The following is a 72,089-nucleotide window of genomic DNA, read 5'->3' on the forward strand; positions in this document are numbered from 1 at the left end:
GTAAAGATGAAAATTAGAAAAAAAATCTAAAAAATGAATTGATAAGTTGGTTGGAAAAAGAAAGAAAAAGAAAGTGGAGGGAATTTGTTCAGGCTGGAGACTAGAACAGCCCTGTGCTAGATTTAGGGTATATTTTGATCTATTAGAAGAATTTGTATCCCAACGACTTTTTAGAAGAAAAATCCCTATATGTATAAAAAAATAAAATTAGATACAATGAAGGATAAAATATGACTATAATAATGAAGGTTTAAAAAGATTTTCTTAGAGGGGCACCTGGGTGGCTCAGTGGGTTAAGCCTCTGCCTTCAGCTCGGGTTGTGGTCTCAGGGTCCTGGGATTGAGCCCCACATTGGGCTCTCTGCTCAGCGGAGAGCCTGCTTCCCCCTCTTTCTTTTTGCCTGCCTCTCTGCCTACTTGTGATCTCTCTGTCAAATAAATAAATAAAATCTTAAAAAAAAAAAGATTTTCTTTGAAAGGTATTGTGGAGATAAACTAGTTAAAAAATGTTAAAAGAAGAAAGAGGAAAAGTTAAAAAAATTAGAATAAGAAAAAAATTTTTTAAATTTAATTAACTTTGCAAGACTAAAGGATCATGGGGAGAAAGCCTTGAATTCCATGCTTTGCTTTCCCCCTCTCTGGAATTCCACTCTTCTCCTTGATCAGTGAGCTTGGTCTTAGCTGGATGTTCTTGCTGCTCTTCTGGAGGAAGGGCCTGTTGCCCGTGATTCTCAAATGTCTTTGCCTGAGGTGGAATTGCACTGCCCTTGCCAGGGGCCAGGCTAAGTAATTTGCTTGGGTTCACTCTCAGGACTTTTTGTTCCCTGAATGCTTTCCATAGAGCTCTGGAGAACAGGAATGAAAATGGCGGCCTCCTAATCTCTGGCCCGGAGGAGCTGAGAGCTTGGGGCCCCACTCCTCAGTGTGCCCTCAGAGAAAAGCATTCAATCATTCCCGTCTGCCTGGTCTCTGGCCACACTCCGAGCTTACCCGGCCTGTGACTGAGTGTTTCTCTCTCTGGCACAGAACCCCATTTGGAGTCTCCAAACCCAGCAGATCCCTGCCTCCAGAGAAGGAAGGTGGGTTTCCCTGGATCTGCCACTTTGGGGTCCCTACTCAAAGAGCTGTGGCTTGACTGTGCTGTGGATCACAGTTTAAGGTAATGCAGAGCTGAGACCTCACTCCTTGGCTCTGTCTCTGTAGCTGGCTTCTCCACTCTAATACCTGTGAGCTCTGCTACATTCAGATAAGCCCAATCCTTCTGTGACCCCGCAGGACCTGAGACTACACTGTCCCCGTCCCTGTGAGGGCTCCACCCCCGCTTGGCCTCTGGAGCGATGTCCCTCAGTGAAGCAGACTTTTAAAAGTTCAAATTTTGTGCTCTGTTGCTCCACCACTTGCCAGGAGCCAGCCCCTACCCCTGCGATCTATCTTCCCTTCACTTTAGATTCACTTCTCCGCAGTCCTACTTTTCAGAAAGTGGTCGATTTTTCTGTTTCTAGAATTGCTGCTCTTCTTCTCTTCGATCTCCTGTTGAGTTTGTAGGTGTTCAGAATGGTTTGATAACTATTTAGCTGAACTTCTGTTACCTGATGTCATCTCATTCTGCTACTCCTTCGCCATCTTGACTCCTCCCCGCCGCTTTGCATTCTTTCTCCATTCTACTTTCTTACCTGTTTGCCCTTTTGCTGGTTTCTTATCCCCCCACTGAATTATCTGTTGATGGTCTTGCTTCATTCTGTTGCCCTAATAGTTGGCACCACTGCTCTAGTTTTGGCTTGTTTTCTTCTTCTTTGACTATAGTTCAGACTGTCCTTCCAGTTATATTGCTTTCAGCTGCCTTTGGTAAACACTCCATTTGGTACTGGCCACATTCCGGAAACATAAACCTCAGGGTATGCTTTCAAGGAGGTAATGTTCCTTCTGGTTTCACATCATGCTAAGGGGATAGAATTGCACATATTAAAGGCTAAAAAAATCAAAATCCTAATGAAAATTCATTACTGGTGTTTTGTTTATTTCTACCATTAACTTAAATTTTTTTTTTGTAATTTGCTTACAGTCATTTCTCACTGTTGGGAACAAATAATATTCTTGCATGTCATATATATTAATGTACACACCTTCCCTTGGACCCAAGGTCCTTGAAGGTGAGGACAGTCACTTGTAGAATTTGTTATCCTTTAAGGTGCACTCTCTCTCTTGTTCTAAGTTTTGAAATTCCAGTTAGTTAACAGTGTTATGCATATGTGTTTCAAGTATACAATACAGTGATTCAACAATTCCATATGTCACCTGGTGTTCATCACTACAAGGTACACTCTGATTAATTATTTCGGTGCTCATCACTACAAGGTACACTCTGAATAATTATTATTTGTTTCATTGAACTAATTTGTGAATTGAAAGAAAAAAGTTTTCTGTGTACATCTTCTAGAAAGGGAAACATCCACTTTTTTTGGCACCCTGGCTCCATGCTCTTTCAGTTCTTCCTCTAAGTCCTCTAAGTCCTTGACCTTTGTCCTTCTCACCTTGTCCTTAGTACTCATAGTCTGGTATGCTTCTTGGTCTGGTCTTAGCAGCCTTCTCAGCTCCCACAATCTCTCTCATGATTCCCTAATCTATAAATTGAGCCCACACTTTTTTCCTTTTCTCTCTAAGTGCCTAATGGGCATCTCTACTTGATTATCATAAATAAATTTTCAGTGAAAAGTTGAAACCCATAATCATCAACTTCTCCTTTCCACACCTGGTCATCAGCCTATATTCTCACTTCTCTCTCCCTGGCCTCCTCCCTGGGCTCCTTGGCTTCATTTTTGTCTCACTTATTCCCACTATATACAGTATATGATAGGAGTTCAGTAGATGTTGAATTAATGAATGAATAAATCCATATGTTAATAGTAAGTTGAGAACAAAGCCTGAGGGGTGAATACAAGAAAAATGTGAGCAGTTAGGGTTCAGCTAGGTGTGGTAAGCACATTTCTATTCCCTTGCCAACTAGGATCCAATGGTGCTGATTGTCTGAAGCACTATGTTTTAGGGATAAGGTAGGTTCAGCAGGTTAGACTATAGCAGTCCAATAGGAGGGCATGGGAGAAGAATGCTACAGCCCTCTTGCCAGGAATTTACCACTTCTACTCTGTGGGCAGTAGGATTTCCTCCAATTTATAGAGTACTATGAAGAACATGACACTGAGAAGTATCACAGATAAACAGTTGTATATAGGGTGGGTTGTGGTGGAGAAAGACTGGAGTGAGCCTTTATTGTGTGAATATGTGTATCAGTGTGGATGTGCTTGTTGGGTACAAATGGAAAGGATTCCTTCATCTTGATTCCTGTAATTCATAATTATCATATGTCTGTATCCCAGTTAGTTCTATTGTTCCTCACTTCCTAGAAAGTGGTCATCTTATTTCTGAACATTTGTTAATGAAAGTTTTCTTGTGTTGTTCCCTCTTCACCTTAGTAGATGACTTCAGGATCAATGGCTCAGGTGGACTGCCCTACAATAGATTCTCCTAAGAAACTTCCAAAGCTAGAAATCCCCTTGCTTTATTTCTTATTAATGTTATCAGAGGTTACCCATGCATCCTGAGGCTAGAAGTTGTGCTGCAACAGAATGAGTTCAAATGGTCTAACATATCCGGAAGTGTGAACATTTATACCCTTATTGTATGCACAGAGGTACAACATATTTTATTTGCACTGTAGCCCTGCCAAGAGCATTTGGACTGCGTATGGGCAGAGTCACAAAATGTTGCTGAAACACAGGACAAATCAACACCAAAGCTTGATTTTCCTCTTCTTCCTACCCTAGGAAACAATTTGCCTCCTTTTTAAATAAAATTGCTCTCATGTAACTCATCTAGTTAATACTGGAGGGAGTAAGGGTCCTCTGTGCTTGAACATAGAGAAGAGAGCAAGGCTGGTGTTCCTAGGAGCTCTGGGAACTGTCTCTCATCTCTTAGGATTTATAGAACTTTACATGTTTAATATTTACACTGGAAAATCTGAGGATCCAGAGAAGCTCAAGGTTATGGGACTGGGGTATGCTGCTGGTTGAAGGTCAAATAGGGTAAAACTAAGAACAGTCATCTGATATTAACAAAAGAGTTTACTGGTGGCCTGAAGACATGTGACTACAGAATATGCATTTTTGATTTGAAAAAGTGTCAAGTTTGTCCTGTGCCATCTTGGTGTATAGGCTTGGTATAAAGGCTAGACATCTTACTGCTTTCCATCTGAAATTGCCCATTTAGAGATCAACACAATTCTACACACTTCAGCATAATTTTGAGGTAAGTCTTATTGGAGTAGAAGTTAGGAGATACAAATTGTATCCCAGATGCTGCTCTGCTTCTAATTTATTTAGAATAAATCACTTAATATTTTATGTATATATGTCCTCATCTTTAAGATGGGTACAGTACCTACTCTACATACTTCACCTCATTATTGTAAAGATAAGGTGAGCTTTGCCTGTGAATGGGTAGTACATGTTGAGATGGACCTAGCCTAGAGAACCTGCAAGTATGTGAGTGGAGAACTAAGAGGTGCCTTAGTGGTACAAATGGAAGATGTGACGAAATGGAGGCAGGTAGAGAAAGCAGTGTGAGCATAAGGCATGCAGAATATGGTACCACCAAGAAATCACATACCTTTAGAAGGATGCAGATATTTGCCCAATAATATTTCTTTCAGTCAGTCCACTATCCACACATACCATATTCTTATGCAGCAGCAGAGGGAAGCAGGAGATAACTCAGTGCAATTGGTAGCCAGACTTGCCTCATTTTCTCCCGTTCTAGACCAGTTCATGTGAACATTGGCTGTACTTCTGTGTGCTGGTTTTGACATTTTATTGTAGGCCTCAGCTTGACTGTGCATGCCCCTTGCAGGAATCTGACTTAGGCTTTCCATGGGGCTGCCTTGTACTAAAGTCTTGGCAGCTTCCTATCGCCTGTGTCCTGGCCTGGGCCAAGCTAACCTTGTTCTCCTAAGGAGTGAATTAAAAAGCAGAACTACAGGAATTTAGCTGGATCCCTGAAATTTTCTTATCTGTCATTTATTGTGAGTATATGGGAATGTTAGTGGACATTCATATTGGGACTTCGAAGATGAAGTGTTCTAGAATTTTGACATGGTGTAAAGCGGGAAGGATTTAGGGATCGAGAGCAGAAGGAGAAAGCAAAATATGGAGGCATTGCTTGTTTTTGTGAGTTTTGGGGGGAGGAAAAGAAAACCTGTGCAGCTCCTGGGAGGGGAGAAAAGGGGCAAGAATCAACCTTTGGGGCATATGCTGGACTTGGGTCTTGGGTCTCCCACTTGAGGCAAAAAGTAGCTACTCAGACACAGTAGAGTGTGGGAACCCTGATTATGAATTCAGTAGAAGGATGCTATTTATAGTGTACATATTTGTGTAGGCAAGGAGTTCACTGTGAAGTCCCACAGAGGAATTGGATTTGGCATGGAAGTTCTGCCAGGCGGGAAGGACTGGTAGAGGAACGTGGCGGGCTTTAATCAAGCAGGTCAGGGTCAGAAGCTCTATTCATTCTATTCATGAATGAAAGGGCAAGTATAGAAAACACTGGGACTTTGTTTAGGAGGGATTTTGCTTGTGGTAGCAGTTCCAGTAAAGCAGCTGGTTTGAGGTTTGAACTTGGCAATCTGAATGGGAAGTTGGGTTGTAGCAAGTTGGAGGATGGTTTCTACTACCTGCTAGGAATGTTTGTTTTTGTTTTTGTTTTTTAAGGGATAGAGAAGGGGATCATAACTGGAACAAGGATGAATCAAGGAATGAAAAAGTGAAATCATTTGTGCATGGCAAAGTACCATTAAATCAAGTGTTTGGTTATGGAAATTAAGAATACTAGATCACTGGATTTATGTAAGCATTTGAGAAAGAGACACTATATAAAAATTGTTAAAGAAATTTTTAGTTGAAAAACGAAATTAAGTACTTTTAAATCTTAGTTCAAAGAAAAAGAAAAACTATAATTCTTTGGCTATTTAGACATTGAAATGAGATTATCACACACAAAAACTGTCAAAATTAGACAAAGTTCTAGCAGGAGATGCTTTAATGGATCACTAGGTTTCCAAAAATATTTTTCCCTGACTTGATACATTTTAGTAGCCTTACTTCCTTCTGATGATTGGGTTGATTATCCTGGTAATTCACCACTTGCTTGTCTCTTAGCATGAGGATCCTGAAGTGACCAAATGGAAGTCATAGCTTAGAGTTTAGGGGGATTCTTTCTTGTTACCTAATAGATGGAAGCTTTTCTCCCCTGGGACCCAGGATCTCTAAACCTACAGAGCTCAAGAACAGGAATCACATATTCTCACAAGTGGGTCACTGTGAGTGATGGTAAGTGGTTTTACTCCTCTTTCAGTCATTTAATCTTGAACCTTTATATTCTGTCTGTGGAGATTCAACGACATATACTCTGCATTGATTTAGGATGTATATTACATGCTGGAGAGGGTGTCCTGTTCTCTCAATGTGTCCTCTCCCAGCTGGTATCCCAGTTATACTTTCAAAAGGCCATCCCCTTGCTCTGTCAGGCCAATAACTTCTGTGTGATCCAATAGGACTAGTGGATCTAATGACCATGCCTGCACCTAGTGTTGTGCTTTCTTTGCTGTAAAGTAGGTATTGGTCCAGTGCAATATTTGTGAAACCTTGGTCAGCAGATCAAATATTGTATCCTAAAATAGGGGTGCTGGCTGAAGCCTGCAGCCAAAAAAGGCAATCTCATACCCAGAATGTGTTTCAAGTCCATTCAAGATAATCAACATAATCATTGATAAAATGATTAACATAATCAGTATGCATGTCTCTTCCTGGTAGGTTAGACATTTGGTGGCAGCAGTAGCTAGATCAATCCTGGTGACTGGGAGCCCATGCTGTTAGGCCCATGTGCAGCCCCTGTCCCTGTTTCTGTGGCTACTCTGTTCCTGTACACATTCTGTAGCACTGGGGTGGCTGATGCAGAGACTGGCTAGCATCATCTAGATAAGTCAGTCAGTCATCCTGTTTGCCTCGTTGTTTGTCCTTTTTCTATGGTAGATACTCTCTGGTGTGTTAGTTAATATGACAAGTAAAGGTCTTCACATTTTGTGTTGACTTCTATAGATGCATCTTCATTTTTCTTCTCCAGCGCTCTTTGTTTATGATCTTCTAGTCTTTTTCCTTCAGGTTCCCGGCACACCACATAAGCCTGATAACACCATTGGCCTTAAGTACATATGTGTTCTTACCTTGAGTCACTTCTCATTCAACAAAGTGCATTACCAGGTGCATCTTCTGAAGCTCCATTCTTAAGGAGGATTTTCTATACCATTGACTTTCTAGGTCACCTCTGAGTGGGGCCGTTGTATAATAGCTGTTCATTTTCACCCTGAACCCACATATTGAACATCTGTGACCCAAGTTCAGCCATTTTTCTATTGTCATTTGGGCATTTTTCCCCATGCCAACACCTCCAATTGCATAGTGTCTTCCTGGTAATATTGACTAAGTGGCAGGCCTGCTTTTTTTTACAACTTTGCCGAGCCTTGGAGAAGCCTTTCCTGCTCTGGGACATACCTGAAACCGTACATCATGTCACCCAGTAGAGGGATCAGAGCAGTATTTTCAAATGGGGAAAATGCTGTCTCTAAAATCTGGACTACCAGGCATCATATGTCCTCCTTATGGACAGGAGGTGTGAGATGCAGAAGTTTGTCCTTTACTTTGGAAGAGCTGTATCAGCATCCTTGGATCTCCAAAAAATGTCCTCATATGGCAAGTCCCTGAATCTTCAGAGTTTTTTCCCCACCTTTTGGACACATCTTTTCCTAAGGCCTCCAACATACTTAGTACTTCTTATTCATCTTGCCCAATATGGTGGTTCAGTGTAATATTCTGAAAAAATTCCAATAGATTCCTAGTCTCTTTAGGTTACAATATGACAGAGGTTGGGAGAGTTAACATAATACCAGGGCAAAACAGTGAACATATTCTTTGGCCTGTTCCATTGTGAAAGAGAATATTTCTGATCCTCCTTCCTGATATGGATGGAAAACACCACATTCAACAGATCAGTGCCTGGTTGCCATGTATTTAAGTCCATGTTGATCTGTTCTGGAAAAGACATCATATTTGGCACAGTATCTATAATTAGAGCTACTGCTAGGCTGAATTTAATGTCCTCTTCCAGGATCTTTCTGGTTTTTCTAGTAGCCAGACTACTTAATTAAATGGGAGTATAATGGGGACTACTACCTCTGCATTCTCGGTCATGATGAGGTCTTTGGGGTGACAGTATCTCTATCATTTTCCCCAGGACACAATAGTGGTTTTATTTATAGTTTTTCATTGAAAAGGCGGTGTTTCAGTGGCTTTCACTAGATCTTCCCTACTATAATAGCTCTTACTTATCCCAAAGGCCAAGGAAGCCATGAGGGATTATGCCAACCACCAAGCATATTCATTCCATTTATACATTTAGCATCCAAGGACATTTTCATAGAATGGATCTGTGGACCCAGTAGAAGCAAGATTTCAAGCAAGATTAGGCCTATTAGCATTCTATTTATTACTTGACTCTCAGAAGTTCCAATTTTAATGGAGCCATGAGTATGTTTTATGTGCCCAGATATCAACTTTGACCCTTTGTATAATAGTCCTTGAAATGTTGGTGTATTTTACTTTTCCCCAGTATATGATAATCAGAGTAAGTGGCTGTAGGTCTTTTTAGAGAAGAATTATGGGAATTATTATTGTGCATACTTGCCTTGGTGTTGCAGAGTCTTTCCTTCTGAGTAGCCTTTCTTTGAGTTAATGGTTTCCGGGTTAGAAAACCAGGCCTCTTTGTTTGGTTCTATCATCTTCACCACTACCAGTGAACCTGATTTTTTAATAGTATTTCCTTTCCTCTGATCTGGCCTGCAGTGGACAGCCTCTCTTACCAGCCCATGCCTTATTGTCTTATTACTTTGGTAAATGGGTGTCCTCCGGACTCCGCTGCATAACATTATCACCAGGTGAGCTTTCTGGGCCTACAAAGTATATCCACTCTAGTTGCTTACTTCCCTGGGCCTTTAAACCCCTCATTTTACCATCTGTTAAGGCACTTTTGATATTTGTACTTCATTTAGTATGACCTCTTTCTTTTTCTGATCTTCCAAGAGCAATCTAGTAGTGTGCTAGTGCCATTTCCTAGACCAGGATATGAAATTAGATCCTCTAATGTAGGATGTGTCCTCATGCTGATGAACTCTTTCTTTCCCTACTTGATGTCCTTTACTCATCTTGTTTTAGCACCCTCAGCATCCAGTCTCATACATGTGCTCCAGCTTGTATTAGTATAAGTTAAGCTAGGTCTTACAGTATCTTTGGGATATAGTTTCCTCCCTTTGCAGGCCCAGCACATCATCATCCAGGTAACCTTGTCATTTGACCCTGTACAATGCTCTCTTGCCAAACAGGGGGTGTGAGGAAAGAAGTTGAGGGAGGGTACCTGTTACCTTGCAGGACAGAAGCCTCTGCCTTATCTTTAAGCAAGGGGTGCTGTAGACTACTAAGGAGCAGTGGGCCACTTCTACAGGCCCAGAGAGGTTAGAAGGATCTGGAATGTTAATGTTTACAAATGTATTGATCCCAGTGGTCCATTTCAAATTTCAGGGTCTCACTCCTTCCCAATCAGAACCCTGAACTTGGTATAGCAGACTTACCAGGGCTGAGAATTCACTTTATCTGGAGCTTTGCAATTCGTATAATTAAGTCTTGGACTTGATCTTTAACCTCCTCCTTTCCCCAGAGATCAGGAATCACAGCCTCTTTACATGCTGCCAGAGAGGTCCTCTGATTTTCACTCTTAGCTTTTAATTAGTGATTAATTACTGTTAGTCTTTTCTTGTCTCTCTCCAGTGCATCAGTGCCACTCAGCAAGCCATTAGATTCCATTGTCCTTATAATTACTACTTCCTCAGAACCTCTTAAAACTTAAGCTACTGTACCTGCCAGTGCATTTTCTTCCAAGAGTATCCTATCCCCAGTTGTCACTGGTGAAAAGTTTTAGTTGCACTGCTACAACAAACTTGTAGTTTCTACTGCTCTACCTACTGCTAAGAATGGAGTCCTCATTGCCAGCTGGTTAGCAGGTGATCCAGTTAGAAAACAGCATTTTAGTTTAGTCTTCTTCCTCAGATCACTCCTGACAACAGTTATCTTAGGACCAGTTCCTTGGGCAGTATACTCTGATATGGAGGCTTATATATCAGAAATTTATTGGTAAGTGCTTTTAGGGTGAATAGCTTAGGGGGAGTGGAGGGAGGTGTTAGACTATGATGTAGTTTCCATAAGAACCACATCCATTTCCAGGGCACCTGGGTGGCTCAGTGGGTTAAGCCTCTGCCTTCGGCTCAGGTCATGATCCCAGGGTCCTGGGATCGAGCCCCACATCGGGCTCTCTGCTCAGCAGGGAGCCTGCTTCTCCCTTCCTATCTGCCTGCCTCTCTGCCTACTTGTGATTTCTCTCTCTGTCAAATAAAAAATTAAAAAAAAAAAAAAAGAACCACATCCATTTCCATGGGGAGCCTTGAAGCTGAGAGGGCTCTTTAGAGTTTCCTGCTTTGATGCATGGGGTCTGGATCTTGATACCCCTAACCTGCCCATCATTGGAAAAGGACTGCTTGTGGGAACAGTGAGACTTACAGCAAGTCAGCCCTTCTGCTAAGGGAAGTTCCAGAGGGGAACTCAGGTTAAATCTGCCATCCGTCACTACCCAGCAGCTAGGGATGTGAATGCATAAGCCACAAAGGAGGATCTGAGCATCACATCACAACAGCCATTACAGTTCCTGTATATTAGTGATAAACCAATAAAAAGTATGAGAAAGACAGTCCCATCAATAATAGCAGTCAGGGGGCGCCTGGGTGGCTCAGTGGGTTAAAGCCTCTGCCTTCGGCTCAGGTCATGATCTCAGGGTCCTGGGATCGAGCCCCGCATCGGGCTCTCTGCTCAGCAGGGAGCCTGCTTCCTCCTCTCTCTCTGCCTGCCTCTCTGCCTACTTGTGATCTCTATCTGTCAAATAAATAAATAAAAATCTAAAAAAAAAATAATAATAGCAGTCAGAAATATAAAATGTGTTCATATAAATTTAATGAGACATGTTAAAGACTTATTTGGAAAGAAAACTTACTGAGAAATATCTCGATAAACGATATTTACCTCATTTCTGAATGAGAGGACTTAGAAGTTCTAATTCTTTTCAAATTAACAGGATAGAATATCTAAAAATAGACTTAAGTATATATAAGAATTTGTATATGATAAGAATGGTTCTTAAATATCACTGGGGAGAAGGAAGGATTATTTAATAAATGTTTTTATTTGTTTATTTAAATAATTTATTTGAGAGAAAGTGAGAGAGAGAGATCATGAGCAAGGAGAGGGATAGAGGGAGAAGCAGACTCCCCACTGAGCAGGGAATCCAATGTGGGGCTCAATCCCAGGACCCTGGGATCATGGCCTGAGCCAAAGGTAGACACTTAACCGACTGAGCCACCCAGGCACCCAATAAAATTTTTTTAGTTTAAATATTTATTTATTTGAGAGCGAGAGGAAAATATGAATGGGGGGAGGAGCAGCAGGGGAAGGAGAGAGAGAATCCTTGAGCAGACTCCCCACTGAGTGTGGAGCTATCTATGAGCTCAATCCTAGGACCCCAAAATCATGACCTGAGCCAAACCAAGAGTTAGACACTCAATGGACAGTCACCAAAGTACCCCTAATAAATGGTTTTGAATAAATGGCTAGGCATTTGAGGCACAAATTAAGATTTCCTATCTTGTGCCATATGCAAAGTAAATTCCATATAAATTCAATGTTTAGTAAGAAAGAAGAATCCATAAAAATATTGGAGGGGCGCCTGGGTGGCTCAGTGGGTTAAAGCCTCTGCCTTCAGCTCGGGTCATGATCTCAGGGTCCTGGGATCTGGCCCCGCATCGGGCTCTGCTCAGCAGAGAGCCTGCTTCCCTTCCTCTCTCTCTGCCTGCCTCTCTGCCTACTTGTGATCTCTTGTCTGTCAAATGAATAAATAAAATCTTTTTAAAAAAATATTGGAAGGAAATATGGGTGTTTTAAAAAAAAATCTTTTGTTGGGGAAGACATGTAAGACATTATCCAAAAGGCAGATCATATATAAGATAAAATACATTTATTAAACAAGGGCTATTACCTCATTAAAATAGTGAAAATTTAAAAGCAAGTGAAAAATAGGAATAAAACATTTATAAGAATAGGTCCAATATAATTATCAAGGTTTAAAAGAACTCCTATATTTTAAGAAAAAGACAAGCACCCTAGAAAGAAAATTTCCAAAGGATTATGAGCAGATAATTCATAAAAGCAGAAAAATAAAATCAATAAACATATGAAAAATATCAGTACCTACTAGTAATTAAATATATGCAACTGGAAGCAATGAATATCATTTTTTACCTATAAAATTGGTTAAGGTTTTTGAAAAAATTTAACTTGTGGAAAGTATACATGTTCATCTCCAGAGAATGTAACCTGGTATATATTTACAGAGAATATAAAGCCCTTGTGGAGGTAATTTTTATCTGTATCCTAAAATTTAATTCATACCTTTTTAAAAAAATTCATACCCTTTGACCTAGCAGTTCCATTTCCAGGACTGAGTCCAAAGAAACAGTTATTGATATGCACAAAGATTCCCCTACAACAATGTTCAATATATGGTTTTTCCTAATACCAAATGTTAAAAACAGCCTATGTCTTAGACAGATGAAAGAGAAATTGAGGAGTCAGTCCCATTTACAATCGTACCCAAAACCATAAGATACCTAGGAATAAATCTAACCAAAGAGGCAAAGAATCTATACTCAGAAAACTATAAAGTACTCATGAAAGAAATTGAGGAAGACACAAAGAAATGGAAAAATATTCCATGCTCATGGATTGGAAGAACAAATATTGTGAAAATGTCTATTCTACCTAAAGCAATCTACACATTTAATGCAATCCCTATCAAAATCCCATCCATTTTTTTTAAAGAAATAGAACAAATAATCCTAAAATTTATATGGAACCAGAAAAGACCTCGAATAGCCAAAGGAATATTGAAAAAGAAAGCCAAAGTCGGTGGCATCACAATTCCAGACTTCAAGCTCTATTACAAAGCTGTCATCATCAAGACAGTATGGTACTGGCACAAAAACAGACATATAGACCAATGGAACAGAATAGAGAGCCCAGAAATAGACCCTCAACTCTATGGTCAACTAATCTTCGACAAAGCAGGAAAGAATATCCAATGGAAAAAAGACAGCCTCTTCAACAAATGGTGCTGGGAAAATTGGACAGCCACATGCAGAAAAATGAAATTGGACTATTTCCTTACACCACACACGAAAATAGACTCAAAGTGGATGAAGGACCTCAATGTGGGAAAGGAATCTATCAAAATCCTTGAGGACAATGCAGGCAGCAACCTCTTTGACCTCAACCGCAGCAACTTCTTCCTAGGAACATCGCCAAAGGCAACAGAAGCAAGGGCAAAAATGAACTATTGGGATTTCATCAAGATCAAAAGCTTTTGCACAGCAAAGGAAACAGTTAACAAAACCAAAAGACAACTGACAGAATGGGAGAAGATATTTGCAAACGACATATCGGATAAAGGGCTCGTATCCAAAATCTATAAAGAGCTTATCAAACTCAATACCCAAAGAACAAATAATCCAGTCAAGAAATGGGCAGAGGACATGAACAGACATTTCTGCAAAAAAGACATCCAGATGGCCAACAGACACATGAAAAAATGCTCCACATCACTCGGCATCAGGGAAATACAAATCAAAACCACAATGAGATACCACCTCACACCAGTCAGAATGGCTAAAATTAACAAGTCAAGAAATGATAGATGCTGGCGAGGATGCGGAGAGAGGGGAACCCTCCTACACTGTTGGTGGGAATGCAAGCTGGTGCAACCACTCTGGAAAACAGTGTGGAGGTTCCTCAAAAAACTGAAAATAGAGCTACCCTACGACCCAGCAATTGCACTCCTGGGTATATATCCTAAAGATACAAACGTGGTGCTCCGAAGGGGCACGTGCACCCAAATGTTTATAGCAGCAATGTCCACAATAGCCAAACTGTGGAAAGAGCCTAGATGTCCATCAACAGATGAATGGATAAAGAAGATGTGGTATATATACACAATGGAATACTATGCAGCCATCAAAAGACATGAAATCTTGCCATTTGCGACGACGTGGATGGAACTAGAGGGTATCATGCTTAGCGAAATAAGTCAATTGGAGAAATACAACTATCATATGATCTCTTTGATATGAGGAAGTGGAGATGCAAGGTGGGGGAGTTTGGGGGGAGGTAGGAAAAGAAAAAATGAAAAGATGGGATTGGGAGGGAGACAAACCATAAAAGACTCAATCTCAAGAAACAGACTGAGGGTTGCTGGGGGGAGGGGGGACGGGAGAGGGTGGTGGGGAGGGTATGGGCTATGATGAGTGCTGTGAAATGTGTAAACCAGACGATTCACAGACCTGTACCCCTGAGGATAAAAATACATTATATGTTTATTAAAATAAAAAAATTTAAAAAAAAAACAAAAAAAACCAGCCTATGTCTCATAATAGGCATGTGTTGAATTAGTAATAGCTTATATATATCATGAAATACTATGTAGCCTTAAAAAATAATGTTGTAGAACAATATTTAGTGACATAGAAAAATGTGCACAGAAAGATGTTAAGTGAGCTTAGCAAGCAGTAATTCAGATGCTCAAATGAATTCTCCGTTTCTTTGCTAACACGGAGGGGGAAAGAACCCCTACATACATGGGTACAATGGCAGTGGTGATATTCCTTGTCAACAAGGTTTTGGATAAATTCAAATTTTTTCTTTTTGTTTTGTGCATTTTGTACAGTGTTCTATGAATCAAGTTCACAACGAGTACCTTAAAAGAAAGTGAAAACAATTTCTATGTTAAGTTAGTCCTGATTCCACCCTGATACTATTCTGATGATTTTAGAGAAATGGATCTAAGTGAAAAAGAAAAAGAAAAAACCCCATAGAATTCAGGTTGAGTCTACAGGTCCTTCTCTGATGAGCTCAGACTTTTAAAGATGTATAAAGTTATAAAAGAATAAAACCTAAACAAGGCATGCACAAAGTAGAATATGTAGTATTTAAAAAAAAATGAGAAGAAAAATTCAAAGAAGCCAGAAAGCTAAAGCTCAGAGTGAATCTAGGCTTTCAGAAAAGCTTAGCATAGGGAAAAGGATTTAAAACTAAGCATGGAATAAGAAGAAAAGAATCCCTTTGGCCGAATGCTTGGCAGCACCAGGGTACTGTCGATGAATGGTCAGTACAGTGCAAACTCCATCAGAGCTATTTTACATTCATCTTTTCTGCCAAAAGGAATGATGCTGGGGCTGTAAAAGGAAGAACAAACATAAGTAGGAAGGAACTGAGACCTAACATGAATGAACAGATCCGGGGACCTCCCTGCTCTGGATGAATTCTAATTTCCTGGCTGGAGCAGATGCCTTTCTATGTTCTTGCACAAGAGAGAGCAGGTCACTCCCAGTGTTCATGGACCAACTGTGGTGGGAAGCAGATGGGACGTGGGTAAGCATAGATCGTTGTTCAAAAGGAAAGGAAAGTGAGGCCCTTAAACTTCAGTCTAGTGGGCAGGATTCTCAAATAAATCATTAAAGGGAGGGTTCTGGGGAGACCCAGAATAGGAAGCATATACTCTCTTAAATAAAAGTGAACTAAGTGGGAAAAAAACAGTATAAATGAGAGGCATCTATGTTGACATTGTGGGTGACGAGAGATGAGAGCAGGTTAAGGAATAGTAACCTACACAGCTCATGGGGTGCTAGGAGGTGGTGTATGAGAGAAACAGAGTAGAACAGGAGTTTTTGATGTAATTGTTTTTAGGGAAAGTGCAGGGGATGGGGCAGGGCTGTAGACAAATTCTGGCATTTCAATCAAAGATATGGACATTGGTGCTTCAATACAGGCATCTAAGCTTAAGCAGTGAATTGGAGAAGTCTGGAGGGGTGCTCATGACTGTGGGCCTCACTGCTGTGCTGCTGCATTTGGAGTTAAGTTTGTTGATGGTCTGGTCCATTTGGGGGCAGCTGTTTTCAGTGGCTAATAGGAGAAAGTTGCTGAAATAACAAATCATAAAATGAGATATTGTAACTTTTATAGAAAAGAAAGATGAAAGCCATTATAAACTCCCAAGTTTTAACCTTTTTTCTTTCTTTCCTTCCTCCCTTCCATCCTTCTTCAAATACTTATTAAGCTACTACTGTAAACAAAGTTATGTTAAATACCAAGATTATTCATCCTTCTAACAAATACTTGAAAATGCTTACTAGGCACTGAAGATTCGGCAGTTGGTTAAGACAGGCAGGGTCCTTGTTCTCATGGTGCTTAAAAATTGTCTAATGTGGTGGTGAGGAGGACAGGTGGGGAAGGGGCAGAGGCAGCATAAGCAAATGTCCACGAGGTTTTGTTATATGAACTCCTGGTAGGGGGAAGGCTGTCTGAAAAGGTGACATCTGAGCAAAGAACTGCAAGAAGGGAGCATGCGATCTGCAGGGAAAGATTTCTAAAGTTCCTACCTGAATGATGAATAGAAGCTTGCCAGTAATCCAAATAAAATGGAAGAGGGAAAATCTTGCAGCCAGAGGGAATAGCTTGTGCAAAGGGTTATCGGTGGGAAAGAGCATGACTCATCTAAATGACTGAAGGAGGTTTGGTTTGAAATGTGATGAAGGAGGGGCTAAAGATGAGCTTGGACATGAGGGGTCAAAACACAGCCTTGTAGCTCTACTTGGGTATATGAACCTCCTCTTGATGGTAATGGGGGACTCATGGATGGTTTTTTTTTTTTAAGATTTTATTTATTTATTTGACAGAGAGAGATCACAAGTAGGCAGAGAGGCAGGCAGAGAGAGAGAGAGAGGGAAGCAGGCTCACTGCTGAGCAGAGAGCCCGACGCGGGGCTCCATCCCAGGACCCTGAGATCACGACCTGAGCCGAAGGCAGAGGCTTAATGCACTGAGCCACCCAGGCACCCCATCATTGATGGTTTTAATCAGAGTAGCAATGTGATCAAATTTTAACTTCAGATGTGTCTGCTGCAAGAGGTGGTTGCTATTGGATATGGATAAGATGGGGATATAGGAGACCATTTAGGAAGGTACTGTGGTAATTGAGGAAAGAGCTGTTGGTGGCTGGAACTAGGCTGGTGATGGAGAGGCTTGAGAGGAGACAGATTGAGAGATGAACTGGAGGTGAGGGGAAAAGGAGGAGAGGAATTAGGATGACACCCACAGCAAGGATGACATCTGCTGGGTGGTGGTATATTCACCAAGGAGGCACAGCAGGTTTTGGTGGGGGAAGGAGGAGTTGGGGGCTGTGGGGTGGTGGTGGAATGGGGTGGGGGGAAGAGCTCAGTGATGGCATTGGAATGAGTTCAAAATATATTTGGGCCACTAGGTGATAATGTCAAGTGATTTCTGAGTGTAAGACTCAGAGGTGACTGGGCCAGATATCAGTATACGTTGCAAAGGCCTAAGCTGATGAGGCCTGGGTTTGGATCCCTGCTTAGTGACCTTCAAATGAGACCTTTGGACTAGATTTCATAGGTCCCTTCCAACTTTAAAATCCTATGGCAGGGATGAAGAATAAAAGTTTGTTAGGAAGAAAGTTGTTTTTTTTTTTTTAAAGATTTTATTTATTTATTTGACAGAGATCACAAGTAGGCAGAGAGGCAGGCAGAGAGAGAGGGGAAAGCAGGCTCCCTGCTGATCAGGGAACCCAATGTGGGGCTCGATCCCAGGACCCTGAGATCATGACCCGAGCTGAAGGCAGAGGCCCAACACATTGAGCCACCCAGGTGCCCCAAGAAGAAAGTTTTTAAGAAAAGTTTGTAAGAAGAAAGACTTTGGAAGCGTTTTCTATACAAATAAGTAATTTCCATCTTTGAAGTTGATGGCTTGAGACTAACATCAATGTATCTTTTGTGGCAGCAGAAATAGAACCAGGGTGAGGAAGGGTGAGTAAATACTTTCTATATAAATCACAAGGAAAATAAGCATAAGTACTGAAAGGATATGGCCAGGAGAAAGGGTTGTGAAGATGAAACAAAACACAATCTGTTGTGAAGCATGTGGGCATCATTTGATCAGGGTATGGGAGTATAAAAGAGAATTTTTAAAAAGAAAGAAAAGGAAAATGTGAGGGAGATTTACCATCTTATGAGTAAAGATCCTCAGAGGCAATGAAAATGCAAACACCTGTATGTATAACAACAATAATAAAGGTTGTAAAAGAGGCAGGACTGATCATAGGAGGGGAAAGAAGCTTTAGGGAAAAGGAAAGGAAAGGGCAGTGGATAAAGAGAAAGGTCTTTTGAGGTTATGGGCAACTGGCATGTAATGTTTATAGAAAAACTGTTGGTTTGCTTTGCAGTATTAGGCTGACTGTAAATACACATCTTATTATGGGCTTTAATGCCTATGAGCATCAAACATAACAGCTGAGAGTTCTTAGAATAGTATAAAGTTCTATACCCATGTGAAGAATCCTTAAGCTTTTTCAGTTAGAGAAGAAAAATATTCTTTTTGATTAGGTTGTATGACTTGATCTTCCCCACTTAAAACCACAAAGGAGTAGATCAGACAAGTAAAGGTGTGTTTGTATCTCACACAGCCCCCAGAGAAAGAGGCATGTTCATGTGCCTTAAGTGGGGGAATTTGGGCAATTTATTCCAGATAATTTAGGACAATGATATTCAGGTTCCTCTATGTGTCTTAGCTGTTCTACAGGGAACTGCTGCATCTGTCAATTCTGTTAAAGTCTCAGTTTGAAGATTGTTTCATTCCTGCGAGGTCCTTTGATAGATCAACGAAAGATTGTTTCATTCCTGCGAGGTCCTTTGATAGATCAACGAGTGTCTTAATACTCTGTAGACACGAGCAAATGTAATTTGAAGAGAAATAACACTGGGAGGTAGAATTTGGAGAAGATATCATCCTCCTTTAGGACGTTCCCAGCTGATATTGACTCAGGCCAATTGATTGAGAGAGAGACAGATCCATTATATTCACCTGAGGGAAAGAACATATTTATGAATGTATTTTTTCTGTTAGCAGTGAACGCAACTAATAAATTCTTGATTTTTCTTCTTGGCCTTGCATAAACTCCTTCAGGTCCGCCTGGGTGACCATCAACTTGGGTTATTTCTCGTCACCATGTCTTGGGTCCTGACAAAGCTAGTTTCTGTAGGCAGAGTATGGGCTGCCATGTAGCATTATTTATGGGAAACAGAAAAACTGACTCTCTGCTTCCAGGTTTTCCTACATAGGTTTCTCTTAGCTTCTCCTTGCTTTCATGTTGATTTCTTTGATTTGTTTTAACCTATATTTTTCTAACAGTAGTGATGTTAACAGCACTGTAAGAACTTCTTCTGAGGAGTGTCACTTTTAGAGAATATACATCCCTTATACCCCTGGCTATCCTTCTGGAAGAGAACATTCTTGCTCTCTTTTCTCCTTTCCATTCATTATTTTCTGTCCTCTTTCTTTCTTTTTCTTCCCTATGCATAGTTGGATGGTCAAGACTGGGAAAGTCAGTGACATTAATACCGGCCATGAATTCATTCCTGATCCTTCTCTTTTCTCCTCTCCCCCTTGGATCCCTGAGTCAAATGTCTGGGCTGTAAGAATTTCCCTGGAGGAATTGTTGAGTAACATTCTACATGTGGCAGGCACATGACTGCACATTCTGCCTTTGCATGGGATTGGATGTTGATTGACAAGGCACCAATAGCAACTTTATTTTATATTCCCAGAGCTCAACTAAGCCATGTTCCTCACCAAGTGGCAAAGGCTGGACTGAAAGCCTGGAGAAACTGGGAATGTCGGAGTGAGTTTTGATATTTAATTTTCTCTGATTCATTTGAGAGGCAAAAAGGGAAGACTGTGGGTGGTACAGAGCCTCTGGGGTGTAAGTGACACTCTGAAAGCATTCCTTCCTTTCTCAGTGGCTGTTCCCTGATCTAATGGAAACAGAGAAAACTCCTAAGCTTTAAAATTTAACTGGTGTGTTTGGGGAATTGAGGGAGGGGTACATTCTTCCAAACTGGTAGAAAGACCTCCAACATGGAAGTAAGAAAAGCCCTTTAAAATAGCTGAAGACATATTAAAATAAATAGGGCCACCTTGTCTTCCCCTTTCTGACAAGAGTTTTCATGTAGCCACACAAACATGATCACTGTGCCTGGGAGTCTTGGGGACTCCACAAACAACTTATGAATTGAAGACAGAGGCTTAGAGGGCTGTGCTGATTGTGGCTAAATCCCAGAGAAGAGATGGCAAAGTATTGTATATTCCCATGTATTATAGCCCCTCTCCCAATATACAATATTTCATTGCATCTAAGATGCCATCAAATATAATAGATGCCAATATCTTATTTTCTATTAAGAAAGAAAAAAAAAGTTATCAGTGAAACTATGCTATGTTCTTACTGTAAGATGCATCTTGATTTTAGAGATTTTAATATGTGAATAGTCTTAGGTATAGGTGAAATACAATAATAAAAGATTGACAGATCCCAGAAGGGAAGAGAGACTCTTTACCCCTTCATCCAGTTCCCTTTACCAAAACACTGAGCCAATTCCCTTCACTTCCTTGGGATTCTCTTTAGTAGGCCAAGTAGACCTTAACTGGTTTACCTTGTCTAGCTGGTGAATAGGAGTGACTTTGGCCTTCTGCATATCTTTTACACACTTTGGAAAGTTAGAATTATCCCCTAAGCCCAGAGGTGAGTAAATTTGTGAAGCAGATGGTGTATGCTTTTCGGATGTCTCCATCTTTCTTAATCCAATTCATTTTTGTGACATTTATTTATTTTTTTCATTTTTCTCCCCAATTCTGCGTGCCTTCCTGTCCTGTAATGACTGTCTAGGCTGCACTGTGGAAACCTGTAAGGGTGTGTATCTTTGGAAAGTACCCCAAATTCCTTTATTTTTCATTTTCCATGTCAAAACTTACCTTTCCTGGATACCATTCCCATAGGCCCTTGTTAGGTGACTAACTAGTTACTCTGAAATTGAATTAGTGATAAGCTAATAATAGATTAGGTTATTCTTCCCAAGAAGCACATTTTAAGGTGAATTGAGACCTTGTTGAAGATTTTTAATCCAGGGTGATTTTAGAGATCAAAATAGTAGAGAATATTTGGCCTTTAGGATAGACTATATTCTTCAAATCTGAATACGGGTGACTCTTGAACAACATGGATTTGAACCGTGTGGGTACACTTCTTTTTTTTTTTTATTTTTTTTTAAAGATTTATTTATTTATTTATTTGTCAGAGAGAGAGAGAGAGAGAGAGAGGAGCAAGAGTGAGCACAAGCAGATAGAGTGGCAGGCAGAGGGAGAAGCAGGCTCCCCGCCGAGCAAGGAGCCCGATGCGGGACTCGATCCCAAGACGCTGGGATCATGACCCGAGCCGAAGGCAGCTGCCCAACCAACTGAGCCACCCAGGCGTCCCTGTGGGTACACTTCTACTTGGATTTTTCAATATATACATTGGAAAATTTTTTGGAGATTTGTGACAATTTAAAGAAAATTGTAGACAAGCTGCATAAACTAGAAGTACTAAAAATATTAAGAACAAATTAAGTATGACAGAGATGCATAAAATATATGTAGATACTAGTAGATACTAGTCTATTTTATCACTTGATACCATAAAAATATATATAAATATTATGAAAAGTGGAAATTTATCGAAACTTACACTCACAAGCACAGACTGTACATGGTGCCACTCATAGTTGAAAGATTAAATGACTGTAAAGATATAGTATTAAATCATAACTGCATAAAATTCACTGTAGTACAGACTGTACTACTGTAATAATTTCATAACCACCTCCTGTTGGTATTGTGGTGAGCTCAAGTGTTGTGAGAATGTGCTTAAAATGTCATGTGATGCTAATCACCTCCACGTGAGCAGTGCAGTTCATCTCTTCAGTAAACTGTGTATCACAGTAAAAAGTGATCTTTCACAGTTCTTGGTGTATTTTTCATCACGTTTAGTGCAATACCATAAACCTTGAATAACACCATGGGACCCATACAGAGTGCCACGAGTGATGCTGAAAGTGCTCCCAAGAAGCAGAGAAAAGTCATGACATTACAAGAAAAAGTCAGGTTGCTTGATATGTATCATAGATTGAAGTCCACGGCTGAGGTTGCCAGCCATTTCAAGATAAATGAATTCAGTGTGAGGACCATTGCGAAAAACAAAAACAAACCAAAGCAAAAGGAAATCTGTGAAGCCATTGGTGCAGCTCTACCAGCAGGAGCAAAACACATTGCACTTTTTGCAAAATAACTTTTTATCTCATATTGAAATGCAGCTTTTATGTGGGTGCAGGATTGCTACAAGAAAGGCATACCTATAGACTCTAATTAAACATTTGAGAAGAAGTGAAGTTGTTATATGACAACTTAAAGGAAAAAGAAGGTAAAGGATCTAAAGCTGGGGAATTTAAAGCCAGCAAAGGATGGTTTGATAATTTTAGGATGAAATTTGGCTTAAAAAAATGTCAAGATACTAGAAGTAGCTTCTGTTGACCAGCAGGCAGCTGATGAATTCAGACATACCATTAAGAAAATCATTGAGGCAAAAGGATATCTGCCTGAACAGGTGTTTTAATGCAGACTAAAGTGCTCTATTCTGGGGAGGGGGGAAAGCCACAAAGGACATTTATTAGTAAGGAAGAGAAGTGAGCACCACAATTTAAGGCAGAAAGTGATAGGCTAACTCTGCTGTTGAATACAGATGCATTCTGCTTTAAAATAGGACTGCCTGCCCTTATCTATAAAGCTGTTAACCCCTGTGCCTTGAAGGGAAAAGATAAACACCAGATGCCAGTCTTTTGGCTGCACACCAAGAAGAACAACTGAGACAATGAGAACCCTTTTTTTGGATTGGTCCTGTCCATGCTTTGTCCCTGAAGTCAGGAAGTACCTTGCCAGTAAGGGACTGCCTTTTAAAGTTCTTTTGATATTGGACAGTGCCCCTTGGCTACCTGGAAGCCCATGGGTTTAAATACCAGAGGCGCTGAAGTGATCTGCTTGCCCCAAACACAATGTCTGTAACTCCACCTTTAGGTCCAGGGGTCATAAGGACCTTTTAGGCTCATTACACATGTTACTTCAAGGAAGGATTGTCAGTGCTGTGGAAGGGAACTCTGATAGAGCATCATGAAAATCTGGAAAGATTACACCATTGAAGATGCCATTGTTGTTATAGAGTAAGCCATGAAAGCTGTGAAGCCTGAAACAATAAATTCCTGCTGGAGAAAATTGTATCCAGATGTTGTGCATAACTTCACAGGATTTATGACGGAGCCAATCAGGGAAATCATGAAAGAGATTGTGGATAGGGCAAAAAAGGTGGGTGGGGGGAGGTAGTGAAGGGTTTCAAGATTCAGATCTTGGAGAAATTCAAGAGCTAATAGACATCACACTGAAGGGATTAACAGAAGACCACTTGATGGAGATGAGTGTTTCTGAATCAGTACAGAAAATGAGTGAGAAGACGTAGAAGAAGCAGTGCCGGAAAACAAACTGATGTCAGATGGTCTTGCAGGAGGAGTCCAGTTCTCAAGATGGCTTTTGACTTCTTTTAGACATAGACCCTTCTATGATATGGGCACTGAAATTAAAGCAAACAATGGAAGATGGATTGGCACAGTATAGAAACGCTTTTAGAGAAATGGAAAAGCAAAAAAGTCAGACAGAAATTACATTGTATTTCCATAAAGTTACACCTAATGTGCCTGCCTCTCTGCCTTCCCTTTCCTTCACCTCTTCCACCTCTGCCACCCCAGGACAGCAGGACCAACCCTGCTACCTCCTCCTCGTCCTCCACATCCTCCTCAGTGTGAAAACAATGAGGATGAAGACTTCATGATCATCTGCTTCCACACAGTGAATTATAAATGGTCATTATGCTGTGCAGCTAATAAACTTATCTGTTGTATATGCGTGTGAGTGTCATGTGAAAATCTATGTGTAGAGTAAGACCTCCATGAGACTTTTTTTGGCATTATTGCCTAAGTATTCATTGTGGAGAACATTGTATAGAAGTGAACAGCCTATCCTTATATAGGCATTAGGTGAGTGATATTTCATATAAAAATAATGTGTTTTTGTGCTATTTTATAACTTTGTTTTCAAAGAATTGCCTTAATGTACAGTATGTCTCTTCATAATTGGAAAAACTGCAATCCTATCATCATAGGTAAGTGGCTTTTTAAAAAATGTAACAAATGAATATGACTTTAATACTGTATGCCATAAAAATTTTATGATGATTCATTCATTAGTGTACAGACTGGGCTACCATGAAATATTTGTATCAATTACACTAGGCTACCATAAAACAAGCAAATCACTGCTTCTTCATTATCAGTGCACAAATCATCATACCTGTAAGTAAATATGAATTTATTTTTCACATTAACTTTTTGTTTTTGATGTCTGTTCTTAGTAATATGTATAACCTCTACAGTGTTTTCTATCATATAAAATGATATTGACATAGGTACTGACAGATGATTCATCTTGCAAACAGATTATGTAAACTTACACTATCAATAAATACAGTACAGTACTATCAGTGTATTTTCTCTTTTCTATGATTTTCTTAAAATTTTCTTTTCTCCATATTATTTTGTTGTAAAAGTGAGTATATAATACATAGAACATACAAAATATGTGTTATATGACCCTTCATGTTATTGGTGAGTCAATAGTAAATCAATAGTAAGCTGTTAGTAGTTAAATTTGGGGGTACTTAAAAGTTACATGGGGAGTCAGTGGCCCTAACTCCTGTGTTGTCTAAGGGTCAACTATATGTATATAGTTGTGTGTGTGTATATAGTGTGTGTGTATATAGTGTTCTAAGGCTTAAATTTACCAGTTTAGTATACAGACTGATGAAAGGATCTAGTGAAGGTCTAGCAAATATCAAAAACTATTCTATACCCCTGAACCTGTGGTACACACTCTTATCTGATCACAGCCCACCTTCTTACTGAGCTTAGATATGACCTCAGAATCCGTCTCAACAGAACTCTTACACCAAGTGATGGGAGTTGACACATGGAATGAAGTCAACTTTCTAGCTCTGGTATAAGTCTTGGGGGTGAGGATATTTATCAGCTCACATATATTTCTCACTTAAGAGCACAGCCCGTTCCTTTTTGTCTGGGATCTCTTCATCTATTAGGTTAAGGTGAAGGAAACAGTAAGGAAGTATATGGAATCTTGTTCTCAAAAGTGTTTCAGTGGAAATGCAGAGCATTTGTCAGAAGTATTAGAGAAGGTGTTTTTGGAAAATGTGTGCTTGTCTGAAGCTCTCCTGGTTAATGCAGATACTGAGAATAAGGGCAGGTGCTAGGCTAAAGAGAACAAAGGGAGAAGATTGAAGGGCTGGGAGGGCATCTGTGTATTCAGTGTTGAAGCATGGATTATCCTGAAAAGAGCCTGACTGGTAACCTGGAGTGGTCATGCAGTGTGGTAGGAGTGTTGTTGTAGAGAGGGTGTTTGCCAGCTGTTTTCCATCTCACTGAAGATGATGGCTCTCAGGCTGGAAGGAAATACAGGATTACTTAAAGGAGGAGCTCCCAGGCCAGCCCATACAGGAAAGCATGTGTTGAGTGGTTAGCATGTAGTAGAAGCTCTTGTGTGGGGGTGCCCATCTGTGGTTAAGTTGGGACCTACAGATTTCCTGCTCTCAAGTAACAGACTGGTGTGGAAGGAGACATCCTCTTAATAGTGAACACTTACATAGTGCCCCTATGGAACTTGTAGGCACTTATATATATTAACTTACTGTCCCCAGTTTACAAATGAGGAACAAAGGCTTGGAGAGGTTCTGAAAATTGCTCAGAATCATACAGTTGGCCGTGATTTATAAGCTACTTAGAGCCAGGATTCCCACCATACAGTTGGGCTCCAGAATCTTGAATCATAATACTGGGCTATCTCTCCAATCCCTCTCTCATTCAGCAGAATGAATTAATCTGAAAAAGAGAAGTATGAAAGAGACAGAACTTTTCTGGGTTACCTAATTTGAGCTCACTGGGTTACAACTGTGGCCACTGAGAAATTCTCACTCATGAGCTATGTGGAGTTTTTCTTTCTTTTCTTTTCTTTCTTTTTTTTTTTTTTTTTGCAAACTTTGAGAGCAGCACTGTGGCTACATCCTATTTGCATCCCCAGTGAAAAGTGTAGTCTTTGATAGGAAGAATGAAAGGTTGAATGAATGAATGATTACTTGAATGTATGCATGTATGAATGTATAATTGGATAGATGTATGCTGGATAGATGTATGTATGTTTACAGTTTTTGTAAGCTTAGTTTTGGAAGATAAACTAGGGCAGGGAAAAGAACCTCTCCAGTTAAGGAGGGACATACCGTTCTATTCCATGGTTGTAGACAATCTGTCTAGGCTTAGCAACAGCCAGAATTCAAGACTGTTCTTTCTAATGAATTAAAAGATCATGTCTTGCTAAGTAAGACCTTATCCATTACTTACTCTCTCCACAAAGATCTCTCACACTTACTTCTTCCATGCCAAGAGTCTGATTCTCTGCTGTGTTCCTCAGCCCTTCTGTATGCACTTTGTATATCTAATATGGACTGCTAATGAATTCTAGTATAAAACGAATTCTGTGAGGTTGCACATTAACCCTTCAGTAGAGGTAATAGTTCATGTCTTATTTCATTCCTTGCTTAGTGTTTTGGTTTGACTCAAAATGGGTATTTGAGAGATACCATTTATATTAAGTAGATTTGAATATTTCCTCCCAATATCCAGCACATGAACCAGTGCTAGGCCCAGAAAGCACCACACCAGGATTATCATAATACCTGCTGCTGACTTTAATTGTTCAGAAAACAGAAATCTGGATTTTGCTGCTGTGATATTAGTCACCCTGTGTAATAATAACTGCATTGATTAACTCATTCTACTGCAGAGAATATAATCTGGGCCTCTTAGTTCTTAATCTTTTGTTAGTTCCTCTAAACCAATATTCTATTGGAGACTAGTTTAAAAAGTATTGGTAAACGATAGCAGTCACGAGAAAACTTGCCGATCGCTAATAAGTTAGAGTCTTCAGGGAAACTATCCAGGGCAGTGGTTCTGAAAATCTAGTCAGTGGGTCACGTGCCATCCTATTCAGCTTGAGTTCTCATTAAAGTGCGTGTTCCTTCTCCTCACAACTACTGAATCAGAATACTTGCAGGCTAGCCCAGGACTCACATTCACCATGTGATACATCGATGGATTTAGGGGACCAGCTGGTCAAATGTTTTCCTACAGTAGAAATCAGGACTAGGGCTAGGCTTTTTCCATAAAAATGGCCTTAGGAGATGACTTTAGTTCCATTCCCTTTAGTTACTTTTTAAAGGGATTTTTTATTTTCATTTGTTACTTTTTATCTTTCTAGACATTTAAAAAAAATTTCTGATCACTTTATTTTGACCTTATTACCAAAGAGAACAATACAGTATAACTGGGGGAAATGAAAAACAGGAGCCAGGAATCTTTCATCACCCACCCATTCCTGTAAAATGACATTTAAAGGGAGTAAAGTAAAGGGTGCCTGGGTGGTGCAGTCGGCTGGGCATCTGACTCTTGGTTTTGGCTTGGGTCATGGGATTGGACCCCCATGTTGGGCTTCTTGCTCAGAGTTTGCTTGACTTTCTCCTGCTCTCTCTGCCCCTTATCTTCACCTCACTCTCTCTCCAAAAAGAAAAAAAAAAAAAAAAGGACTAAAAGAAAAACTCCAATTTGGGCTGGGATGTATATATGTACATAAAAATTGTTTTTATATACATATAAATATAAGTTGTTTTCAATTTGTTAGCCTCATATACTATGATGGACAAAGTACAGGTACAAAGGGGTGCCCTTTAGAAGTTGGCTCACTTAAAATGGGTAATCCTAGATAGAAGTAATTTGGAAAAGAACGTGTTTAGAAAAAACTTTCTGTCTGAACTAGTTTCTTTTTGAATGATGTTTTAATGCCATTTCCCACAGTCCCTTTCCTTTCTTTGATTTTTCCATATGGCTTTTAATGTAAATTCTGAGATGGCTTCTACTCAGAGCAGAATTTGCAGAGAAGCACGACAACCAGTAGTCAGAGGTCTGGGACTGAGAGTCTGAGCCCCTGCTCAGGCTTCTTAGATTTCCCACTCAGGCTCCAAGGGCGTGACTCCTCCCTTTTCCTCATTTTTTAGGCTCTACCTTGCTACTATAGGTGCATAATGAGATGTGTAAGACCTCTCTCCAGGCCTCTATTTTGTCATCAGTATAAAAGCAAAATGTACATTCCATCAAAAACATCATCAAAGGTACTGCAAGCTTATTTTATAAAAAAAGGTATATCTATAATATGCTGATAAACAAGAGTTCCCTTGGATCAAGAGGGTTAAATTTCTGCTAGGAAGATATCAAGACTGACCTGTTGCCTTGTTGAAGCCCATTTTTGCCCCCCCCCCTTCTGCTAGGAAGATATCAAGACTGACCTGTTGCCTTGTTGAAGCCCATTTTTGCCCCCCCCCCCCCTTAGAGACAGTTTCATTTGGGATTAATATATTGGAATCTCAAAACTTGAGGCTTTTTTGGCTAAAAACAGATACTAGAATCCAAGGGTGTAGTGGGTACTCTGAAGAGCAGAGAGATAAAAAGGATTTTCCAAAGTTACATAGCTAATCAGTGGCAGAGCTGTTGAATCAAGTCTTTCAACTCTTGATCCAGTGTTCAACTTAGAGTAGCATCAGAAAGAGGCCTGTCTCTTCTGTTGCAGATCTTTTCTGCATGCTCATTAGCATGGTTGAAAAGTGAAAGAGGCCACAGCTGGATTTCCAGGCATCAATGATTCAGGTTGAGAGGATGGCATCCCTCAGGCAAAAGTGCACCTGGAGTCTTTTTTTTTTTTTTTAGGACAGGCAGCAACATTTTTTAAAGTAAAAATTGGCTGTTACACAAATCATACTATCCTTGCAAATTGCATTAATGCTAAAAAATTAAAATATAGATTTAGTTTGTTTTTCACTTGCATTGCTGTGTGGTTCTCCAGTTAGAAAGTGACAGCCCTTCCAATATTAACTGTGTGCCATTGGTACAGCAACCTACTCTTCTGTGTTGTTTTTTTCTTCATCTTTAAAATGGTCCTAAGATGATCTGCTCTACCTAGTTTCTGACATAGTTGTGTAGAAGAAATGTGGCAACTTTTATGATTATATTTCAAAAACTAGAAGAATTCCTGAATCTGATACAACTGTTACACATTCCAAGATGGCAACGGCCACTGAAAGACTAACGAGGAAATGGAAAAAAAAAAAAAAAGACAAGAATAAGAGAGATGGAACTACCACTCATCCTCCCTTTACAGCTTTTACAAGCTGGCCAGCCATTCTAAAGTCTGCATTTTAGGTGAACAGGTGGGTGAGGTGTCCATACATCATTCTCAGTTGTTTCTTGGGCCACACTTGTTCAAAATTCAAAGTCACATCATCTTTCTAGGATATTTCCTTCCCTCCTTCCCTGTGGTTTGAGTGGAAAGCTCCAGAAAGGTGCAGTGACTACCCAATGATGTAAAATTTTCCAAAGATTAAGAGAGCCAAAGTCAGTCCAGTGAGAAAACAAATAATGAAAATACTAAAATAACATTGAGGGCAGAGGCCCCCATAGAACCTGCCAAAAAGATATGAAGTTTGATTAGAATAATTATTTTAATTGAATTATCATTTTAAATCAATTAAGGGGAAGGATTTCAATGGAAAGATGCCAAGCCCTACGCATGGGATCCATTTGTTGGGCAGCATGTTGGGAGCCTAAATAATTGTACACTCATGCCCTCTTTAATAAACACTCACACACATTCACAAAACCTCTCACAATTGATCTTCACACCCAGGACTGCAGACCTCTTCTCTGCTGAGCCCTGTAATGGGATAACTTAGGATGATTATGTGGTTTAGTAAATATCCATAAATTAAGGATAGTGTTTGAAGGCTGCCAGTAACGACCTCAGTTTCCTAGCATCCCCCAGAGGAGTGAATTAATTCTTCATAAGAGTTTGGGGCAAAGGCAGCAAGGATGGAGAAGATTAGCTCCTTCTATTTCTCCCCTCCCATAATTGGTTACCTTCCTGGTCCCTCCCAGGACACTGGAAGTGTTTCACCAAATCTCTGGGTCTCAACAGTAATGTACTTCGAAAAGGAGGCTGATTACATTGACTGAAATCCATCCTGGCAAAAGACTTTTGCCGCAGCTGGTTCCATTTACATTTTGTATTTTTGGAGCTTGTGCCTGTTCCAGGGAGGGATGGGATAATTGATTTAAATCAAATTATGAAATGTGATACTTTGAATTCCTAAAAACATGTTTCCTGGCACTGCATTCAGCAGTGGAGCCCTCACAGGTACGGAGGAATGGGATGGGCGAGGCTGAGCCTCTCTTTCACTGCACACAAGGGTATGTGTGTGTGTGTGAGAGAGAGAGAGAGAGAGAGGTAGAGAGAGACTGAGAGGGGGAAAGGGAGAGACTGATTTCCACACTCTTCCTTTAGAGATTGGGCTGGGGTCTCTGCCTAAAATCACGAAGAGAGTCTTGTCTCCCCTTGTAGGTGAGAAGCAGCCGTCATATTGCTGCTATACCCCTTGCCAAGTGTGGCCATTGATTTTAATAGTGAGCTTCTTGAGTTGCAGCTCTTTGATCACGGAGCTGAAATTAAAGATGGTACATCCTGTAAATGACAAAGAAAATAGATGGGCGCTTGGGAAAAAATGCTAATAACTTTAAGACTTCACTGTGTCACACGTTCATTTCCATTTGGAAAGACAATTTGCCTCCTAGATTTTAAAAGCTATTTTAGAACAGTTTCAAAATCAAGATCCTTAATGTTGCTTTGCTCCCATCTGTAGCCTAAATTATTTGTAATTAAGTTAAATAGCTTCATATAAATAGTAGACCTATGCAGTTGGGGGAATGATTGTTTCACATACTTCCATGCTTTGTAGAATTGTGAGTAGCAATAGCATCTTTGAAAAGCAGCCCCCAGTCTGTTTGGTGCAGAACTTTGATACAGAATTTTGGAAAATTATTCTTCCTCCAGATATTACCAGTGATTCATTTTAGACCCCAAGTGCTGTGACGTAGCTAGATTTGAATTACATCTGTGTAACTTACTAGTTTGGAACCTTGAGCAAGGTATTTAACCTCTTTGTGCCTCAGTTTCCTTATTTGTAAAATGATGATCATAATAATACCAACCACATGAGATTATGCATAAAGCGTGTAGAACAGTTCCTAGTCTGTAGCAAGCCTGTTATTTCTTTTTTAGTCATTACTGAAGAAATAATAACATCCATCCTGACAATCTACAATTCTTGGAATGCTTCCAGCCATTTATTTGAATGGCTTGTTGAGCCTTGACATTTTCACTCACATGGGTAAGCACTCTTCTTTTCCGGAGACTCAGTCCAGCCCAGGGAGCAGCTTGGGAGGGATAGAAGGTCTTACAGCCTTGCAGGCTACTTTGAACTGTTGGACCTTGGAGTTTTATCTCACTGGAGATGAGGCCCACTGAAAGGGCAGGTCTTTTTGAATCTCTGTCTTGACTGACCTTATAATTACTTATGGGTAAACTGTGAACAAAAATGGAACTCTCAGATCAGGAGTTAATTTCTGAAGACCAGTGCTGAATGTGTCGCCAGGCATTATAACTCATTCAGAAAAGTGTGTGGCTTCTTCCAGCTTCTCCCCAGCATCTGTCCCAGGTTTGGCTCTACAAGGAGTTTTTTCTTTTTAGGTGAGTCAGACTTGATGACACTGTTTCCCTCCTAGGGAAATCCAGACATTTTTGCTCAGGCTTACCTTACAGCTTCACACACTGTCCCCCTCACTTCCCTGGGCCTTGGGAACGCCAAGGAAGTCCAGGAGAAGGCTCAGGAGATGGGATAGGAAAAGATTTATACAACTTTGCCTTTGTGGCAGGAATTCAGTGAAATATGAGGTGGGGGTGCTAATCTAATACTAAACTCTTTTAAGATTGAAGTATCACAAAAAAACTAAGTGCTTAGAGTCACTATTAAAATTAATTTTAACCTTAGTGATATATGCATATAGTTAAAAATCAAATGGTACCTGTTAACATGTAAGAGAAAGAGCAGTCTGTTGTTCCCATTCTTACTTCTGTTCCCCTAGAGAAATCTCTATACTTTAAACTGTTTCTTCTGGTGTTTGTCTACATATTGCTAAAATAATTTTTTTTACTATTTTTTCATTTACCACATTTAGACATTATATGTTGGCTCTTTTTATGCTAATGATTGAGCTTTCTCAAACTAACACCCTTCCTCTTCTTCCAGCCATGCAATATGGTCATATCAAAAATTCTAACTAAATTAATAGACTTTACATTATCACAATGATATAAATATTATCAGTATAGAATTAGTAGTATACTCTGATTCTAATAATTGCCCCATTTTTACACACATATGGATTTCTGTATACTTGTCAGGAGGGGTTACATTTTGTTGTATAACAACACCAAGATACTGTTGGCCCAAAACAACAGAGATTTATTTCTTGCTCTGTTGTGTCTGCTATGGGTTGACAAAGGGGGTGGGGGAGGGACTCTACTCATTAGAGTCCCTAAGGGTCCTTGCCTTTTGGGGCAGCCACTGTCTTGAACCTAGTCAGTCTTCATGTCAGAAAGAAAAGTACTCTGGAGGGCAACAAACCAGCATTTAAATGCTCTGGCCCAGATGTGATGTGCATCACTTTTGCTTACAGTTTGTTAGCCAGAACTACTCACATGACTCCACTAACCGCAAGATGCCCTTGAAGAACAATTCTACCATGGTTCTGAAAGGCAGAGAGCTAAAAATATTTGGAAATACATTTTTATATATTTATAAATAAATAAATTTATTTGATATATATATCAAATAAAAATATTTGAAAAGCATTTAAAATCACCTCTGAATCTTCTCTTAATTTTTCCCTGTTGGTCTTTTATATACAATTATTTGTGTTCCCCGAATGCTTAAATTTGAATTGAAGACCTTCTGCACAGCTGCCACAATGGAGACTTTCTTTTGCCCTTCTCTGCTTAAATGTTTTTTCTTCTTTGTTTATTCCTTTTTGTCAGTAGAGTACTATTTCAGTAGCTTCCTAAGAAAGTATATAGGGGAATTAAAAGATGCAAGAAGTTATAGCTGAGTCTTTCATAGCAGTCTTCCCTGCTCTTACCTTGAAAATAATTTTCAGTTTTGCTGTGTAAAGAATTTTGGGTTGGAAATCACTTCTCACTAAGAATTTTTTTTTGTATTTTTTTAAATTAATTTATTTATTTTAATAAACATATAATGTATTTTTATCCCCAGGGGTACAGGTCTGTGAATCGCCAGGTTTACACCTTTCACAGCACTCATCATAGCCCATACCCTCCCCAATGTCCATATCCCCACCACCCTCTCCCGTCCCCCCTTCCCCCTCACTAAGAATTTTTTAAAGGATTTGTTTATTTATTTTAAAAAAGTGTATGAGCAGGGGGAGGGGCAGAGGGAGAGGGAGAGAATCTCAAGCAGACTCCTTGCTGGGCACAGAGCCGTGACACAGGGCTCGATCCCATGACCCCGAGATCACAATCCAAGCCTAAATCAAGACATAAAGTCAGATACCCAACTAGCTGAGCCACCCAGGTGTTCCCTCATTAAAATTTTTAAAGGAATTATTCCCTTGTCATCTAAAATTTTATTGCTGTTGAGAAGTCTCACATTATTCTGATTCATGTGACTCGGATTTTGCATGTGACCTAGATCTTCTGAGTGCAGTGTTTTTAAGAGTTTTCACTCTTATTCTGAAATTGCATGATGGTGTGCTTTGATATGATCTTTTAAAAATGATGTTTTTCCTCAGTATTCCATGTTCACCTATGGTTCTAAGAACATGGGGCCATCCGAAGATTCATAATTTTAATTTAGAGAAGTTTTCTTGTGTCTTATACTTGATCATTTCCATTGCACTGTTTTTTTGTTTTCTTTTTATGGAACATTTATAAATTAAATATTGGATTAACCATGTTTATCATCCATGTCTCTGTTTCTTTCCTATTGGCCATTACTCTTTTTTTTCTTTTTTTTTTTTTTAGGTTTGCATGATTTTATCTTCTAAATTTTGTCTTGATTTTTTGAAAAGTGGGTTTATCTTAGCTCCTGGGTGGCTCAGTTGGTTAAGTGTCTGCCTTCGGCTCAGGTTATGATCCCAGGGTTCAGGGATCAAGCCCCATATTAGGGTCCTTACTCAGTAGGGAGCCTGCTTCTACCACTCCCTCTGCTTGCTGCTCCCTCTGTTTTGCTCTCTCTCTGTCAAATAAAAAATATTTTTTCAAAAATGTGTTTATCATAATTTTGGTTTCTAAGAACTCTTGTTTTTCTCTGATTGTTCCTCCTCTGTAGCATCCAATTGTTGTTTTATGGATGTGTGATATCTTCTTATCTCCCTGAGGATATTAGTTATAGTTTGTAAAACTTTGTTTTATTCCTGTATTATCTATGTTTCATCCAGGTCTCTTTCACTCTGTTGGTTGGTCTCTTTTATTATGGAGACTTTCCTCAAATCTGGTAATCTCTGAATGTCCATTCCCATTTAGGAATGGGGTTGAAAGCTTTGTAAGCCTGTTAACAGATGAGCTTCACTGTAATGTCATTGTATAGACAGTAGCATTTTCTTTGGAGAAGGCCCACATATCAGCATGTGGATGTCTGGAACTATTCCCCATCTCCAGCAAAGAATCTGACAGCAAGAACTCTGAGAGTGGTGCATATATTTTGTTTGCTGTAGGTGTTCTTGAGACAGGACAAGTAAAGTAGGCTAGTTAACAGGCTTACAAAACTTAATCCTCCAGTTTTTACTTCCTCATCCTACCTATCCCTTTACTATGGCTGGAATCTCTCTAGTGTATTCCTTTTAGAAGGACACACAGTCAGGGTGCCTGGATGGCTCAGTGGGTTAGGTCTCTGCCCTCAACTCGGATCATGATCTCAGGGTCCTGGGATCGAGTCCTGGGTCGGGCTCTCTGCTTGGCGGGGAGCTTGCTTCCCCCTCTCTCTCTGCCTGCCTCTGTGCCTACTTGTGATCTCTGTCTGTCAAATAAATAAATAAATAAATAAATAAATAAAATCTTTAAAAAAAAAAAAAAAGGACACACAGTCTTTTGGCCGGGGGATTATGAGGTGTGAGGCAAAAGATTTAGATAGGCAACTAATTTATATGCATATTTTTTACCCTTCCCCATCCCTGAAATCTCTATTTGTTTATTTATTTTATTTATTTATTTTTTATGTTATGTTAGTCACCATACAGCACATCATTAGTTTTTGATGTAGTGTTCCATGATTCATTGTTGAAATCTCTATTTAGACTTGAGCTTTACCTGGGCCTTATACAATACCCAGCACTGTTAGTTCATGGGCCTCTTAAGGATTCTGTAAGGGATCATCTCTCTCTTCACATTGTTGTAGCTCCCTTTGCAAGGATGTCTTGTTCTAACTTTTCCCACTCAACTAGATTGGTCACCACTTCTCCTTGATATGTTTTCTTTCTAAAAATATATTAAATTTCTCATCTGCTGGTATCTCCTCTCCATCTTTCTTGTCCTAAGGACTTATATTGTTTTTATTCCTTAATCATTATTTTAATGGGGACTCAGGAAGAAGAAAGGTTAAATGTTTGTGGTCAAGATGCCATATTTAACTGGAAATCTCTTTAATAAAATAACTTCATAGCTTTGGTGCCAGATTGCTCACCTTCCCATATTGTTCAAAACCGTTTTTTCTCTAGGCACTCTGAGCCCCAAGCAAGAAAAGTCAGCCCTTTCTCAGGAGAATTTAAAATCCTAGACTTGAGACTATGGCAAGGGTAGCATTGCTTAGTTGTTTTAAAGCATGGGTGTCAACTGAGAAGGCTTGGGTTTGCATTTCAGTTCCATTGCTTTCCAACTGTGTGACCCTGGCAAGTTTCTTATTCTTTCTAAGTCTGCTTTCTCAGTTATAACATATGGGCAATCATAGTGCCCACCTCCTAGGGTTGGTATAAGAATTAAAGAAGATAATACATGACCTGTAAAGTACATAGCATGGTGCCTAGCACATAAAAGTATGCAAGGATAGTAGTCCTTATTATCCTTATTTGAAATATTAGTATTTCTGGTTGTATTGTGCCTAAAATAAAAATTTGTAGCTCATTTCAGAATTCTCAAAAAATTGCAGGCTGAATCTGTGACTTCAGATCACTCTCAGCAAGCACTGCTCTTGAATCTGAGTTTAGTTCATTTTCTAGAATCTGTATTCTGTCCTGTTTAGGTAGTAAGCTTACTTTCACTGGCAAGTTTAATTTAATACTTAGTGATCTTTCAAGCTCAGAAAGGCTGAGCCATATCCCAAAAGGTTGAAGTTAGTGTCAGCCCATAGTTTAGAGCAGATGTTGGCAAACTTTTCCTGTAAACAACCAAATAATAAATATTTTAGTTTTCTATACAGTCTCTTTCTTAGCTATTTGTTTCTGCCATTAGAGTGTGAAAGCCTCCATAGACAACATATAAACAAATGGGCCTGGCTATGTTCTAATGAAACTTTATCTACAAAAAATGGTGGCAGTTGGGTTTAGCTGTTAGTTATTGTTTGACAGTCCCTGGCCCAAGGCATAGTGGGGAAGAGAGGGAGGCAGGGAAGGTGTAATCAAACGAAAAAAAGCTCACTTTTTGGTGAGTCAGACACTGTACCAGGTTGAGTTGTCACACAAAGAAAACTTTTTTTTGCAGCAAATCAGGAGATCAAGGGAAATGGCTCCCCAAAACTGTGACTCCCTGAGCAAGGGCACTTGGGTTCTTTTTAAATGAATATTTGGATAGGGAAACCTTGTCATTGGATATAGAGGCAGACTTAAGGTTTCACAGGCACCTTAAGGAAACATGCCTATACACACATTGTATGTTATATAAATGAGGCTTGTACTCCTCCTTGGGCTTAGATTTTAGTATTATAATGAAGTAAAAGTAATTGTTGGTCAACCTAGAGGTCACTCCATGGTCTATCTGCAAGCATGAGTCAGGGGTTAAACTCAAACTGGTTTCAGTGCTCTGGGCTGGCTGGAGGTCTTGTCAGGGCAGTCGCTATTGCTAGAGTGCTGGTTTTACTTTCCATCTGCCTGAGTTAAGAGGTAAACTGGAAAGAAGAGCTTAAGAAAAAATGTAGGACAAAGGTTGGTGAGTATAAGCAGGTGGGCAGGTTTTGGGGTCTAGATGGTGACAGAGTGTGGAGAAGAGAAGGAAACAGAAATATACCTATGAAGAAAGAAACCTTACCTCTTGAAAGCAATTTGGTTATTTAAAGAAAGCTTAAGAACGCCTACTTTCATGAAATGCCCCTACTTCTCTATCTTGTTGCCTTCTAAGGGGTGACCCTTGGGAAAAATAAAATGAAGGAAACCTTTTTTTTTTTTTTTGTTAAAGTTTTTATTTAAATTCCAGTTAGTTAACATACAGTGTAATGTTACTTTCAGGTATACAGTACAATGATTCAGCACTGAAAGAAATACTTTTGAGCTGCAATATAAGGATCTTCATGCTTTTCTCTTTTCCTTCGCATTCTCCTTTGACACCTCTTCCTTTGGTTAGTGACTTCAAACTTCTTCCCCTCTTCCTAGCAGAGTCCATTAATATGAAAGGATAAATTACAAGTAATAGTTTGGATTATGACTCCTTCTAAGGAATTCGTACTTTAAAAAATAAAATGAAAGAACATGATATTTCCTCTTAAGAAATAGTTTTGTTTCTGTTATTTTGTAATGTATGCAATGGACACACCTCATTTCTGAGCCTCACCCCATCTATAATCCTGTCTGGGGGTGTGGTTCGAAGATTGGGTGGGGATCCTGGTTTCTGTGCAAATATTACTTGGAAATAAAAACAATGCTTCAGTAATTTCAGTTGTTTTGAAATGATCATGTCAAAATATCCTTTTTCATCAAAAACATAAGCTCAACTTTCTAACAGTGATTTCATTGGATAACCCCAGGGGAATATACTCCAATAGAAAAAATAACTACACACAAAAAATCTTAAACTTTTTGGTAATCATATTAATGGTGATAGTGCTGATATTGCTATCCTGCTGTTGTGTGTATATGGAATAATGCAAATGAGATTTTATTTTGGTTTGTTTTAAGTTGACATTTTCATAGTAGTTTATTTAAAGAAATAATGATGAAATCAATGAGATAAAGTAAAAATCCCGTAGTCCTGAATTTGAATCAGAGGAATCAATGTAAAACTATAATATTCTTTCTTTTTAAAAAAAGACATATTTTCAAAAAAGATTTGGAAATAATAATTACCCCAGTATCAATGTGTACCCCATGCATCTGGAGTCTGTTCACTAAATACCATTTCTTACCAAGGGATGACATTTCCTTAGAGAAATGGATAATTCCATGCATGGGGAAAGAAATGTATAGGATTAGCCAGGAATATCTTGTTAGACCAGATAGTAAGAAGACTCTCAATAATATGTGGATTATTTTAAAAAAGACTCAGGACATAATTTAAATAAACTACTTAGAAAAGATGGAACAATTTTAAGCACTAATAAAGACTGAATGCAGTTGATTTAAAGACACAGAATATGTTTAAATCCATGGGTTCATAATGGTACTTGGTATGTGCGAGCACACACACACACACACACACAAATACCCTCAATGCCTTACTGGTTGTCTTTGGAGATTACTAGGAAGCTGCCTTATATTAAAAACTGGTAAGTAGAGAGAAAGAGTCTAGCATGTATCCTGCTGTTCCTAACGATAACCAGGTAATGATAAGAAGTTTTTCTTTATAAGAATGTTTCAGTTAATAAAAAAAGAAGAAATGGTAGAATTAGATTAGAAAATCATAATTTTTACAAAATGGATGAGTCCGCAAACCTTTTCTGTAAAAGACCAGGTAGCAAATACTTTAGGCTTTGTGGGCCCTATAGTCTCTATTGTAGCTATTCAAGTCTGCAGTGGAGTGTGGAAGCAGCCATTGACACTATGTAAACTAATGGACGTGATTGTGTTTCAGTAAACTTTATGTATAAAAGCAGGGTACACTGGTTGGATTTTGTCCATAGTTTGTAGTTTGCAGACCCTTGATCTGGGTAGTGATCATGTGTATCTGATAACATCACAATGAAAAAGATGATCAGGTTTTATGCCTCCTAATGGAGGTACACAGTTTTATCTTGGAAAAAGAGAAAAGAAAATTAAACCAGTATCTGATCAAGCATCTGGATTTAATGACCAATTTTCAGAGAATAAAAGGAACAGAGGAACATATTAAACAACCTAGGGAGAAGCAATCAACAAAATCTAGACTCTGGGAAACTCTAGAGAACAACTGATTTCTTTCTTTCTTTCTTTCTTTCTTTCTTTCTTTCTTTCTTTCTTTCTTTCTTTCTTTCTTTCAGATTTTATTTTTTTGAGAGAGAAAGAGAACACGAGTAGGAGGAGGAGCAGAGGGAGAAGCAGACTCTCCACTGAGCAGGGAGGCTGATATGGGACATAGTCCCAGGACCCTGGGATCATGACCTGAGCCAAAGTCAGATGCCTAACTGACTGAGCCACCCATGTTCCCCAAGAACAACTGATTTCTTAAATAAATTTTTTTAAAAATTTCAAGAGGAAAACTAATATGGAGGAGTAACCAATAGGTTAAAAATGACTTAAGAAGTATATCAGCTAGGGGCACCTGGGTGGCTCAATTGGTTAAGCAACTGCCTTCGGCTCAGGTCATGATCCTGGAGTCCCGGGATCGAGTCCCACATCGGGCTCCCTGCTCGGTGGGGAGTCTGCTTCTCCCTCTGACCCTCCCCCTTCTCATGCTCTCTCTCTCCCTCTCATTCTCTCTCTCTCAAATAAATAAATAAAATCTTAATAAAAAAAAAGATATATATCAACTAGCTTATAGTCCAGTCCCTATTTCCTTATAACAACTCTATATTGCTGGAGGGGGAGAAAAGTGCCCCGATCATTTCAGGATTAATTTATTCAAAAGAAATAACAGAAAAGTACTCAACAAGCAAAAAGTCTTGTAAAGAAAATGAGGGGAAACCACAGAACATGCCAGAGATGGAGGCAGACCCTCCTTCAGAAGATGTACCACAAGAGGCAGAAGAAGTCCTTAACCTTCCGAAGGTGTAAGCCAGGAAACAGAAGGAAACCTTAGAGGAGGGCTGACCCTGCCTCACCAGGGGTTTAAGGAGGAACTCCTGTGAGGCATTTGGACCCTGAAGAAATGGTAAAAGGAGTAGCTAAGTCGAAAAAGCTTGGGAAAGAGATGAGAATAAGAAGGAAATTTGTGATGATGCATTTGGGAGCAAAGACATTCATGCAGCAGCCCTTATCCTGTGTGTTTTAGGCATTGAATTCTTTTTTTTTTTTTGGTCTGATATTGAAATCCTTTCCCTCCTTTCTTTCTATTAGTATTTTCTGATGTATCTTTGACCTTTGTTTGACTTTTAATCATCTGGTGGAATTTTGTTTTAGATCATTTCCTTGTTACTAGCATCTCCCTGGGTTCTATATTTGAGCCCTTATGCAGGTCTGTTTAATTGGAAAGTTTTACATATATACATGAAAATATAGTCATTCTATATTGTAAAGTAAGACATAACAGGTTACAAAGCAGTATATTTAGTATCAGCTCACATAGGTAGGATTAAATCTCAAATTGTATGTATGCGTACATGTGTGTATGCATACATATGTATATCAAAAGCTTGACTGCTTATTTCTTTGTGGTGTGAGCTTTTTTCTTTTTGCTTATATATATTTTTTCATGAATATATGTCATGTCACACACAAAGAGTTAAAGTTTTATAATTAATAGTTGAATAATTTGCAACCAGCTTATAAGGGTGATGGAGGGGGCACCTAAATTTTTCAATAGGATAAGTATAAAAAAAAAATATAAGCCTCAAATTCTAGATCTCTTAGCCAGGGGAGTAAAACTGGCTATTATCACAGATTTTAAAAAATATCAAATAATTTCAGTGGGTAGATGTGGTAGTTTCCCTATAAAGATGATTACCCATAATTTCTCTGGCCTCTAAACAATCATGTCCTCCTCCTTTTGAGCCTGGATTGATTCTAACTTACTTTGAACAGCAGAATATGGTAGAAATGACATTGTCCTGGGCTTGTCTTAGGCAGTTTGATATCATCTGCTTTTGCCGTCATGGGACTCTGCGCCACTAGGTAAAGAGATACAGCTAACCTCTTGGATTGAACACATGTGGGGAGAGAAGGAGGTCCCAGCCTTCTAGACATTCTCATCAAGACTTTCAGCATAAGAGTAAAGCCGTGGTTATTTCCAGTCCAGTCAAGATGCCGCCTGCCTATAGCTATGTGAACCATGAGAAGAATCCCAACAAACGTTGGCTTCTTAACTTATTATGGAATTAACCTTCATGATTGAAATCCTTCTCAATCTTTCAGGTCAAGTTCAAAGTCTCTCTCCCTGTGTAGCATTCCTGGATGCTCTCTAACTAAATAATAATTACAACAAATATAATAATGAAATGCAAAGAAAGAATTTTCATGTCTTTATGTTTTATCTTCTGGTTGGTTATGGATTTTTATTTCTTTGGAGATTAAAATCTGAAGTGAGTGGTCAAAACTGTCCTGATTTTTGTAGCTCCAGATTGCCTAGCAGGTTATGTATTGTGTGTTGATCCTTAATGAATATTTATTGAATTATAGCTGTTTTACCTTCAAAGCCCCCCTCCCCTGGAATTGAGAAGCAGCCACAGCTTGGTTCTAATGTGATATAAAAAGCCCTCAAAAGGCTTTACAGTCTATTTTACCAGAATGAAGTGCTACCACCTCATATTTCCCTTCTTGTAACCGAGAAGTGCCAAGGACCTGCTAAGTATCTTGGGTGCTTCCTTATTTTTTGCCTCCCATCCTATCTCTGGGGATTTGGCTCATTGCCACTGCTTGCTTATAAGGTCATGTCAGAGCACTCCTTCAAACATGGGTCAAACCAAAAAGTTTTTTTTCACATTCTTTGATTTAATCTTTCTGCCAATTTATTGCAACTAAACTAGGAGCTGTGAAACTCTCTTTTCTACACGTTTCATTTTTGTTCCTTCTCTTGTATTTAAAAACATGGGTGATTTTCATTCTATATCTCCTTTTTCCTTGAAGTTCTAAAGCTTTTGCATTTCATCATTCACTGCAGATTTTAGTATAAAAACGTTGAACTTTGTTTTTTTCTGAGCTTTCTGAAATGTTTCTGATTGTAACATAATAGACCAGTAATTAAATACTGATTTAGGGAATGATTTCCTTTTGTCCCATTTCATCATCAAGGGAGGAGAACAGTCCTATCAATCCATGGGGTTGTATGGTGCTAATATAAGGTTTTGATTAGAAACTTTACATCCACCGGTCTCAAACCATTTTATCAGCCCTTGGAATTTTCTCTAGCTTTGCCAAGCCTTCCCAGGGGAATTCCTGCCATGTCTTCACAGCTTGGAGACAGACAGGATAATGCTGCACACCTCAGGGTTTCCTCACATTGTCACATGTGCCCTCCCTTACAGACTTTGGGTCCAGGTAAAACATTGGCACGGGTGGTTGGTTTGAAACATGAGCCTTCCACACATCTGCTGAGGACACTGACTATGGCAGAGAAAGTGACCCTCTCCAAGTTTTATTTGAGTCATAAAAATTCATGCTGTGCACAACCTCTTTAAGAATCTGTGCCATTAAATGTGGCTAGATCCAGAGTACACTCTGGAGGAAGCCAGAAAGGACATTAAAATGCTTAGTCTATGACACACTTCCTTATTTTTGTCATTTTGACATTTATGTGTTGTTTCATTAGGGATTTTTAAGAGAAGACCCTTTTTCAGCAAGAAGTTTTCCCCAGATCTCCATAAGAATCAACAGTTTATAATCAAACAGCTGTCTGGTTTGCATTTCAACTGAGCTGGACCACCTGCTGGCTGTTAACCTCTGAAAGGTTATTATGATACAATTGTTGTTGTTGTTTGTTTAAAAAGTTTCAGAGCTCAAGGAAAATATTAGTAATGAGTTACTTAACCTGTGGTGTTTACTGTTCCCACTCAACTTGCAGATGGTGTTCCAGTGGCCAGCAAGAGGGAGGGCTCATCTGAGGCCAAGACTATTTTGCACTTGTTTTGGAGATGAACCATAAAAATAGGCTTGGCAATGAGGAGGACTGCCCTTGTGGGAGGAGAAGGGGAAGCAACATTACGAAAGCCTTTTAAAAGGAAACACAACCATTTCTGATGACTGAGGTTGGGAGGCACAATCCCAACATAACCCTTAGTTCAGCACGCAGTAAACTTGAGGCTCTAATCAGTAGAGCAGTGTATCTTTTGAGCACGTGTGGTTTAGCCTCTGCGATTTGAGGCTTGCTCACCATCTGCTTTCTTCACTTAAATGCACACCCCTCTGACTAATGGAAATGATGGCTACAAATTCTCTCAAATGGCCGTGTGGGTACCATTTTCTAGGCCCTGTAAAAAATCCAGTCCCTGGACATCTTCTCCCCAGCTCTGATTACAGAATGGGCTGCCTCTCCTCAAGAGTGGGGGCCCGAGAGCATGAGCATCATTTGCAAGAGGTAGGGACTTCTTGGTATGATTGGAGGGGGCTTTTTTCTGGTTATGGGTATTATGGACAGAGAGGGTGGGGACTTGCTAGAGTATATATTCTGTGAGGATCAGGATTTTGTCTCTTTCTTCCCTTCCTCATCCCCAGTGCCTACAACAGTGACTAGCACATGGTGAAAATCTACTAAATATTTAGTGAAAGGCAGAAAGAATGACTGAATATCACTTTTTTATTTATTCTGCATGTAACAATGAACAGTGGTCAGTAAATATGGTTTGCAGTCATATTACAAAATTGCCAAAACTCTTTCTGACCAGAGCACTGAAGATGAAGATTTAGGCAAGATAGCTTTCAGGAGCTGACTTGAGATGATTTGTGAGGCAGAATTTGAAGAGAGAAAGAATTTAGACTTCGGCTACAGACAGACTTGAGCTTGGAGCTGATATAGATCTCTTTCTTGCTCTGTGACTTTGAATATATTAGCTTCTCTGGTTCTGTGTTTCTTTATGTATAAAATGTGAATAATGATAGATATCCTATAGGTTTTTATATTCTAGATTATATAGGTAAAACCTGGTATGGAATAGAGGGGGCAATAAATGTTTATTTTAATTTCTTTTTTTTTTAAGTTTTTATTTTAATTCTAGGCAGTTAACATACAATGTAATAGTAATTTCAGGTATACAATTTAGTGAGTCAACACTTACATACAACCCGGTGCTCATCTTAACTAGGGCACTCCTGATTATTGTTAATATTTATATATTAACATTACTATGCTATCAATACTGTTATAATATTATTATAATAATATGCTATCAGTCCTATCATAATACACTAACTGACCATCAAGGAATGAATTCCCTGTGCACCACAATATTTTGTGTCAAATTGCCCTGGGTTTGACAGGTTCTAGTCCCTTGTCCACTGGTAGCTAGTTTTATAATCCAGGACAAGTCATTTAACTCTTGTGCCTCACTTTTCTCACATGTAAGGTAAGGGAAATAATTACACTGACTCTAACCAGTAGGGAGCATTCAAGAAAGAGGAGCTATGAGAAGAAGTCTTTTATAAGCAAAAGTCTTTTATAACCCTGGAATAATTAATGTGAGGCTCCTTGGTCAACTGTTAAATATCATACAAATATCAGTTGTTGCGTTTGTTTCAGCTCAACACATACTTCTTGAATATCTACTGTGTACCAGGTACTGTGCTAAGTATAGTTAGGTACAGAAAAAAATAAGACAAGATTCCTGCTTCCGGAGGAGCTTTTAATCTGGTAGAGAAAATGTTCACATGAGCAGAGCACAGTTATACCTATGATGATGAAGTTAATGGTTTGTTATTTTGCTCATTTGTTGGCACCTTTAAAAAAAAAAAGGGTTTTGGTGAAGATAGAAGTTGGAATACCTGGTATAGGATTTTTTCCCTTCTCTTTCCTTGGTACGAGCTTTGGCAGCAGGTTGTGCTACCTTATCTCTGATTGCCTTGGAACTATTGAAGGAGACTCCTGAAGTCAGTGCCTACATCATCTCATGTCTTTGGTTGGGGCAGTGGCAGTGAATTGCAGTTTCTTCTTGGAAGTGTCCCATTAGTCTTAGCATCCACCATGAAGTCATGGAGAGGCCGCTCAGAGGGAGCTCCAGTGTAGCTTATGATGAATGGATGAAGAATGTCTTGGGGTGAGAGTCTGTGTCTTCTCCACATATACAAATTCAACACCAAGCACATGGTGTACCACTTGGAAGGTACTGAATGAATGAATGAATGATATAAACTGAACTGACCCAAACTCTCTGGAGTTCTCTTCCTTCCAAACCTTTCTACTTTGCCTTCTAGAATCCCCCTTTTGGGGTAAATTCTTACACATTCTCAATCTCTTCCATGAACTGAAATCTACTTCCTGGTTAGCTAAAACCTGGCTTTCCCCTGAGCACATGGCTTCTTCTGCAGCTAGTTTTCTCCACACCACATGATATGACACCAGTCTACAAGATACTATTAACATCTTTTTGACTCCTTCAGGGTCCCTTTTAGACTACGATCTTGCTATTTATATATATATAGTCACTTTTCTTCCTTTGAGACTCATGAAATCCAATTTACTCCCCTCTGCCTCTTCTTATTGTACATTTCCACCTTCTGTTTTCTTCCTTTTTTTTTTTTTTTAATCAGTTAAGACAGTGGCATCTATCTAAATCTTCATCTCTATCCCAGGATTCATCATTCAGGGTACAAACATCAGCCACATGATGACCGAGTAATCCCCTAACCACTTAGTTCCTTTATAGCTTAATTTCCTCATTTTAACTTCCACTTGGTTTTATTTACCCACTGCTATGGCTACCCTCTAGATTTTGGTGTCCTTACTTATCCTGGTCTTGTGGTCCAATTTCAGCCACTCCTTTGGAAGCTTCTCTAATTCCTGGGGCTCATTATCCTTTTATCACATATGCCAACTAAAACCCTAGCCATGGGTTCTTGATCCACAGTCTTTTCCATGCCAGGCTGCTGAGTAAATGGGACCACTAAAAATTCAAGGTCTCCAAATCTCAATGTAATTAACATTTTTCCCCCATTTTCTGAGTCAACTCTTTATCTCTTTATTCTGTTTTTCATGACAGCTATGAAAAATCTCCTCTATCATGTTTACCCGTGCTAGCCAGGAATCTTCTCATTTATCTTAAGTCCTACAGCTTCCTGCAACCAAACTTTTCTACCTGCAACCATGCTTGTCTTACCCCCACCAAGCTGCCTTCTTCACTGCTGCCAGGGAAATACTTATTTTTAAAGTTCAAATCTGATCACATGGCTCTTTGTCTAATGCCTTATTTCCTCTTATGCCTATGGAAAAATCTCTAGGTTCCTTTATAAGGCTTAAAATGTTTCTTAATGATCTAGTTCTGATTTGCTTAATAGCTTCATTTTATGACTAACCCACTATCCCCATATCAACCTCTACTTTCCAGCTGCACACACTTTTTGAAATTCTGTGCATTTTTTTTTACTCCCGGCCTTTGCACATGATATGCATTCTGCCTAGAATTCCCTCTCCTCCCCTTCACCATACTTGTCCAGTTAACTCCTACTCATCTTTAGTGTTCCATATTGATGCCTTGATGGCACCAAGCCCCCAGATGTTAAGTGTTTTTCATTTGTTCTTTTATTCCTCGTTTCAGAACTTATTATTGTGTATTTTAATTATCTGTTTGACTATAAAATATACTAAGATCCTTGATGGCAGGGGTTGTTAGTTGTCTTCTGAGCACCTAGAAGAGCACCTGCTATATGGCAGACACTGAAAAAATATTTGCAGAATAAATACTGAGTGAACAAGATAATGTCTTAGCTGAATCTTAAAAGATTGCAACTTGAAAGGTAACAACATGAACTAACAGAAGGGCATGGGTGACAGTAGGAACTAAGTGAGCAAGATAACTCATGGTATAATGTCTCAGGAGAGGACACAAATTTGGGGAGATGAATGGGTAGGCGCCTAGAGAGTTTTTGAAAGTTATAAGATTTTGAGCTTCTGGATGTCACTGGGCAAAATTTAACAATCACTTCAGTGAACCAGCAACAGATGGTTGACTGGATTAATGAGTTGTCTAATTAATTGGTCAGTTCAGTGAAATAGTACAATTGGCTGTGAACCTTAGATTGTAAAACTCAGTGATAGCCCAACAAATGCCATCAATATTCTTAAAATAAGGAACAGTTAAGAAGCAGAGTATTAAATCTCTCTCACTACCAAATATTTCTTTAATTCTGGAAAACTCTCACTTATTATTTCTTCAAATATGGGTTATGTGCCCTTTCCTCCTTTCTTTCTTAAACTGGGATTTTATATCAGGGATGTACAAACTTTTATGTAAAAGGCCAGATAGCAAACATGAATAGTCTATGTGGGCCATTCTGTTCTTGTTGCAATTACTCAATTCTACCATTGTAGTCATAAACAAATGTGACCATAAAGAATATGTGAACAGTTAAGTGTGTCTATGTTCCTACAAAGCGTTATATATGGGCTCTGAAAATTAAATTTTCATATAATTTTCATGTGTCATGTAATACTACTATTCTTTTGATTTTTTCCAGTGTTTAAAAACAGTGGGAACAATTCTTAGATCACAGGCTGTTCAAAAACAGAGGCCTGGATTTGGCCTATGGTCGTAGTTTACTGACTCTTATTTTAAACTATCTCAGTCTATAATCTATAATTTGTTCTGGAGAGATTCTTCAATAATGTCTTCCAATTTCAGAATTCTGCTCTTGATTTTGTCTAGTCTACATTTTTACTTGTCTATATAAGTTTCTTTTATAATTTTAATGACCATATTTATTTCTAGCATTTCTAATAATGCTTTTTCCATCTCTTGTTCTTATGTTATTTTTGCCTATTCTTGTTTCACAATTCTTTGTACCCTTTTAAACAATGATTATTATTTTATTTTCAATTGAGTACCTTAAACTTAAAGTCTTTTATTCCATAAAATCAATTCTATCTTGCTTGAATTCACATTCCTAGTGCTAATGTCTTAAGTGTCTTTCTTAGCAATAAGATTACCTCATATATTTTAAACTTTTGTCATATAGGCTCATTCTGAATGGGTTCTCCCCACCCCAGCTATATTTCTCTTTTTCTGTGATCACCTCTCCTTGTCTAGTGGGTTTGTGGGGTTTGTGATTGCCTCTACCTTACCTTTGGTTCTCTCTGCCCCAAGTTCAGGATTGGGTCTTAAAATAATAGCATTTTTTTAACTTCTCTTTAAGTTGATATTCGGAATGTGGCAGGTCCGGGCACTGATTCAGTGGATGACTGAGCTCAGTTTTTGTTTGTGAAGCTGAATATGCCCCTCTCCTATTCTTTAGAGCCACAGCCACAGAGGCAGGCAAGATAGGGCAGAAGTATCCCACCCCTACTCTTTTATTTTATCATTAGGGAAGTCTCCACTCAGTCCTGTAATTTCAACCTCTCATTTTATATGGAGTTGAATTCCTGACTCCAGTGTTTGCTTCCACACCGAGAGGCCAATTGGCCCGTTGCTCTAGCTAAGGGTATTTCTTTGCATTCTGGTTCAGGAATGTTTAACTATTGAGCTCAATTATTACTTTGTATTATTTCCATAGATTTGGAGAGAGGGGCTGCATCAAAATATTGTCACTCTTCACCATCTTGACTAGAAATAAATTTACTCATATGCCCTTTGGTTTAACTGCCAGAATGTAAGCAACTTGAGGGTAGGGCCTCTTTCTGTCCTGTTGGCCACTATATTGTGGGTACTAAGCACAAAGTGGCCGCTAAATTAATGTTTATGGAAAGAATAACTGTTGAAGAAGTGATATGGATAATGACAAACAATCTAGATGTATGTTAAAATAAAATCTTGTTCTTTATGCAAGTTGCAATTTTATTTGATGACGAGCATAATTAGCACCATACTCACCCATCCGTTTATTCCACGTATTCAATGCTTGCAAGAGATATTTGTGGAAGTCGGGCATGGCTGTGTATTCATAAGTTATTCTTCCTCCTTCCATTAGCATTAGTCTTTGCACCTGTGAGCAAAAATAAACAGAACTATATAAATACCAAGTATTATAACTTTTATTACAGCATTATCATGCTACCAGTGATACCAACTATAAGGTAAAAATAAAGGGAGTTAAAGCAATGACAGAGGCATTTCTTGATATTCGTTTTGGCTCTTTTTGCCATCTGGGAGGCATATATCAATATACCAGTGGAGACCTTAACTGAAGCCCTAGCACTTCTGTGGCTTTTATAAAACTATTTTCTGCTTTAGTTCAAAAACATTTGTTGAACATACATAGTCAAGTCCTGACCCCTACCTCAAGACTCCTAGGAGTATAGAAGTCCTAACTGTCCATTTGGGTAAATGGTCTCCAGCCATCCCCATGGGAATGTCAGCCTTGTGGGATTCTAGGGGCTAGAAACCTGGTAGACTGGCCACGAAGGACCAAACATTAATAAGTCTAAGACTCACTGTGGTTCCTTCTTTGATTTAACAGGATTTCAGGGACAGCAGCTCACTCTTCTGAATTTGGCTCTCTTTGAGTCCCAATGGCTTGCCACTTCCCAGCAAATTGAGAGGCAGCTGCATTCTTGGGGAAAGAGATACAGTCTGTCTAGTGCCTGTGTCTCTGCTGGAAGTGTGTGGAGCTTGTTAAGCACGTCACAGGGAGATTTATCTAACAGAGAGACAGGGAATATGTGTTAGGTATTGTTATTAAGCACTAGTTTGCTCCCTTTCCAAGCCATGCTAAGGCTGGAGAACAATTTATATTGCCAGATAGAATAGTAATATTGGGAGATTACTGAGATGACAGAGTAATCTTGTTAGCTAGACTACTTTTCTATATTGAAAACATAAAGTATTCTGCATCAAATCATATAATCTACATTTTCTCTTTCTTTAATTTGATTATGAACTATTACTGTGCTTTGCCATAAAATATGAAAGTTTTACATTTTGATAGTTTTTCAAATGCTGATTTTACTTTCTGTGCAAATACTTCATATCTTTCCAGCATAATTATTTAGCAGCCTTTTCGGGTTAATTATTGTCATTAACAATATGAGTCCTATGAGGGAATATCAATTAAAATATGCACAGCTGAACTTTCAAATGAGTAAATAATTTAGTTTTGGAAAATGACTGGAAACAGCAGGGTAACAGTCAAAAGGGGAACAATTATTTTAATGCTTATTTGACAAATGAGTCATTTTTACAGCAAATTAGATTCTTATCATAGCACCCCTACTGGTTACCACAGGAAAGCTGTTAACATGAGTTTTTAAAATAAAAGCTGTTAAGTTATGCATGCAAAGTTAAGGAAATCATTTATATGAAGAAAAGGTGATTAGGATATGCATTGTTAGCTGATGGAATCCTGCCACTGGGATCTAATTAGGGCCATAAATCACACAAAATGATGTGTGTATATAGGGCTTGAAGCATCAGAGTGATGCATGCCATTGACAGTCAGATGAATGATTCTTCCAACCCTGACTTTCATGGCTGTCCTTGTCTTTGTGCTAACCAGACCCTAAAGTCTTACATAATGATAGGGTAGGGTAGGGGCTTTAGTCACAGGAGGTTACCACTGTAAAGGATGCTGGGAAAATTCCAAGATGAATCTCCATTCTTTTTCATTAGCAAAAAGCCCAGGAAACACAGAATGGCAGTCTTCAAGTACATAGCCTTGAGATGAGTTCCAAATTGTGTTTTGTCAATTTAATATAGTTAGTTCTTTTTAATTTTTAACTCAGTGATTCCAAAAGGAAGGAAGAAAAAGAGGGAGGAAGGAAGGAGGGAGGGAAGGAAGACATTTATAGAAACCATGTATTATTTCTAAGATATAATAGTACCTACTCCAGACCCCATAGGGTTCAGCAAGGATTGAGGGCAAAGCCTTCCTAAAAGCAGATAAACACACGCATCATTTTCCCAGCTCTTTTGAAACTATGTTTGAGTTAAATTGCTTCCGTGACTCTGCTTTCACTGTCATGCTCTGGACCTCTTTCTACTGATCACAGAACTGATACCACATTTCCTCAGCCTGTGTGGGAAGTTACCTCCTCTCTGCCCTGGATACAGTAAGTTGGAACAAGGCAGCCTACCAGTCATCAAAAGTTAGACCTCAATAAATGATGTAGGGAAACAGACTCTAAGAAATAATCTAGGCCATTCCCAGCTTCCCAGCATCCCTGGGAAATTGTTGGAATTACAAGCTCTCGGGCCCCACCCCAGATCTACAGAGTCAGAATCTCTAGGGCTAGGGCCCCAAATCTGTGTTTTCACAGGTTCTTGTCACATGCACCTTTGATGCATGCCTAAGTTTGAGAAGCACTGATTTAGGCTAGTGCCTTGAAGAACTAAACTGATACTAATTCTTTCAGGTGATTACCAGAGTGATTCCAAGAAGTCTCCAGGAATTAAAAGCCCTTATAAAACATCAAACTTTGTACCTTCCAGTTCCCCCTGCCACTCATTGTTAACTACAGGGGTAACCATGTATCTTCAATTTAATGTTTTCAGGGTCTTAGTTTTTCGTGGATAAATAATGATGAAACTATGCCTATAGGGAATCAGGAATTTGGACAGATTAATTTGTAAATCACCTGCCAGTTCTTTGATCTCTAAGTTTTAATATGGCCAGGAAGATTAAAACAAGTAAAAATACCTTTCAAGAATACTCTTTTGTTACTGTTTCCTTGAATTCTTTGAAAATTGATACTTTTGCACTCTTTCCATGTACACATTCTTTGTAGAGAAGTGCAAATTTCACAGTTCTTCTGGGTAAACATCTACTAAGCATCTACATTTCAGGTCTGAAGAGTCCTTTCAGGGTCACACCTTATATCAGCTTTTTTAGAGCTCTTGGCCTCAGAAAAAATATCTCTGATTTTTCCTCTTCATACTACCACATCCAGTGGGATTCTGACTTAATCCCTTATCTCATCATTGAGAAATATGTTTGTGTCTATCTTGAAATCCTGTCCAAATCACATCTTTTAAAATTAATTAGCTATACTATTCCCCTAATGCCATACCTCAGTGGTTTTCTTGAACCCTCTAGTGTTGATGGAATGAACATCCCCACCCACTTACCAAACCGATTCTTTAGAAGGTCATGGGTCATTGAGATGGGGTTAGGGGAGCGGGATGGGAGAACGATAGAGGAGATGGGTCAGATGGAGTCATATCCGCTTTTTAACAACCATTAAAAGGGATGGTCTGTCAATGAACCAGCAGGTGAGGTGGACATGGAATTCACACTTTGGAAATACCATGTTTAAATTTCTCCCTTGGGGTGAAGTATGTAACTCATATCTAATTGAGGTTTGAAGAAGGTCATCAAGATGATCTTTGTTTGAGACTTCCAGAAGGCATCACTTCCATCACATGACCTCTCTGGTGATCACAATTTCTCCAACTTCTTTCAAAAAGAGTATCTTCCACAGAAGAATCAGTGTATTTCTAGTTGGCTAGTAGACTGTCAGCTAGTTGAGGATTTTTGTTTAACAAGTGAGGAAACTAAAACCTAATGAGTGAAAGGATAAAACAAAGACCACAGGGCTTATTTATGACAGAGGTGGGCATAGAACCTAGGCTTTTGAATTCCTGGCCCAATGCACCATGAAGGATTCTAGGACCTTGCAAGATTTAGTCACCACCAGATTAAATATCACTTAAATTACGGAATCCATGAACTTTCCTATATATAGGTAGCTCTTTATTGTTCGCATTGTACAGATGAAGAACTGAGGTTTAGCCATCCTATAGAACTTTTCTTTGTTTGCATAGGTGGGTGACCATAAAGCTTGGATGCAGACCCATAACTGATGAGCCTGAAGCTCATTCATGGAACCATTTCACTGTGCATTGATGAGGATCATGGCTTCTTCATAAAGTGGGCACTCCAGTTTGCTTTTAAAATTTATTGTTAATTTCCAGGACTTCAAATATATGTTCTTACTCATGATAGTAGGTAGAACATGAAGGGACTGTTTCAAGGACAAGAGTTGTAGAGATTACCATGATAAGAGATTAGCATGGTTGGAACCTCTTATATACATGTAAATAATGATAGTAAAAACCTCAGTCTTTTCTCATTGCTCAGGAATTTTCCTCCCTAGTTACAACGCTCAGAGGCCCCAGGTTTTTATTTTTGCAGAGTTCTTAACTCACACTGGCCCCCTTTGAAAGAGACTTGGTATTGTCACATAAATATAGTAGCCTTCACAAGATCTTCCTTTGGTAGGGAAGTTAGGATTTGCAGAATTCTAGTTTCTGTTAAGATGTGGACTACTGCTAAAATCATTAATTTCCAGCCTTTCAGGTAGTTTCTGAGCGTATCTATCCTAAAGACCTTAGTGACAGAAGTAGTATCCAGGCAGTAGTTGACAAAACTAATAAATACTTGGTGGGAGAGACCATCTTTGGATTTGGGGAAGGCACCCAAGGTTAGAACCTTAGACTGGCCATGAGAAAGACTGGATCCATATTTGTCTGTCTACCTCTTGGCTCTTGCTATCAATTTCTACTCAACTCGGGCCATACCTTCCGCCAGGAATACCTCCCAGATCATATGAATACTATGACTGGAACACCGGGTTCCTACCTTTCTTCCTCCTTCCCTTTCTTTCCTATTCTTCCTTCCCTTCCTCCTTCTTTTGGTCTTTGTTTCTCCTCTCTCCCTCTCTTTCCTTGTTTCTTTATTTCATTGGCTTTTCTTCAGGGGTTTCTTTCTTTCTTTCTTTTTTTTTTTTTTTTCAATTTAGTATTGAGAAACCGTTTGTTCCCTGAATAAGCACTCTCAGTGATGTGAGTTCAGCTCAATGAAAGGTCGAACTGTAGGTATAGGTTCACTGAGGAATAAAGGTCAGCTAAGAGAAGTACACTTACACTAACCATGTCTTAGTAGTCCAGAGGAGTGAATGCAGAAGTTTGGAGTGAAGCAAATAAGTCCACTGGGTGCCTCCCATCTGAGGTAGATGGTCTGTGTATGTGAGTTAAACCAGTAGTTTTTGAAGAATAATCAGACTTTGTTCCTATCTGGAGGTTTATACTGGCTGGTCTCTTGTAGGTCCTGGGAATTAGATTCACACAATTCCCTTGACTACCACTTTCATAATCCCAAATACAGCACATCTATGTTCCCAATGCTTTTTGTAAGCTGACACCTTGTCCCTCTAATTCTTAAGTCACTTTCTTTCAGCACCTTTCCTTTCCCTCCCCGAGCTCTTTCTGGTTCTTGGTCTTTTCATGTTCTTGCCAGCCAGAACCTCCACCGGCATGCCATAATTAGCCCTACTGCCCTTAGCAGTGTCTCTTAGTCAGTCAGAACTTACTCATCTTATATTCTTTTCCTTAAAGCCCTAATGGGTAACTAAAACCAACATGACAAATCAAGCACCATGAGATGTTAATAATGCCTGATTGCTATTTGTTAACAACCCACTACCTCTTAGTGAACTGCTGCAGTAGATTCCTTGACAGTTCAAGAGAGAAGAGATCTCCAGCAAGCAGACCTTCCTACAGTGTCAGAATTACAGAGTGCACCATCTGGGCTGCCATATTATTCTATCTAATTGCTAGAACTGATCCTTGTAAGGCACTAGCCTTTGCTGGTTTTGTTACCTGCTTGGTGGCACCTGCTTTAATGTAAGAGTCAAAGCAATTCCAGTTCAGCCTTGTTAGGAAGATTTCTGAAGAATGTCAGAACAGCCTTTATGTTAGCTCTCTGGCAGTTGTAGGTTTATGTTGACTGCCTCTGGATATGCCCCCAGATTTTCCAATGCCTGTGACTGGGATGGGTAGAGGAATTCTTGATTTGATGCTCTGGGACAAGCGAGAGGTCATCCATCTTTCCAATATATTTGATACCTCTTAACTGATTTTTGCCTGTCAGTGGTTAACATTCCTACACATGGAACAAGTAGATTTCCAAATTTGTAGCAACTAGGTACAGTGTGAGTGCATAGACTAGGAACAGAAGTTGAATGAAAATTATTTGCCACTACACAGGCTTTTTCTTTGTTTTACCCATTAAAAAAAGGATTTATTTATTTGAGAGAGAGAGACAGAGGTAGTGACAGAGCAAGAGAGAGCATGAGTGGGGAGGAGAGGGAGAAGCAGGTTCCCCACTGAGCAGGGAGCCCACTGTGGGGCTTGATCCCAGGACCCTGAATCATGACCTGAGCTGAAGGCAGACACTTACCTGACTGAGCCATCCGTGCCCTTTTTTACCCTTTTCAATCAGTCATCATTCAGTCATTCCAATAGTCTATGTATCTTGATTGAATTCTCACTTCACCAAACTCAAGTGATCAGGTAAGTCATGTGAAAGCAGAAAGCAACGTCAGACACTGCCCTTGCCCTCACCCTCAAGGATCTCATAATATGATCAATGCAAGAATTCCCAAAGTGTGGTGTGAGGTAAAAGAGGGGTGACCACTCACCAGAATCACCTAGAAAGCTTTTTCAAAGTAGAGTTGTCTTGAAATCATGCTGTCTCTTCTGAATAGAGTCAACAGGAGCAAAGCCACCTTGATATCTGCATGTTGAAAATACTTGCCCAGGTAATTCCGATGCATGCTTCTATTTAAGGACCCTTGGGTTAATGAGATAAAGCATGCAGTCATGTGAAAGTTATATAGAACATGAGCCATGGGAAAGACTGCCTAGTGCCAAGTGAAGGTGAATGGAGGACAAGGTGAGAGCATCATGGATTGGAGTGGTCTAAGGGCCTTGGGGTTGAGAATATGAGTTAGGGTTTGAAAGACAGGTAGGTTTTGCATAGAGCAAGTTAGGAGGAGGACATTTCTTCCTCCTTACTAGTCACCATATTTCCCAAATTTGTTGAGCTATTAAAATTACATTTTGTGAAAAGGCAAATCCCCAAACTTGATCCCGGAACTAAAGGGATCTTGGACCAGATACTGGGAAACTATAATTAAACAATAATAATTCTAGTAGTTAAATAGTTTTGTCAAATGCTGCATTTTATCTTGACTTCAGGAATCTTGTTGGGATTTTCATATTGTGTTTGTGAAGCAGGGAGTAAAACAGTATGTTACTAATGCTTCACTTGAGAGGAGTAGGGGATAATGGTGGGAGAGCTATTAGGGTTCACCATATGGTATGAGCCTTTTTTCCATACCAATTCATAAATTTTGAATTCATGAGAATACCTTTAAACTTTTTTGAGTAAGAGAGCACAAGATAATATATTATTTTGCAGTAGAGGTTGAGTGACTGTCTAGCCTGATAGAGCTCCCATGGGAAGAGGTGAGGACAGGGAGAAAGAAGCTTGGATAGCCCAAATTAGTACAGGGAAACGTGTGTGTGATGTGAAGAGCCCAAGAAAAACTACAAGTGTTAAATATACAGCCTGGAACTTACAATCAGAGGCTCAACCCTGGGATAATCACAGCTGCTTTTATCTGCCATTCTATGGAGACACCCATGGGTGGCTGGACACAGATGGACACTGTAGGAGTCATGTTCCAGGAGAAGAACTCTGCTCTCCTGTTTCTTTCCCTTTTTATAGGTACTTTGGGAGTGGCAGCCTATGAGATTGAGGGCTTTTGCTGTCATGAGGGGCCCTGCTAGAGGGGGCAGACATTTTGTTGGCAGTGTTAGCTGCCCAGAGGAGTAACATAGCTGTGCTAATAACACCGGCAGACGTGGTGGGAAGATGAGACAGTTGAGATGAGCAAGAGAACCTCTGAACTAGCTAGCTCTTTGCCAGGCAATTCAGAAAGAGCTGCCAGAGTCAGTCAGGGATAAACCTAGTTATTCTTCCTAGAACAGTCACCCAAGTTTGGGAGGGATAGGTGGGCTGGGAATGGAATGTGTACTTTTTCTCTAATGCTTGTCCTTAATCTAAATGTTAGGCAATTCTGTAAAGGAACAGTTAAGGAAGAAAACTTACCAGGAAATCCTTCAGCGAAAGCCCCTTCTCCCACTTACCTCATGGCTGTTTGAACAGGTAGGACAATCTCTTTTTCGTGAGAGGAGGCCGCACCTTCAAGTAAGCCACTCTTCAAATTCTTTCCCAGGCAGACTCATCACTCTGTAAATAAACTTGTAGTCACTTTTACATAAACGTATTTAATATATTAGTGTCTTCTGTGAAGATTGGGTCTAAAGAAAATAGACGGAATCTATTTCTGTCAGTTAGGATTGTGTTCATCTGCATGCTACAAAAAGCTGGATTTTGGTGGCTTAAACTATCTAGGAGTCTGTTTTTTTTCTTTTGTTTTGTTTGTTTTGTTTTGTTTTTCAAGAAGGTCGGAGGTAGATGGTAGCTGAAGTTGTTTCAGAGACTCAACAATGTCAAGGCTGACACCTTTGGGGTCCTCTTGGTTGGCTTTTTTCTTATGGTTCGTGGCAGGTCCAGCCGCACATGGGCCTTCAAGGGAGAAGGAGGGTAAGCAAGGAGAGGCGCATTAGGCACATTTGTCTATTTTTATCAGAACAATGAAAGTATTGAAGAAGCCTCTTCCTCTAATCCAGCAGACCTCTGACCTTTGACCCAGACCTGGGCACGTGAACTGCCCTTACTTTAGTGAAAGCTGAAAAAAATGAGTCATTTCTCCTTCCAAGCTGGAGGAGATTGGAGTAGCAAGGGAGAAGGGGGCTGGAAATGACTTTTGGGTTGCCAAATATCAGTGTATGCCTTACTACTCAGGTCATTAAATTAGAGTAGGGATTCTCAACCCGGCTGGACATTAGAATCAACCAAGGGAACTTTAAAGATCAGGAGCCTGGACCATATCCCCAGACCAATTTCATTTAGACCTCTGGGGGTGGGACACAGGCATCAGAATTTTTTAAAGCTCCTCCGATCAGTTTAGTGTTCAGTGAAGGTTAGAAACTACTAACATAGTCCACTCCCTGGGATGTTTTTTTTTTTTTTTTAATAACTTCCCTAGGTAATATGGGTGTAGGTGACTCATAAGGCCTTTTGAAAAACATTGTTAAACTCTCATTCATTGGCAACTTTATTTACTAACTCAGAAGTACCTACTGAATGCCTCCCATGTTTATGGCTATAGGATATATCCAGATATATGGGTATATCCCATATATCCCAGATATATGGATATAGGAGAAAAGTAAGAATGGATTTATGGTTTATGCTCTTTGGTTACCTCTAATATCTTCTGATAGTACAGTACTTCACGATGACAACACTTTTATACACAATCTCATTTAGGCTTCAGAGCTAGACAATGAGGCCCTATAACGATACAAAGAAAATTGATACTCAAGAAGGTGAAGTGAGTTTCACCAACTCATTTAGCTTTGAGCTGATGTATGTCTGTGGAAAAGAAGTTTTCAGTCTTTGCATTCAGTGGTCACATAGACTACAGCTAAGACGTGCAAACTAAAATACATTTTGCAAATGTACCCAAAGTGAGTGATGCAGGAATATGGCAAGCATTGACCAGTTACTATCTAAAAACAATATTGTTGGTGCTGTACTGTATGCACTTTTAGATCTTCATAACAAGGCTATTGTTGGGTGCTGTTATCTCCACATGATTTATGAGGAAACTGGAGGCTTAATTACTTGTCTAAGGTCATACTGTTGCTGGAAAGAGGAGATAAGAGTTGAACCCCTGCGTCTAGTTCCAAACTTGTGCTCTTAACTAAGAGCTACCTTATATAGGTTTTTCATGGATAAAGTGGCCCAGCCAAGAGCACTAGTGGGAACTGAAATTCAGTCCAATTTTAGTTTGCCATGCCTCCACTCTGGCACAAGGCTGTATACTCCGAGAGGGACAGTGTTTTCTGTGATTCCTTTGCAGATAACCTGTAGAATATATGTGTTCTAGTCTTAACCACTACCCATTGCCTTTTTTAAAAAAACATGACTTCATTTCATTCATTCCTCTGGTCACTTCCCCACACCCTTGTTCATAAATATTTATGGCAGACCTTCAGTGCTAGGAATCCCTGGGAGATGTTGACCAATATAGGCCCCAGGCTGTTCTTGCCAACATATGTATATACTACTCATTAAAATTCAGTAGCCATACACCAAGGGTATGATTGTAGGAATTTTTTTCTTCCTGTTTTTCATCAAAGCAATATATTTATACATTAAGAAGCCAGATCGTTCAGAAAAGTTGTGATGAAAGGCAATAATCTCCCATCTACCCTGCCCACCCCTACCAGAGGTTTTCTGGTTTTATACCTGGTAATTCACAAAGCATCCTGTGCCTTGAAGATGCTCTCAGGCTATCTACCCAAGTCCTCGTTGGCCAAGGGAGACCATTGGGGTTGAATCAGAATGTGTAGATCTGGCTTTAACATACTGAGAGGTACTGTAACTTTCTATCTCATTACTTTATCCTTTTTCTCTCTTTCTCTAACTCTGCTATGCTCTTTGCATCTAGAGTGGTGTATTATACACAGTAGGCATTTAATAAGTATTTGTGAATGAGTAAAGAAAAGATAGCAATTATGGCTAATATTTTTATAGCACCTGACAGCTTTCAAAGTACTTTTACATAGCTAATATCATTCTATCTTAATGACAAGTTTTGGATTTAATGTTATTATTAATATTGAATCAATCTTCCGTGTATGGAAATTGCGTTTTGGTGATGGAAAATAACTTACCCAGATGGCAAAATGGTGGGCAAGTGCCTGAACTGACCCTCCACTGAAAGCAGCTAAATATGCTAAGTAGAAACCTAAGAAATTTTTGTGTAATTTTCCATGAGCTTGTAAGAAACTAGGGAATATTCAGGCACAGAACTGAATGAAGGAGGGAGTCCATTTACTGTCAGGGGTGAAAGACTGTCTTCCTTGTTTGAATGGAGGTTTCAGTCCTTGGATTCCCCGTGAAGATTTTCTTGGGGATCCACGCTCACATAAAGACAGCCAGAAGGGAAGTAGCAAGCGCAAAGCAGTTTATTCAAGTGAAAGTATACTTTCAACGTGGGAGATTCAGCAGATTCTGTTAAGTGGAACCTACTGTTATGCTGTTTTGGAATTGTATATTATTGGGTTTCTCTGGGCTGCAGGAGCTATGACTGCAGTGGAGTGGTTTCTAAAGGAGGCTGCTTCCAGTCATTTGGGAAACACCTCACACAGGTTGGGAGGGGTTTTTTGACCCTACAAGGTTTGTACCAGAACACAAGGCAGGCTTTCTCAGTGTGGAGGAGGGACTGTACCTGCAATGAAAATATATTATAATGAGTTTAGGAGTTACCATAGGGCAGAGGTGGAAGAGGAGAGTGCATGTTCTGTACCTGTGGCTCTTTGGTCTGTCAGGCCAAAGGTCTTGGAAGCCACAAGGTCATTGACTCTAGCTCATGTCCTCAAGGACTTGGGACTCTGTCTCAGGGCATTCCCTCCACTGCTCAGGTCTAACTTCAACCTAACAATACCATGAGGGCATATTTCTGGGTAAGACTAATCATTATTTTTCAGGTTCTCATGGGGCTTGGGATTTAGAAGACAAAGCTCAGGGCGTACACAAGGTAGGGAATCCAATAAGAACACATTCCAGAAATGCGGAGCTCCATGAAGCTGCTCCAGCAGTGCCAGTGGGAATTAAAAATAAAACAACTGATCCACTTAGAACTACAGGAGAAATCGGCTCAAACTCTGGCAGTGACCTAGTAGGGGAAAACTTTTCCTTGAAAATTGATAATCATAAGCCATCTGTCATGAAGCTTTGAAGATCAAATTCGTATCATCTGGGTGACCTAAAATATCTGAAGCTGGTAAATTTTTTTTAAGTTTTTTAGTATTGGTAATGTCTCCATTCATAGACAGAAGCAAATGGTGATCTCTTTTTGAGGAATCCACCTCTATCCTAGGCCTCAAAGATTTTCCTCAGCTAAAATTCTACAGGTAATTAGCTCTTTATAGTAAAAAATCATTAAACATATGAAGAAATAAGACATTATTAACAGGAGCCAGGAGAAACAACAGATAATAAAATAAGACCTTAAAAAAATTCAGGTTTTGGCAATATGGGCCACAGAATACAGAATAATATGTTTTATATGATGGAGTGGAGTATGGGTAAAGAGCAAGCAGATTGATACAAAGAATTTCTAGAAACAAAAAATACAATATTTTTGTGATGTTTTTGCATTTAATGTTTGAACATCAATATATTTTATATATGTTATACCACATTTTTAATACCATTTCTATTACAAAATCTTAAGCTATGTATAACATTCAATTGATAGGATATTTGCTTGATACAGTTCTGTTTCTCTTTCCCTAATGTTTCTATTTGGATATCAATTTATACATGATCATGATGTTCTCAGTCACAGACCTGTACCCCTGGGGCAAATAATACACTTTTGTTAATTTTTAAAAAAAGAAAGAAAGACACAGCCACAGCAAAAACCAATGCATATTTCTGTTTAATGACTTGATAGTTTTCTCCGGGAGGTAGCTCAGTGTGTGAATGTTTATTTACCATAAGCTCTGGTAAAAATATCATTTTTGTAGGGTTGTTCTGAGTAGAGAGTAGTGATTAAGACCTTGCCTACTGGAGTCAGACTGACTGGGCTCATATCCTGTCTCTGGCACTTACTAGTTCTGTGATCTTGAGCAAGTTTTATTCTCTCATGTGCCTCAATTTCCTCATTATCAAAAAGGGGGATCTGGTAGTACATGTCTCTTACTGTTGAAGGGTGAATGAGACAGTGCATATGAAGTGCTTTGCATATGGTTGGCACACAGTGGGTGTTAACTATTATGATTATATTGTGTAGTAATGTCTGGTACATAGCAGGCAGCCCATAAATGACATTCCGTTAAATATTATTTTTAATCAGAAATTATATGAATTCATTTTGTTAAGGATGGCATCTGTTAATTTTAAGCCAGAAAGTGCCTTGTATTTCAACTAGTCCAATCCTCTAACTTAACAGGCAAAATACTTCCGAGAGGTGGAGTTTGAGTCAGAGGCAGTCTTCCTGTCTTCTGAATCTGTACAAATGGCAGAAAAGAAGAGAGAAAACAATATATAGAGATTTTAAACATTAGTGGGTGAATCAAACCTTTATTCTTCTGCAATAAAAAGACATATTTGTGTTTCTCTCATAGAGCAGGACTGCCAGTGGGGCTGCCTGGAATTGCCCGGAACAGGCAGAGGTTTTAGGAGATGCTGAATCTGGGAGCTGCTCCCCTCTCCTGGGAGTTTGGCTAGAAGCAGGCTGGGTGGTGAGCCCAGCCAGTGAAGTGCAAGCAAAGCCAAACATTGAGAAAGGTTAAACAGAGAAAGGAGAGGTTTATGAGAGACTGAGGAAAGGGAGGTAGAGGAGAGAGAAGGAGGCAGAGGAGGGAGTGGGAGGAGAAGGTGAAAGAAAAAAAAAAAGATGTTTAGACGTTCTATATTAGAAGAAGAGAACCTCTGTGGCCAATTTATTAATATTACTTTTAAAATCATGTCATTTTCATGTTCTTCTAGAGGCTGTACACATAGCTGTTGTGAGTTTGAATGGATTGTAAAATATGCCCCCAAAGCAGTGTGAATACTCCCCCGTCATGAAACCAATTAAGTTTCTGTCAAAAAAAATGTAATAATTTTTCATTATAAAAGAGATCTTCTCTGTGTAAGGGATATAGGTGCCTTTGGAAAGCAGTTTCTACACTGTTTTTTTTTTTATTTTATTTTGTTTTGTTTTTTAAGCATCATTGGGACAGTTTACAAGGCTGAAAGATCTGAGTATATTGCTAAGGTAGTTGGGAGCTTGATGTAACTAATTAAGTCCTCTATAGAAATTAGTTTTAACAAGTTCTGCCAGATGCTCTTATTGGAAATAGCTGCTTGGGGATTAGGAATGTTGGGACAAAAATGAATAAAGTGGAAACTTAGCTACTTGTAGTTGTAGAGAAAGAGAAAATAAGGTTTGTGTACTCTCTGCTGTCACATGAAGAGAAAGGAAGAAGAAGCTCTGAGCACTGAATTCATTTCAACAGCCTGGATGAGGTACCTAGAATACTGGTTAGTGAGACTGAGAGAGAATATATGGATGTTAGCAAAGCCCAGAGGGCTGTTTGAATGGGAAGGAACACAGAAGTTTTGGACAAATTGCTGAGAGGGGACTTTGATGTCAAGCTTGGCAATTTAGATGAGGTGATTTAAAAGAAAAGCTAAGAATTAGTATAAAAGGTACAAAGTTATACCTTAGATCTTAATTTCTTTACAGTTTGCTCTAAAATATAATCTTCAAGATTATTCATTTAACATGGCAATTGGTATTCTGTTTCTACTTAGCATTTTTATTCTGAAGGAATTTATGCTAAAGGACAAGGAAATATATTATTAGGTGACTGTAGATGTAGCTCTTTTTGATGTATCAGTGGTGGGAAAATAAGGTGGTTAAAGAGGCCTAATAAGTCTATAAAGAAAAAGGTATTAGTAGAGATCTACTTCTGAATAGTAGGCAAAACCAAAGGTTTTTGTTTGGCTCAGTTGACTGTAGCAGGACTGCCACTTGGTGGCAGCATACTTAAAATGTGCCTACTGGTTTTTGAGTTGGGGTGATGAATAAAAAGTTCTTTTAAAAGTTGAACTGTGAAATAAAGGTTATGAAGTGACAAAGAAGTTATAGCAATAGTGCTTGAATGGCTTAAACATGGCCAAGAAAATATAAAGTATCTCTTGTGTTGCTAAGAATGGACACAGGGCTAGAAGATACAAACATATGTATTTGGGCATATTCTGTTCGGTTCTTGAAATTGTGTCTATTTATTTTGGGCTTTTGCCTTGAATTTTTTATTTTGTATATCTATAGCCCTTATATTTGAGTTATTTTTGAAGTTGTCACTTTCCTTCCTTTGGGGGGGGCAGCTAGGGAGAAAAAAATCCTTGAGTTATGATTAATTGATCTTTTGTAGACCAGGGAAGTTATTCTCTCTTGGCTCTTTAATCACTGGATCACAAAATTAAGTGAGGAAAAACTATGGATATTTACTTTTCCTTACTCTAGAGGAGAAAAATATTTCTATGTCAGAGATATTTTTTTTGTTTGGTAGCTTGTTTTTATTTGTTCTTAACATGAAAATCCATGAGCTGAACTAAGTCAACTACTGGCTTGTTTTATGCTTAGCTCAGAGAGTATTCTGTTGTTCCAGATTTGTCTAGTTCAGTAATGTGGGAAAAATATATAAGGTCAATACTAACTGAACCAAGGTATAACACTGAGTCTAAATTTTGGGAAAAAAAAAAATACTTCAGTTGGTGAATTCACTGTAAATGTTAATATTTGTGTTTGCTGCATTTTACCCTAGTTTTGTCTTCTTAGTTTGGTAGATTTAAATTCCTCATAGGAAATTATGCAAATGTAGGAAATATAAATAAAGAGATATAAAACATATTTAATTTATGATATCATGAAATTATTTTATTTTTGCTGCACTTACTGAAACATACTTAGTGCTGCCCAGCCTTTTTCTGTACCATACCACACAATGATTTGTAATCCTAGATTTACCATGCTCATCTAGTCCCTTCTCTCTAACAGATGAGAACCTGAGGCACAGAATGTCAGTGCCTGGCTCACTGGCAGTTGCCTTCTTCAGGTGGCAACAGGATCTGGTTGACAAAGTCTGTCCATGATTCAAACATGGAATTATGATCTAGAGCTAATAATTGAGTAACAATTTATTATAAGAACGTGGTTGGTCTAGAGTGGCTTCTATATAACTATTGCACAATAAAATGAGAACCCGAAGTCTCCGTCTGGTCATCTTTGGAGGTTAGGCTGTTGTGCCTCAGTGACAAAATGTCCTCTAAAAACAGAAGGAAAAAATTATCATTTAAAGCCAGTACTGACTTGAGTGTCTTCTGCCCATGGAGGAAGGTGGTGTAATTCACATCAGTGAGACCAGGAATTCTGACACTGTGTCCTTCCTGTAGTCAGTCCAGATGGGGGGCTAGAATGCGTGAGGCCTGGAGCAAATGTTGCAGAATGTACATTAGGCTTTCGGTGTGGCCTAAGCACAGCCTGTGGGTGGCGACTGTAAAGAGTAGACTTGGTCTTCAAAATGGAAGAATTCTTTTTTTTTTTTTTTCTTTGTTTTTGTTTTTGAGCAGCTAGAGGTCAGGGAGAAAGGGAGAAGAGAGGAGAGCCATATAATGTGACATGAGATTTATTCACAGAGAGACTAAGAACTGCAAGAGAAATGGCGGTCAGACACTAAAATACACACTATTTGCAGTGCTGTGCTATAACCATGCTTCATCACTCCGGATCTTCAGTGAAGTCCCCAACCCATACATGTTCTTTGTGAAAGTGGTTTTTGGTTTTTGTGTTAGTTTTGTAGCAGTCAAGAGCAGTGCTGAGTTCTCTCCCAGGGTTGATCTAAAACATGCAGGAATGGGACAGCTGTGGATGCAGGCTGTAGTGGGATGGAGGATGTGGGATGGTCAGCCCTGGCACTCAGCTCACAAGTGCCCACTTAAACCCCAGAGAATGTGCAGCCATTGTGGGGAGGACAGGAACTAGAAGCCCTGAGCTTTAAGCTTCAGTAGATAATAAATAGGTAGATAGGTTATTTCTACCAGTATGTGACTGCCATGTTAGGTACCATGCAATGAAAGCAAAAGAATAACACGTAGGCCCTTCCCTGAAGAGACCGTGAGCTCAACTGGGAAAGTCAGTAGATCCTGTATGTCATGGTAACAGTATCACTTCTTATGTTTTGGTATGGTAGAACAGTGCTAAGGCAGAGGCAGCTTGAAAAAAATTAAGAAGGTAGTATCTTTGTGGCTTTCTTCTAAGTAGAATTAGAGTCCGTGAAATTATGGAAAATTTTATTTAGGGTCATGAATGAAGCTTTACATCTCTGGAGGACTTACCTCTCCCCCCACGCTTCCTTAACAAACTCTAGAAAAGAACACTGAGAGTTAGCGGTAGCTTCAGATGTGGCGCAACTACCATCTGATACCAACCCAATAATGACACACACATGAAACTAACACTTGCTTGGAGCTTGGTTATCCAAGCATGTTACAGTTATTAATGCATTTAATTTTCACAAAAATATCTATGAAGCTCAAAGAGATACAGCAAACTATTAAAGATATACAGCCAGTTGACACCTGAAATTTAATGGTTAGCCCTCTGGTTGGTCAGTCTATGTTGGTATTTTCTGGGTATAGAGAATGAAGAAATAATTAAAATCTTAAACTCGGACTATCTAAAAGGAATTATGAGTGCTCTGTGTCTGCAAGGAAACTAGATAAATTTTGGAATCAAATTCATGGAGTATAATAAGAGGCTCTGAAAGTTTGTGAAGTAAATGTAAGGCAAATTCTTTTGGTGGGGGGAGTTGTTTTATATTTGAACCCGCCAGACTGGTCTTTTGTTCTCTCAAAGGCAGACCTAGTTGGGGGACAGTCTCTTCTTCTTTTGGAATCCTGTCCAAGTTATCAGACAGGCTTGGGTAGATCTTTTCCTTCGGGCTAAGGAGAGGCCTGGTTAGTGTGGTAACCAGCAACCCTGCTTCACTAATAATAGTCTAATGGTTTAGTCACCCCTGAGAGCATACTCTCCACCCTGCTTAAAAATATAAGAGAGGAAAAAGAAAAGCATACAGTAGGAGGTAAAGCGAAAACCCCATTTCAACAAATGCCCTTGCAGCTTCTCACATTCCATATTACAGCCCTCACTGACCCATATATATGACAAATATATGCTGAACATCCACTTCATGTTAGACACTGTTTTCTACCTGTTGCGGATGGGAGTGGTAGGTAAAAAAGGTTTGTGCCTTCAGAGAGGTATAGTTTAGGGTGACCAAAGACAGTAGACCTGGAAGCAGACGCCCAGGGCAAGTGCAGATAGGGAGAGGTACAGGGAGGAAAAGAAGACAGGGCAATGGGAGTGAATGAGTGCGAATGGGGCTAATTTGGATTAAGTGGTGGGGGTCTGCAGAGGTGAGATGAATTTCGAGAACATTTGAATAGAAAGGAGACGGGGATGCAAACATCTGGGGATGCATTGGTCCAGGGATGGGCGACAGAAAGTGCCTTAAGGTAGGAGTGAGTTTGATGTGTTCAAGGAACCCAGAGAGAGGCTGTGAATTAGAGAAAGTGGGATGAAATGAATGGGAGAGACAAAGATGGGCCACAGAAAGAATCTGATGTTCTAAAACTGCAGTAAGAAGCCATTGGAGGACTCCAGGCGGGGAATATTATGATGGAACTACCCTTTCCTGAGATCAGTTTCAATGTAAATGCATAAAGAGATTGTGGTGTGTTCATGGAATACACTGCAGAAGAGAAAACAAATGAACTATAGATCCATACTAGTAATAATATGGATGAATCTCAAAAATGTAACGTTAAGTGAAAGAAGTAAGTCACAGAAGAAAATATGCAGCATTATTCCATTTACTTAAAGTCCAAAAGTAGGCAAAACTGATCCATGAATTTTGGGAGAGCACTTTGGGCTCACTAAAACATGAAAATAAATAGCACCTTTCTTTGGTATATCCATGTATGTAAATGCATAGGAAAAAGACTGGACTGATAAAACCCCAAAACTTATGACCAGGGGTACCCTAGATGAGCAAAATAGAATGGGTAGGAGGAGAGGGGATGGTTAAGAGGTACTTAAACCTTACCTGTAGTTTTTGAACTTTACACTGATAGTGAAGGTACTAGTTTCCTGTGACTGCTGTAGCAAAGTACCACAAACTTGGTGGCTTAAGACCACACACATTTATTTTCTCACGGTCTGGAGGCCAGAAGCCTAAATCTGTTTCATGGGGCCAAACCCAGGCTGTTGGCAGGCCTATCTCTCACAGGAGAATCTGTTCCTTGCTTCTTCCAGCTTCTAGTGGCTGCCTGCATTCCCCAGCTTGTGTCTGCATCACTCTCATCCCTGCCTGCTTCCAGGCTCACATTCCCTTTTCCTCTTGTGTATATGCCTTGTGATTCTCCTTTTCTCTTATAAGAAAAGATGCGTTTTTGAGGCCCACTCACATAATCTAGGATCATCTCTTCACCTGAAGATCTGTAACTTCATCACAGCTGCAAGGACCCTTTTTCCCTGATTAGGTCACATTTACAGGCACAAGGATGTCTTTTGGGGGGCTATTTTCAGCCTCCCATAGGCCATTTATGTTCTTGCTTACATAATTTAAAAGAAAAAAGTTTTTGAAAGTGGATGGAAAACAAAGCCCCTGGCTGCTGAAGATCACATGGGAGGTGATTGGGCTTGCCCGGGTGAGGGGAGACAGTAGTCTGGGTTGGGAGGTGGCGGTAGAGATGCGAAGAGTAGAAGGAATTGAGACACAGTGTAGAACTCAGGTTTTGGATTGGCCAGTGGGTCAGATGCAGAGAAAGAGGGACAAAGGAAGAAACAAGGATGACCTATGTTCTTGATTCAAGAAGCTAAGAGGTGCCATTTACTGAAGTGAGGAACAGGCTGGGGGGGCAGGTTTAGAGAGACAATTGGGAACTTCTGGTATAGCATACTTGTAATATGCTAAATATATTTTCTGCCTTTTATTTTCTTATTTACTTATTTATTTTAAAGAGGTTTTTAAATTTATCTGACAGGGAGAGACACAGCCAGAGAGGGAACACAAACAGGGGAAGTGGGAGAGGGAGAAGCAGGCTCCCCGCCGAGCAGGGAGCCCAGTGAGGGGCTCGATCCCAGGACTCTGGGCTCTTGACCTGAGCTGAAGGCAGACGCTTAACAACTGAGCCACCCGGGCACCCCTATTTTCTGCCTTTTAAAAAATGATCAGAATTACTGAACTGGGAGAATTTAGCATTTAAATAAATGGAGTGATTTCTCATTCTGGGTTATCAAGGGGGAGGGAGGTTTAGTAAGATACAAGGAAGGCAAATGTTGAGTAGATAGTGCACAGAGCACAGGGCTTCTTCAGCACCTTGAGTGACACAAAGAAATATAGACAGTGGCTGCTCTAATGGCAGCAAACGAAAATGGGCAGGTCTTGGGCTCTGAGGCCTACGGATCGCTCCCATGCAGCTGACCTCTGATATTTGCTCTTCACAGTGACTGCAGCTCTTGTTTTGTGGTTTCTACCTGTGTATAGAACACTAGGACAAAGGAATATTTTATTTGCATCTTCTCACCTTACCGCTAATAGCAACAACACTGCTTATAGAAAACAAATTGTTTTATTTTGCAAATTCTATACTTTTCTCTGGCCTAGTATGGGTTTTGGAGTCAGACGGATGAAGTCCCAGGTCTGGAGGCCAGCCCTGCCACTTACCACGTGACACTGGGCTTGTTACTCAGTCTCTCCAGGCCTGCACTTCCTCATGGGGTAGTTGTGAAGGTCAGAGTATGTGTTCAGTAAATATTTGATATTATTGCTATTACCAACTTGGCTTCATAGCCTTCAGATGTCTCCCTGCAGTTTACTTTTATTGGGAAATGCTAAAATGTAACATTTTCTTCATAATAAAAACAAGCCAAAACCAATTCAGATACCTTTTCTCCTCCACTCTGTGCAAAGGCTACCTTTGAAGAATGTTTACAAATGAACAATTGTGGTATTCCTTCCAATAGCTTTGAACATTTTCTGTTTTGATAGATATTCTTTTATTGCTTGTCCAGATACACTCAACTGCAGTTATCTGGAAAACGATTGCAAAATAACCTACCTGCTTTAATAACAGACCTTTAGATCCCTGAGGCGAAAATGGGGATAATTACTAAGGGGGATTGTCAGGGAACAGTGACACCTAACCCTTCTCAAGGATTCCCTACTGCAGACTTTGTAAACAAATCAACAGAGAGCTTGTGAAATTTCATGTGGTTTGAGCTTTCTTTGTTTCTAATGCTAAATAATATCCTGATAATCTCTTTAGCCCCCAGCCTCTTCCCACCAATTTTATTTTTTAAGAAAACAAATTTAGCAAACAGATTCCATGCAGCCTCAACCATCGCTATAATATGAATTACCAAAAAAAAGTCTGGTCTAAGTTTGCAAGTAAAGACAACCCAAACTGAGTTTGGAAACATTTATTCGTAAGCGTTAAATGGCTGAAATACATGACAGAGAGTTGTCTAAAGGTAAAAGATACTGTCACAGAAGAAGAAAGAGCCATAACATCATGGACTGTTATTTCTGGGGTTTTCCTCCTCTTTGTTCTTCGAGTGAAATGAGATTTATTCCCCCCCCAAAATATGGTGATGTTAATAACTTGGTGCCTTTTCTCTCAGATGTTGTTTCCTTTCTCAGTTAAGAACACTGACCTTCCCTTAGTCATGCATTGAGGGCCACTGTGAAGATAGAAGCCTCCTCTAACAGGGAATTTCTTCCTTAAAAGGAGCTCTAGATCTGGCCTTGGAGAGACCTAGGCTGGTCCCTTTTTCTCTCACACTTATTTCCCGTGACAGCTCTGATGGAGTCCAAGAACTCAACATCCTTTAGGTCCTAAATTAACTGCATTCAGAGACTTAGTTCATGGGGTCTCGAAATGCAGTGCCAGGAGCAGCAATATCAATACCACCCAAGAACTCTTTGGGAAGGCAAATTCTTAGGGCACCTGGCTGGCTCAGGCAGTGGAGCATGAGATTCTTGATCTTGGGGTCGTACATCTGAGCCCATTGTTGGGTGTGGAGATTACTTAAAAATAAAATATGAAAAAAAGAAAGAGAGAAAGAAGGAGGGAAAGAAGGAAGGAAGGAAAGAAAGAAAGAGAAAGGAAGGGAGGAAGGAAAAGAAAGAGAAAGAAAGAAAAGAAAAGAAGAAAGAACAGAGAACTCCTGGGCCCTCCTCCAGACCTCGTGAATCAGAAACTCTAGGGCTGGAGCCACTCTGCTTTCACAAGCCCTGCAGGTGATTCTGATGCATGCTGAGGTTTGAGAGCCACAGGTCTAGTGTAGTTCTTGCAAAAATTCAGATAAATTTAATCAAGTTACTTATTTTCACAATTCCTCTCAGTTCTATTTTTAGAGATACTCAAATTGGACAAGCAGAGTCAAATGCCAGGCAAAGTGTTTGACTCTGGCAGGTTCCTTAAGGCGGGCAGAAATGCCCCTCTCGGGGTCCGACCTCTCCATAAAATAAACATCTGGAAACTTTCTCTGTCTTTAGCCCGGGTGAGTGGGTGGTAGAAAGGAAAGTAACTATCCCTTTTCTGTTTGAAAATATTTGGGTTGAATGATGTGAAGATTTCAGTAGATCTGTGACAAGATCAAAGAGCATAAATTATTTAACAGTGGGTCTACTTTTGTGGAATTATTTAAAGTATCATAATTGCAGTTCAGCTTCCCAGCCTTCATTTCCAAGTCTGGAATTCTGTTGGGAGCTATCATAATCACTGAAGAGTATAGTATTACAGGATGGGTATAAAAATATCTTTTTAATGACTAGTTAATTAGTGAAATGTCTTGACATGAGTGGAGACCAAATAGAAGACCGTGTTTTTATGAAGGGGGAAAAGACTAAATTGTCACCATCTTATTATTCTTGTTGAATTAGGCACTCCTTAAAATGTCAGTTGATTAGATAAAATTTGGAATGTGGTGCATCAGTATGAGCAACAAAGGGCCACGTAGCATACAGAGGTATCTTGGAACTTCTGTAGTTTTGTTTTGATCTTAATTTTAGCTTGCATTGTCTGAAGGTCAACCTCAGGTTATTCATTACAGTGATTCCATATGGATGGTTCTGAAGACTTTTCTTACCTGACCAGGACAGTAAGACCAGAGCTCATAGA

General features: G+C 39.5%; 1 pseudogene across 1 annotated transcript; it reads left to right on the top strand.

Annotated features, from left to right (window-relative positions):
* The first annotated feature begins 23,403 nt into the window (after positions 1 to 23,403).
* On the top strand, positions 23,404 to 40,636 carry LOC308349109 (transcription elongation factor A protein-like 8; annotated as a pseudogene). The gene is made up of 2 exons: positions 23,404 to 23,538; positions 40,221 to 40,636. The product of its transcript is annotated as a transcription elongation factor A protein-like 8 (transcript).
* Positions 40,637 to 72,089: the final 31,453 nt, after the last annotated feature.

Source organism: Martes martes (genome assembly GCF_963455335.1).
Source record: "Martes martes genome assembly, chromosome: 9".
Taxonomy (NCBI): domain Eukaryota; kingdom Metazoa; phylum Chordata; class Mammalia; order Carnivora; family Mustelidae; genus Martes; species Martes martes.